The sequence below is a fragment of the Ursus americanus genome, chromosome 2 (genome assembly GCF_024610735.1).
Source record: "Ursus americanus isolate L20-20 chromosome 2, mUrsAme1.1.p, whole genome shotgun sequence".
NCBI lineage: Eukaryota > Metazoa > Chordata > Mammalia > Carnivora > Ursidae > Ursus > Ursus americanus.
The window spans coordinates 16,641,741-16,698,083 of record NC_142128.1 but is presented as its reverse complement, the minus strand read 5'-3'; the positions used below and the strand labels follow the sequence as shown (position 1 = coordinate 16,698,083).

At 51.7% G+C, this 56,343-nt stretch overlaps 1 protein-coding gene, 1 long non-coding RNA gene and 1 pseudogene across 2 annotated transcripts; 1 reads left to right on the top strand and 2 right to left on the bottom strand.

Annotated features, from left to right (window-relative positions):
* Nucleotides 1–12,765: 12,765 nt before the first annotated feature.
* Nucleotides 12,766–15,542, bottom strand: LOC123784642 (uncharacterized). The gene is made up of 3 exons (XR_006777523.2): nucleotides 15,369–15,542; nucleotides 14,889–15,042; nucleotides 12,766–14,300 (listed from the first exon to the last, which is right to left on the bottom strand). It is a non-coding gene; the product is annotated as an uncharacterized LOC123784642 (long non-coding RNA).
* Nucleotides 14,397–53,900, top strand: ITGAL (integrin subunit alpha L). Its single transcript, XM_045785998.2, has 31 exons — nucleotides 14,397–14,615; nucleotides 15,665–15,767; nucleotides 16,671–16,765; nucleotides 16,878–16,945; nucleotides 18,203–18,320; nucleotides 18,446–18,576; nucleotides 19,367–19,512; nucleotides 24,795–24,927; nucleotides 25,069–25,219; nucleotides 27,932–28,005; nucleotides 28,095–28,227; nucleotides 31,606–31,757; nucleotides 32,116–32,253; nucleotides 32,741–32,938; nucleotides 33,084–33,214; nucleotides 34,386–34,546; nucleotides 34,652–34,803; nucleotides 36,330–36,419; nucleotides 39,134–39,190; nucleotides 39,284–39,357; nucleotides 39,698–39,839; nucleotides 42,116–42,226; nucleotides 42,562–42,641; nucleotides 42,755–42,841; nucleotides 44,282–44,357; nucleotides 48,990–49,103; nucleotides 49,361–49,417; nucleotides 49,514–49,612; nucleotides 50,010–50,105; nucleotides 50,851–50,961; nucleotides 52,497–53,900. Exons 1-31 carry the CDS (start codon nucleotides 14,561–14,563, stop codon nucleotides 52,668–52,670), a joined length of 3,507 nt encoding a protein of 1,168 aa, XP_045641954.2. The 5' UTR covers nucleotides 14,397–14,560; the 3' UTR covers nucleotides 52,671–53,900.
* LOC148110487 (uncharacterized) lies at nucleotides 20,707–21,533 on the bottom strand (annotated as a pseudogene).
* Nucleotides 53,901–56,343: the final 2,443 nt, after the last annotated feature.

The following is a 56,343-nucleotide window of genomic DNA, read 5'->3' as shown; positions in this document are numbered from 1 at the left end:
AGATTTTATTTACTTGAGAGAGAGTGAGAGAGAGCACAAGTAGAGGGGAGGGGCAGAAGGAGAGAGAGAGAAGCAGACTCCCCGCTGAGCAGAGAGCCCCAACGCTGGGCTCGATCCCAGGACCCTGCGATCATGACCTAAGGCAGCTGCTTAACCAATTGGGCCACCCAGGCGCCCCTGTAATTCTTTATTCATGTGATTAGGCCACGAATGTCTGCCCCCTTCGTCTGTAAGCTGCACAGGGCAGGGGCTACCCTGTTGCGTCCACCCTGGCTCCCCTGGCATTGTACATGGCAATGACATGTGATGAATGAATACGTCATTTTATGCAACTGGGTTTGCTAGGCCAGGCATGGTGCTGAGCGTTTTCACTTACTCATCTCCTCATTGAAGCTCATAGCAGCCCCAGGGAATTGGCATTATTAGCTCCATTTTAGAGATGAGGAAACTGAGGTCCCTAATAGGTCAGGAGTCCTGCACAGGGTCACCTAGGGAGAATACAAACCCAGCTCTGTTTGACCTGAAGGCTGGGGCTCTATCCCTCATCTTGCCCCTCCTCTTGAGAGTACTAACAACTCCCATCATGCCCCTCGAGGAAGCAGGACCGTTTGGAGGGAAGGGCTCATCCCTACAGCTCCCTGCTGCTTCTATTTGGAAGCAATGTTCATTCAGGCCAAGAAAGTCGTGAATTTGCCTTGGTCGGGGACCAACCCACCCGGCTCCGAACAAGTTCATGTGCCTTTGTGAAGGTGATCCACACGGGTCCTTCGAGGGGGATCCTTGTGACTGTAGCATTTGAAAGCATCCCTTTCATCTCATTCTTGTTTTTCACCGAGAGATCCATTGAACCGTATCTATAGCCTGGGTTAAAGCTATGGGTCAAAGATTGCAAGAGTAAAAACCTGGAGGTGGGGCTGGGAAAGCAGGCAAAGGAGAGAGAGGTTTTATTTATTTATTTATTTATTTATTTATTTATTTATTTAGATTTTATTTATTTATTTGACAGAGAGAGAGACAGCCAGCGAGAGAGGGAACACAGCAGGGGGAGTGGGAGAGGAAGAAGCAGGCTCATAGCGGAGGAGCCTGATGTGGGGCTCGATCCCAGGACTCTGGGATCACACCCTGAGCCCAAGGCAGATGCTTAGCGACTGAGCCACCCAGGCGCCCCAAGAGAGAGGTTTTAAAGAACAAAAAGGTCTGAATACCAGCCCATCGTTTGGTTTTCACATACAACAGAAGCACTGGGGCTAGTGCTATAGTATTTTTTTCTCATTATGATAATTTCCAGTTATAACACTACACTTCAAGATTCAGTACACTCAATTTTTCATTTTTTCAAGATTTTAGTTTTAAGTCATCTCCACACCCAGTGTGGGGCTCAAACCCACAACCCTGAGATCAAAAGTTACACGCTCCAGCCAGCCGGGCACCCCAGACTCAGCACACTTTATTTTTATTTTTTGAAGTTTATTTATTTAAGCAAACTCTACATCCCTAATGTGGAGCTTAAACTCACGACCCCAAGATCAAGAGCTGTATGCTTTACTGACAGCCAGCCAGGCGGCCCAGGTTCGGCACACTTTAAAGAATTTTTAAATTGTGGTAAACTATACACTCAGTGGTATATTTCTAGTATACCGAAAATACTTCCCTAGGTTTAGTAGACTTTTTTTTTTTTTGGTTTAGTACACTTTTTAAAAAATATTTTATTTTATTTTTATTTTTAAATTTTTAAAAAGATTTTATTTATTTATTCGACAGAGAGAGAGAGACAGCCAATGAGAGAGGGAACACAAGCAGGCGGAGTGGAAGAGGAAGAAGCAGGCTCATAGCGGAGGAGCCTGATGTGGGGCTCGATCCCAGAACGCCGGGATCACGCCCTGAGCCGAAGGCAGACGCTCAACCGCTGTGCCACCCAGGCGCCCCTATTTTTAAATTTTTTAAAGATTTTATTTTTAAGTAGTCTCTACACCCAAGGTGGGGCTCGAACTTAAAACCCTGAAATCAAGAGTAGCACGCTCCGTTGCCTGAGCCAGAAAACTTATTACAAGATCATTACGTGTCATTGGAGAAAAATCACAAAATGCAGCTTAGCAAAAAGGAAGAAAGTTAAAATAACTCGAAATCCCTCCTCCCAGAGATAAGTACTAGCAACAGCCGAGCAGTGAATTTTAGACATTTTCCTCCAAGGTGTAAGGAGAGCCACTACCTCATACTGGACTCCAGGGGGCGCCCTGTCACTCCCTCCAGGCGAAGAGGAGCTGTGTGCTCTGTGTATTTGCACGTACTTTCTAACTTTTTAAAACAAAAACTAGATCATTCCAAGTATTTCTAGTAAGAAATAACATAATGGATGAAAATAATCTGGCATGTAATAGATGCTCAACACTCCTGCTGGGTTCATTCATAAATATTTATTGAAAACTTTTTTCCCCAAAGATTTTATTTATTTATTTATTTATTTATTTATTTATTTATTTATTTATTTATTTGAGAGAGAGCACAAGCAGGGAGGGGCAGAGGAGGAGGGAAAAAGAATCTGAAGCCGACTGCACTGTGTGCAGAGCCAGAGGAGGGGATCGATCCCATAACCCTGAGATCATGACCTGAGCGGAAACCAAGAGTTGGATGCTTAACCAATTGAGCCACCCAGGTGCCCCCTATTCATTGAAAACTTTTGTGCACTAGATACTGAAGCTATAACAACGAATGCCAGGCAAAAATCCCTGTCCTCATGGAGCTGACATACTAATGGAAAGAGACAGCAATAGGTAAGATCAATCATTTGTTAGTTAGGGTTAGATATTGAAGAGGGAAAAATGAAGTCTGAAGAGAAGGAGGGTAGGAAGTCTGGTATGTGGATGTGCTTTGTGTAATTGTCGCCAGGGAAGGCCTCACTGAGAAGGTGACTTTGAAGTACAGGCCTGAGTCAAGAGAAGAATAGCATGCATTTCCCAGATATCCGGGAAAGAGTGTTTCAGGTGGAGAATGGCAAGTGCAAAGGCCCTGAGGCAGGAGTGTACCTGGGGCGTTCTAGGTGCAACACGGCTGCCAGGATGACTGGTGCACATTAAGTGGAGAGAGCTGAAGGAAATGAGGTTAGATAGCTGCGTCACAAGGTTGGTGGAGAGGGCACAGGACACAGGGCCTTCAAGGTCAGTGTAGGACTGATGTAATCTGACTTTGCTATAGCTTTTACTCTGCATTCAAACCCTAAAGGTCAAAACATTCCCCATTGGTCTGAGCCCCCACCACCCTGGTCCAACATCCAGGTCAGTGTCCCCATCCCTGGCCCCTGAACCCAAGCCTGGCCCAGGCCAGGCACAGCCTCAGTTCCCAGTCCCCACCTCCCCTGGGTTTGCCCCGTGGGGCTTCCAGCAATGGGCTCTAACCTTGGGAAACTTGAGAACTGACACCCATGTTCACAGCCCCTCACACTGTTAACCATCTTCCATCACCTTCTGGGGCAGGAAGTTTCATCTTTGCATCTGGGGTAAATGTGAGAAGCCATACTGAGTTACCTCTTACCATAAGAATCTGAGAGACATAGGACAGAAAGAGACTCAGTGATGGCAGAACTCAGAGAATGGAAGTTTGGAGATGGAGATAAAGAACGAGGAGGTGATTGGGAATGTGCTGAGGGAGGGATTCATGGGATAACTTGCCAGAACAGCATTCCTGGCAGAAAAGCACCCATGGCAAAGGCCCCAAGACAAGCAAGCCTCATGTGTTGGATGGAGGCCAGTGTGGCTGGTGACAAGTGAGCGAGGGAGAGAGAAGGAGGAGGTGATGCCAGAGAGGCAATGAAGGGCCGGATGTGCAGGGCCCCTAGACTAGGGGATGGCCTTTGGCTTTGGCTCTGGGTAAGACAGGAGCCACGGGACGGTTTAGACCAGAAGAGTGACATGGTCACTCCGGTTGAGGTGAGGGTGGACAGGGTTGGCAAAGTGGATACACAGAGACAGTGAGGAGGCTCCTACAAAAACCCAGGGGAGAGACGATGATGACTTGGTTACATCGGAGATAATGACAGGTGCTCATATCCTGGATATTTTTTGAAAGCAGAACCAACAGGTCTCCTGATAGATTAGATGCAAGATCTGATAGGTTGGGGCGCCTGGGTGGCTCAGTCGGTTAAGCATCTGCCTTTAGCTCAGGTCATGATCCCGGGGTCCTGGGATCAAGCCCCGCATCGGGCTCCATGCTCAGTGGGAAGCCTGCTTCTCCCTCTCCTCTGCCCCTCTCCCCTGCTTGTGCGCACACTCTCTCTCTCTCGCATGCACTCTCTCTTTCTCTCAAATACATAAGTAAAATCTTAAAAAAAATATCTGATGGGCCATGTGAAGGAATTTTGGACTTTTTGTCCTAAGAGAAAGAGGAAGTCACAGGACTGGTTTTAAGCAGGGAGGTGGCATGGCTGTATTTGTGATTTTGAAAGATCACTCTGGCTGCTAGATCAAGAACAGACAGGAGGGGAATGATGCGGCAGAGGATGGTGGTGACTTGCACTAGGGTATAGTAGGGTATGGCATGAACAGAGCATAGCATAGTTCTTTCTGCCTCAGGGCCTTTGCACTGGCCACTCTTGCCCAGCAACCCTTCATGCCCAACAAACACTCTTATCTTCAAGACTTCGGGAGGTCCCTCGCCTGTGATCCCATAACCCTGTGATTTCCTAGTTTTAGCAATTATCATGCTAGATTTTCTCTAACATCTGTGAGCTCCTCACAGCTGGAACCATGCCTCACTGGATTCCAGGAGCCCAAGGCCCAGCATGGGCTTTGGAGCAGAGAAGGCCTTAGAGAGCATTTGTTGAATGAATAAATGGAAAGAATGTGAATGAGGTGAGAGGTTGACATCCTGTTATTTGGGGTTCATTAAAGCACTGCAAATCCTTTATTATTATTATTTTCTGATTATTAAAGTAATGTGCTCTTTATAAGAAAAAACTACATATATAATGAAAGATCTCTAAAACCTCATCCTTTATACTCTAGAAATAATTCAAGACATCTCTAGAATCTAGAAATACCTACATAGAGTCCAGTAAATACCCTCCCCCCCATTTTTTTAAGCTTATTTATTTAAGTAATCTCTTCACCCAATGTGGGGCTTGAACTCACAACCCAGAGATTAAGAGTCATGTGCTCTTCCAACTGAGCCAACCAGGCAGCTCTCTTTCCCCACCAATTTTTTTTTCATGTATACACCAAAAAATGAAGTGTTTAAGATGTAACACACAGTAGTGGGGCGCCTGGGTGGCTCAGTCGGTTAAGCGTCTGCCTTTGGCTCAGGTCATGATCTCAGGGTCCGAGCCCCCCATTGGGCTCTCTGCTCAGTGGGGAGTCTGCTTTCCCTCTCCCTCTGTGCTCTCTCTCTCTCTCTCAAATAAATAAATAAAATCTTAATTAAAAAAGATGTAACACGGACTAATAATTTGCTTTTCTTCTCCTTACATTATCATGACAATCTTTCTACGCTAGCACAGGTAAATCTACCATATTTTGTAAAAGGCTGGATAGTATTTCATAAAATGGACTTATTTCACTGGTATAACCAACTTCCTATTATTGTTAATCAATTTATTTTCTCCTTTTTTAATTGAAGTATTTCCTTGAATGTCCTCATTGTATTTATTTCAAGGCACCAGATTTTAGGAGGATTGTTGAAACGGGTGTTCCTCCTGGGGTGGTCAGAGGACTTGAGACTTTGTCTTATGGGGAATATTCAATATAATTGAGGATGTTCAGCCTGGAAGAGAGACCCGTAGGCCTTGCCTACATTTCTGAAGGGGCTTCCAGATGGGAAAGAGAACAGATTTGTCCCAGGCACTTCAGCTGGGCAGAACCAGGTCTAAAGCATGGAAGTCACTAGCATGTAATACAAGACAGCAGGTTCCTACAAGCAGAGCTTCAGGAGACGGAGTGGATCCTCTTGGGAAGTCATGAGCGTCCTGTCTCTGGAGGTGTGGAAGGAGAACCTGGTTGAAGATTTAAGAGGAAGTAATATTTAAGGGACTTTTGTGCAGTAGGCCAAAGTTGAATTAGGTGATATCTGAGAGTCCTTTCAAATCGAAATTTTGTCACTACACTTAAAAAAAAGATATTTATTTATTTATTTATTTATTTATTTATTTGAGAGATTGAGAGAGAGAGGAGGGAGGGAGGGGCAGAGGGAGCAGGAGAGAGAGAGATTCCCAAGCACACTCCCTGCTGAGCGTGGAGCCTGACACAGGGCTCGATCTCATGACCCCAAGATCATGACTTCAAGATCATGACCCGAGCTGAAACCAAGAGTCAGACGCTTAACCAACTGGGCCACCCAGGCACCCTGTTACGACACTTCTAACCGAAGGTATCATAAAGGATGGCCCAAAGAAGTTGGCGCGATGCCTCAGGGCTGGGAAGGTTTTGACGAGGCAAAGGGGATAGGTTGGTGAGAGATTAAGGGGGAAAAGGAGGGCACGAAGCTAAAGAAAGTTATGGCGTAATATGGAGCTTTACCCCAGGTAACTAAGAACCTCAGAGGTTGAGGGTAAGGTGGCCAGATGCTGGTTTGTGTTTAGGACCCTGTTTCCTTGGCAATAGCCGATTACTGTAGGTTGAACATTTCAACCCAGCTGGGCCAGATTTTCTTTCCTAAGAGTGTGGACATTCAGAGTATATGGAAAGTTGGGCTGAGGTCGGCACCGAAGGGCAACCTTCTTCAAGCTTTGTGGAAGGGGTGGAGAAGGGTGCCCTCTTCCAGCCACCTGGAAGACCTGATCGTATTTGGGTTCTTCTAAGGGCTTTGTGATATCCTTCAGACAGATGTATTTGTCTGCTTTCCATCAGCTCAGATGGGTTCCTCTGACTTGCCACGACATGACATTTGGCCAAGACCCTCTAAATCAAGAGAGAGTCACCCAAGGCTTTGAAGGGAGTCGTCCACAGCTTCTGAAGGAGCTTCAGGAACATTCAGCTGGAGGACCAGTGGCAGAAGGGGTTGAGAAGAGTGATAGGTGGTGAGACCAGGGAGGAGGCCTTCCTCATCACTCAGATAATGAACAAAGCCACTGCTTCCCCCAAACACTCCACCTCATTGAACAGTGCAAACACGTCATGCAATGACAAGTCTTCTGGGTTCTATTTGACTTGTTTTCTAAATGGACTCAAGCTACCTAGTCAGAAGACAGGAAAGGTTTTCCTTTTTCCCACAGAAGCAGAGCGATGGCAGGGAGTTCACTTTCCTTGGTGTTAACAAATAAGATAGGCTGGGGTTACCTATATCCCCACTGTTGGCCAGATGTGAGTTTTGGTCATTTGGGGAGTACAAGAACAACTGGGGTGTCTGGAGAACTAATGGGGTGACCCAGTAGAAGACCTATTCAAGAGGGAGCATAGGCGTGCCCTGAGGGTGGGGGGGCTCAGACTAGAATGAGCTTGACCCAGGAGTGAAATTTTGGTTGTCAGAGGGGGATAGTGGTCCTTCCTGTACATATAGCTCTTACGCGGGTCAGTCTGGCTCAGCTCCCTGAACATCAATCAGTGAGAGAGAGAGAAAGATTGGGACAGAGACAGAGACAGACTGAGACAGAGAGACAGAGAGACAGAGAGTCATAAGTAAAAGTTGAAAGAGTTGTTTTACCAGCTTGTACACACTGGAGCCCAAGCAGGTGGAGCTTGGGGTAACTCCAAGCGGACAGCGAGGCTCTTCCTGACTCCAGTACAGCTTTGTTGTTTTCGGGGCTTGGGGCGAATAGCCAAGAATTGTTATATCTACGGTTTTGGTTATAGAACAGCCAAGATGGGAAGCCTGGAGCGGCTCGCATACAAGGGAGTGGAGCCCAAGTGAAATATGTCTGAAGACTTGCTGAGATAGCAGAGAATTTGCAGGAAGCTGGAGATCTTGTCCTAGCAGGTGGGGGTAATAAGCCAACAACATGGGAGAATTACCATTTGAACTCACAGACTGGTGAGCCCTGCAGAAGCCCGAGCTGTGCAGGGAGGAGGGAACCGAGGTCCAGAGAGGTGAAGGAGGGTATTAGCACGACATAGCAAGACAGTACTGCTTGGAACTGGTTCCCAGGCTTCTGGCCCTGAACGATATGCTCTTTTGGACACAATCGACCATATGCCGAGAGGCTGGAAGTGGAGCCCCCGGAGTGAGGTCACCCAGTGACAACAGGGCCCGTGGACTGCATGCGAATACTCAAGAATGCCATCTGTAGAAAATCCCTGCCTGTGCTGCATTCAGCTCAGCCCTCCCTCAGAAAATCCCAGGTAGAGTTTCTAGAACGTTAGAATGCCCTGGTGCACCTAGCCATGAGATCATAAGGGCCTTGGAATAGGGTGGTGGCTTCTGAGCCCTCCCCCAACTCCACGCCCCTCTGGGCCTCAATGACCTGCCCTCCCAGCCTCCTTTCCCAGGCAGTTTCTCGCTCTAAACCTCCTGGCAGGTGGGAAGAAGGGGAAAGAGCACTGTGGTGAGCCAGATATTTCTGTTAGAACCATCCTGACCAAAGTGGCCTATGTTACTGTAGCCAGGAGGAAGTGGTGTGTGGGGAGCCCAGGCTAGGAGGGAGCAGCTGATGGCAACCAGCAGCCTTTGCACCAGCAAATCTTTGGTGTGAATCTGAAAAGAGAACTTTGCCCTGGTTTGTCCTGGGTTTGTAGGCAGTTGGGCCTGGTGGACTGGGGGTGGGGGGGGGGTGGGGGGGGGTGGGGGAGGCCCCAGCTTGCTTTTCCTGCCGCCCTCTCCATCAGCCAGGGGCTCAAACATGCCCGGAGGCTCCCTGCTGCCACACCCTTGCTTATTCAACATTTTATTCAAGGAAGCAGCACAAGAGAAAGTGTTCAGCATGGCCAGACTGTGGACTGGAACTAGGGAAGCCATCGGGAACGGAGGTAGCCCTCCAAGCTGTCACCACGCCTTGTGCGTAGACCTCACAATTATCTCTCATGACATCTATTTCTCTCTGTGTCTGCACCATTCTCCCCTCACTTGTGCACTGGCCGGTCCCCTCTGCGTCCCCCAGTTTCAGTTCTGAAGGGATCCAACTGATTGCTAACCCGCCACCAGCTTATTATTTAATTTTACATATTAAATTAAATATATAATTTAATTTGGGCCTCCACTGTCAACTCTCCCAACCTCTCTTTCTTGGATAATACAGCTTTTTTCTCCTAAGAGTCTAGACCCTGGGAAGCAAAAGCCTCTTCATTATCCTTAGGAGTAAGAGGAGCCCCATGCATTCACTCATCAGTAAATATTTTCTGACTACACATTTGCCTACTATGCTCCAGGCTGGTTTAGGTACTGGAGATATAGCAGTGGATAGCAACGACAAATAATAATGCTGTCCCGGGGGAGTTTATATTGTAATAGTGAAGATGGACAATAAACCAGAGGGATAAGTAAATTAGATAGCATAAGCAGAAGTCTACAAGTGTTAAGGAGCAAAGTTCAAAGGAGATGATCCAAGAAGGAGCCGTGAGGCTTTTTTGGGAAAGCCAAGCAAGAGAACAGCAAGTGCAAAGGCCCTGAGGCAGAGGTGTGATGGAATGAGCGAAGAGCCGGACGGCAGTATAGTTGAAAAGGAGTGAGCAAGAAGGGGACTGGGTTTCAGAGAGAGTGAGATATCTGATAGGTTAAGGCTTTCTAGGCTACAAGGAGAACTCTGGCTTGTATTTTGAGTGAAATGGAGAACCACTGGAGGGTTTTGAGCAAGAAAGTAACATGATCTGATCTCTATTGTCAAAGGATCCCTCTGGCTGCTGTGTGGAGAACAGACTATAGCAGGGGCAAGGTTGGAAGCAGGGAGACCAGTGAGGGGACAGCCACAAAGTCAAGGGATGAGGTAATGGTGGCTCAGACCAGGTAATGAGCAGTGATCAAGATGAGAAATGGCTGGACACAAAGTCTTGTTCACTCTCTCGAGTGGAGCAAGAGAAAATTCTCTCATTGTTTTCAGATGAACCCCTAGAAAAATAAGGCATAATTGGAATCATCTTACCTTACAAAGGACACAGAAGACCTGAGCCTTCCAGGCCACTGAGTGTGTCTTAGATGCAGAGATTCTGGGTACCCCAGAACTTCCCAGTCAGGGTTCTCATTTGTCACTCCCCTGTGAGATGATGTGCTTGAGTCCATTTCCATGGAACAATGGAACAGTTGGGAAGTGGAACAACCAAGCCATCCTGAGGAGAACTGGTGTCTGTTGGGTTGAGTCTATCCGAGGCGACCTCAGCCCTGGGCATTGATCTTGGGTACGGCCAGCTGTCGCCGTGCCAACACCATCAGCTTCTTTTCTTTTCTTTTTTTTTTTTTTAAGATTTTATTTTATTATTTTTTTAAAAGATTTTATTTATTTATGTGACAGACAGACAGCCAGCAAGAGAGGGAACACAGCAGGGGAGAGGGAGAGGAAGAAGCAGGCTCCCAGCCGAGGAGCCCGATGTGGGGCTTGATCCCGCAACGCCGGGATCACGCCCTGAGCCGAAGGCAGACACCCAACGACTGCGCTACCCAGGCGCCCCTAAGATTTTATTTTTAAATAATCTCTACACCCAACATGGGGCTCAAACTCACAACCCCGAGATCAAAAGTTGCACACACTCCACCGACTGAGCCAGCCGGACGCCCCAGCACGATCGGTTTCGTACCATTCATCTGATGCAGCCGAGATAACATCAAGCAGAAAGCACCCTCTGAAGCTAATTTCCTCAGGAAGGGTGACAGTATGGCGGATGCTCTGAGTTTCATAGACTCCTGTCTAGATGCTTCGTCTATTTAAACCCTGATGAGTCATTGGCTAGCAAATTTGGACCACAGAGTATGGAGGCACGGCGAGGCCCTTGAAAGCCATGCCAACAAACTTAGACGCGATCTCGTGTATGCAAAAGGGGCATCATCCGAGGTTTTAAAGCCTAAGAGAGACATGCTCAGGTTTCTCGAGGTTACGCTGGAATTCCCCATGAGGTAGAACCTTCTCTAGAGGCAGGGGAGTGAAGAAGAAAGAGCTGTAATGGTTGTAAATTGTTCCCATGGGAACTGATGGGGATTTGAACAAATGGAATGGAATTGAGAGACCCAATTAGGCCCTCAGAGAACTGACAATCTGAGATATGATGGAGGCCCGTGACTAACGAAGTGTGTGTGTGTGTGTGTGTGTGTGTGTGTGTGTGTGTGTGTGTTAAGGAAAATCCTGCCTCAGGACTTCCTCACGTGGTCCCAGCCTGAGATCTCTGCAACCCAGCTCTTCAGGGGAGTCACGTGCTCTCTCCAACATGGAGGGCCTGACACCCTAGAGTCCTTGGGGCTTCCTTGTACTTTTGTAGCTTCCTCAGCCTTACAGTCCTCAAAGAGAAGGGGAAAAAATATCCTTTTCTTCTTTTAAACTGAAACCCAGAATCTGATAAATATGTAAATGAGTACGCTTGCCTACTGAAGCATGCACCCAACCTACGATCCAAGCCGTGGAGACTCTGAGATCATTTCCTGAATTCCTTCCATTCTAGGTGTTATGACTGATACACTTGAAATTTCTATGAACTTCAGCCCTAATTTAAGAATTTAAATTTTGAAGACGGTCTAAAGGAAAACCTTCACTCTAGAAAGGGCCGATTTGACTATTAAATCTGGATTAGATATTCTGTAGTGAGATAATTACAATTTTTCCAAACAGGTCCAACCTGTTCGGTTAATTACTAGAACTAACAATTTTACTTATTTATTTTTGTCACGAAGAATGTACTGCTCTCACTTGTTACCAATGGTTATTTTTGAGATTTAGAAATGTGGGGGGGGGTGGATATTAAAAGAGAGGGTTTATCCTTTTACTTTACATGCTTCTGTAATGTTTGAATTTTTAAATGTGTATTTTTTTTGTAATTTCAGAATAAAACAGAAGAATTTGATTAGATGTAAATTGTAACTGCTGCATAGAGGATCAAAGGAGTCCGTCTGAATTATCTGATTTTAACTGAATTTGAAAAAGACTATCTGATATTATCTAAGTACCAGGAGGCAACTTGTCAGGTTGCAGCTGCCTAGCCCCAGGTGATAGATAATTGTGTGTGCAAAAGCCTTCCCCAGGGGCCCCGACCCTGGCAGTGGCCTGGCAGGCTGAGCCGCGGATCCTCACAACACAGGGAGAATCTGAAGGTCCTTCCTACTTTCCCAGAAGCAAGTACAAGTTCCTCTACTGTGTTGCGTTTTTAATTAATTTTTCTAAAATTACGTAAGTTATACATCCTCACTGTAAAAAAAAATTCAGACAATACTGTAATATGAAAACCTTATTCTTTCAGAAATAACCACTGTTTGGAGTTTGGTTGTGTGTCCTTTCAGATTTTATACACACACACACACACACACACGCACACACACTTCAACTCCTTTTTTCCTTTTCTTTTCTTTTCTCTTTTTAAGTAGGTTCCGCACCCAGCGTGGGGCTTGAACTCACAACCTTGAGATCAAGACCTGAGCTGAGACCAAGAGTCAGATACTTAAGGGACTGAGCCACCCAGGTGCCCCTTCATTTTTTATTTTTTATTAAGATCATATTTATTTATTTATTTGTTTGAGAGAGAGCGAAAGCGACAGAGATCACAGAGGGAGAGGGAGACGCAGACTCGCCACTGAGCAGACAGCCCCATGCAGGGCTCGATCCCAGGACCCCTGGATCATGCCAAAGGCAGTGGCTCAACTGACCGAGCCACCCAGGCGCCCCGAACTCCGCCATTTTAAAGAAGTATACAATTCAGTGGTTTTTAAAGATTTTTTAAAAATTTATTTAAGTAATCTCTACACCCCACGTGGGGCTCAAAATCACAACCCCAAGATCAAGAGTCACATGCTCTTCTTACTGAGCCAGCCAGGCACCCCCTATTCAGTGGTTTTTAATATATTCATAAAGTTGCACAATCATCACCACTAATTCCAGAACATTTCATCACCCCAAAAAGAAACCCTACACCCATTAGCGGTCACTCCTCATTCCGCACTCCCCCCACCCATCCTGGCAACCATTAATCTATTTTCTGTCTCTACAGATCTACTTACTCTGGACGGTTCACTTAAACGGAATCACACCGTACGTGTCCCTTAGCACCTGGCTGCTTTCCCTTAGCATCATGTCTTCAAGGTTCATCCACTTTGTGGCATGGATCAGGGCTTCACTCCTTTTTCCAGCTGAATGATATTCCATCGTGGGGACGGACCATGTTTTGTTCATCTAACAGTCGATAGACATTTGCATTGTTTCCAGTTTGGGGCTAATATGAATAAGGCTGTTATGAGTATTCATGGATACATTTTTGTATGAATCGACATTTTCCGTTCTTTTAGAATTGCTAGGTCGTATGGTAACGCTGTGTTTAACTTTTTTTTGAGAAACTGTTCAAACTTTCCCACAGCAGCACCCTTTCACATCGCCACTGGCAACGTACAAGGGCTCCAATGTCTCCACACCCTCAATACGTGTTCTTTTCTTTCTTTCTTATGCTAGCCATCCCCGCGAGGGTGAAGTGGTACCTTATTTTGGTTTTGATTTGCATTTCCCTAAGGACTAATGACACTGAGCATCTTTTCTATATTAGTGGTTGGTTTTATGTCATCCTCAGGGGCGCCTGGGTGGCTCAGTCAGTTAAGTATCTGACTCTTGGTTTTGGCTCAGGTCATGATCTCGGTGTCCTGGGATGAAGTCCGTGTTGAGCCCTGTGTCAGGCTCTGCAGGCAGCGAAAGTCCGGCTTGTCCCTCAGCCCCTCCCCCAACTTGCGAGCCTGTGCGCGTGCGCATACTCTAAGAACTAAAATAAAATCTTCTCGATCATCTTCGGAGAAATGTTTATTTAAATTCTTTGCCCATTTGAAAAGGTGGCCCATTTGTCTTTTCACTGTTGAGTTACAAGAGTTCTTTGTATATTCTGGATACAAAGCCCATATCAGATACATAATTTCCAAGTATTTTCTCCCATTCTGTGGCTATTCCTTTTCTGTTTTTTCTAAGAGAAATAAGTTACTAAATATACTGTCTGTAACTTGCTCTTTTTCTTCAGTGTATTATGGGCATCTTCCAATGTCAAGAGAAAACTCTGGCATTCTTTTCTTTTCCCTACCTTATTTTTTTCCTTCCTCTCGCTCTTTTTTTTTTTTTTTTTTTTTTTTTTGGTGGCATTCCATTATGACTGTACCACAGTTTGTTTGACCAGTCTTCTGCTGAGCTGTACAGAGTCTTCAGTGCGTGTGTTGGTGAAAGACAAGGAATGAGCAGCTCTTGGGCAGGCGAGGCAGCCATCTACCTCCTGTGTTGTCTGCTCCTGGATGATGTGAAAATGCAAGCGGGCACAGGAAGTGTCTCTAACCTGCTTATACTTCCTCCCAACCCATGCGGTTTCACAACCCCTATAGGCTCACCCCCACCCAGTGTCACCAGCCTGGCGCCTCTGTGAGAAAGTCCCAGTGCAAGAGGCCCTGGGGCATTATCATTTCCTTCTCTCACCCGGTCTGGGTTGCCAGCAAATCCCCAGCGCTCTCTGAGACTAGAGTGTTGGATTAGGTCCCTCCTGCCGCTGGAAAGATGAACTCCTGCGTCATCGTAATGAGGCTACTGCTGTCTGGGCCTTTTCTCTTTGGTAGGCAAGGGAAAAGGGGACGGGAGGGAAGGGCCGTGTGTCTGTGGCCAGGGAAACGGCAGGGCTTTGTGGGACTGGAGTAAACGAGCCGCTGCTGGAGGGTGGCCATAGGTGATAAGTTAGGATAAGTGAGGCTCGGGAATCTCGGAGGGAGAAGGCGGAGAGCAAAGAAAGAAAGTCAGAGTCCAAAGTCGAGGCAAGGTCTGGAGGGAAAAACGGAGAAGCGAGAGACAGGTGGCAACAGAGAAGCGGAGTGGGATGGCTAATGGGTACCTGGAGCTGTCGCTGGGGTGTGGTCCTCTTCGTGGCACGACCGTGTACCACCATCTCAGCCCTTTCCTCTTTCTGGGCCTCAGTCCATTCCTGCCAACAAATGGCCGGGCAGCTTCTCGGCCATCCTAGGACGCGGCGGAAAGAAGCCTGATGCCTGGAAGGAAAGCAGAGCCAGAAAGGACAGTTAGGGACTCGGCAGCGGATGCGGAGGCTGCTTGAGGTGGGGGATGACACGGGGAAACCTGAGAGCTAATGAAGAGCCCGGTGCACGGTGGGGTGGACAGTAAGGGAGCGTTAGATGAGAAGCAGCTTCCCAGAGAGCAGGGGATCCTGAAGCCATGAGTCTGTGGACAGAAGCCGGAGGCTAATTATCTTGGGTCTCAGGCCCAAGGGAGAAGTGGGTGTGTAGGCGGAGGCACCCTGCCATGGGGCAACCGCATCGCCCGAGGGGCCCCTTCCATCTGCCTCTTTCTCACGGACCTCCGCCTTCTCATCCTTCCTTCCCTTGCTGGGAGGTCAAGCGGGCTCTGGGTAGTAAGGCTCCGCGGCTTCCAGATTTCCCCGGAGTCAAGGCCCTGAAAGGGGAAGCCCAAGGGGGAAGGTCCCCCTGGGGCTCCGGGGTGCTGGCGGCCTGCAGGAGGAAGGAGCCAGGTCTTTGTGGGTGGGCCGCCCTCTGGGGCACGTGGGCGGCGGCCAATCAGCGCTCGCGCCTCTGGGGGCACGTGCCAGGACTGGCCAGCCGGAAGTGGCTGACCTCACCCCCTGGTCTCCTCCAGCCCCGGCCTCAGGCTACAACTTGGAAGTGCGGCACGTGCAAAACTTCTCCTTCCCACACGCCGGGAGGCATTTTGGGTACCGCGTCCTGCAGGTTGGAGACGGGTGAGAGCTGCCACCCCGGACCCTCCCTGCCCCGCAGAGCCAGGACAGGCGACCGGGACACGAGCCCCGGGGGTGGGGGGCAGATCCGGGGAACCGCCGGGCCCTGGGGTCTTCCTGTCTGCAGGAGTCGTGGTGGGATTTCCCGGAAACAGGAGCGAGGCCCTTGGAGAGTAGGACGAGGACAGTCCATCGTTAAATCTCCACATGAGTGCCTGATAAAAGGGGAAATATCCCAGCCCCTAAAAGGCGTTGCAACACTTCTAGATTCCCCACTGGTGCTGACTAGACACTGAGCGCCTTGATGGCAGGGATTTTGTTTCTCTCTTTTCCCCCCTCATCCCTAGTACATGCCCCAGCCTAGCACATAGTAGATAGGCCATAAATGACTTTTAAAAGATATTTTATTTATTTATTTATTTATTTATTTATTTATTTATTTATTTATTTGAGAGAGACGGTGAGAGCACGGGCAGGGAGGAGGTGCAGAGGGAGAGGGAAAAGCAGACTCCCCACTGAGCAGGGAGCCCAACACCGGACTCAATCTGAGGACCCCGGGACCATGACCTGAGCTGAAGGCAGAGGCTTAACCACTTAACGGACTGAGCCATCCAGGTGCCCCCATAAATGATTCTTGAATCGATGACTGATTGAATGAACTCACAATAAGTCATTCTGGCACATCATTCTCTGCATCTCAGTTTTTCTAGACTATAAATAGAAAAGATCCTTAACTTTCTAGAACTTTGATGTATTCCATAGGGAAGAGGGAGGGGCTGAAGAGCCTCCCTGAAAGGGACTGGCTTCACTGTTTTGAGATACTTGTGGATCTGAACCCCTCTAATGGGTAGGAATGGGTGGGTACAGACGGGACAACTCCATCTCACAGGTGAGATTTCTCATCAGGGTTGTCGTGGGCGCTCCAGGTGAGGGGAACAGCACAGGAAACCTCTATCAGTGCCAGCCAAACACTGGCCACTGCCTACCTATCAGCCTGAGTGGTGAGTAACTGGTGAGGGGCCTGGGAGGAACGGTGTCCCAGGGAAGTCGAGGCTGGGCCCACCATACCTGGGTTACCTAAGTTCCTTCAGACCAATCTCCCGGTGCCTGCAGGTTCCAACGATACCTCCAAGTACTTGGGAATGACCTTGGCAACAGACTCCACAAGCGGGAAGCTTTTGGTAAGAATCTTGTGTAGTGTGATATCAGTCAATGCGAAGAAAGACAGATTGAAAAGAAGGAAGGATCAGTGGCGGAAAGATCCTATAGAGGATTACAGGCATCAGAGAGATTCAGACTCAATCAGGGTTTATTAAGAACCGAGTATGAGCCAGCTATTTGTGAGACCTTATTTATGTCAGGTTTTTTCCAGATATGAAATGTGGCCATTGATATACAGAGATGATATTTGGGGGTACACACACTTTTAATGTTTTATAGTTATATTTTTATTTAATGGTTTATAAGGAAAAATACAACACATCAAATTCATGATTTCTTGGATCAAATTGCTTGGGAGTAAATTTAAAGTGAGTAAAATATTAAATAAATAAATAAATAAATAAATAAATAAATAAATAAAAAGTCTGCATGATGTGCCCACATGGCAGAAATTGGGAAGTGGTACACAAATGCCTAACATTTGGGAAACACTGCTTTCTCTCTTTTAACCTTCAAGACACTCAGGGGAGACAAGGATCAGTATACACATTTTACACACGAGGAAACAAGACCCAAGGGGTTCAGAGGCTTGACCAAGGTCCCATGGTTTTAAAGAGGTAGAGCCAGGATTTGAATCAAATTCCCATTTGATTCTAAGCCCCTTGATCTTTACCATTCATCCCAGCAGCATCTTCTGACACAGGTATACGAGAGATAGAAGGCTGGCTGAGTGAAATCTTTAGCCAGCGTTTACTGGGAGCTCATTTACTTAGCTACTATTACGTGACAGCCCACGTGCTAGGCTCCGATGGGGTCAGAAGAATGAGATACAAAGATGACATGAGCCCCGACTTTCAAGAAATTGCAGTCTGGCAGGAAAGATGGTCATTAATGAAAGAAACAACATTGTATATTCTGGGAATAGTGAGTGAATTGCCTTAAACCCTTCAACACAGGAGGTGTGATTGGGAATGGCAGGGGATAGGCCTGGAAATGTCGGAGACTGTCCAACTGCGAACAGTATGAATGCCAAACTCAGGAGCTTAGACTCTATCCTATAGGCAGTGAGTATCCCCTGGCACGCAGCCTTGGTGGTAGGGATGGAGAGGTGGCGATAAGACCCGGAGGCGGAATTACCTTGTCTTGGTCACCAGTTGGATGCAGGGAGTGAGGTCAGGGGATGGTGACTCTGAAGGTTCTTGTTCTTGGCTAATGACGCCCAGAAGACACACAGGAAGAAGCCCCAAACCCCTTTCTATAACCTTTGCTTCCTTCAGGCATGTGATCCTGGGCTGTCTCGGACGTGTGACCAGAATGTCTACCTAAGTGGCCTGTGTTACCTTTTCCACCAGAATCTGAGGGGTCCTGTGCTGCAAGGGCGCCCTGGTTATCAGGGTAAGGAGCTGGGGATCCAGTGGGTAGAAATCTCTCCCAGGTAGCTGCCCATACAAAGGAAGCAGCATGGGCAGGCCAACCCATGGAGACACTTTACCAAGTCCCTTTGTGTCTGGCCTCGGTAGAATGTATAAAGGGCAACGTGGACTTGGTGTTTCTGTTTGATGGTTCAATGAGTTTGCAGCCAGATGAATTTCAGAAAATTCTGGACTTCATGAAGGATGTGATGAAGAAACTCAGCAACTCTTCCTACCAGGTAAATATTAATTAGTTTTCCTGTTTGCAGGCAATAGATGCCTACCGGAGCTAGCTTAAGGCATGAATGAAAAATTTAGTATGGGGGTCTCGAGACCCTCAAGGTTCTGGACCTCTGGAAGAGACAAAAACTAGGAAGTAGAAAGTGTCTGGGATTCTCATTTCTGTTTCTTTTTGGCTTTTGCTTCCCTCTTCTCTCTCCACACCCTGACTCCCTCAGCCTGTTTGGATCACATGGGTGGGTGGAAAGCTCCGAAGTCCACATGTGATTAAACTTTCAGGAGGGTTTTTTGTCCTCTCCACCAACCCCTCCCTCTGCAAATTCCAAATCCTTGGAGAACAGATTCTGACTGGGCTAGCCTCAGCCGAGTGGCCCTTTATGGCCCAACCAGCTGTATCCAGCTTAGCAGGGTCCCTCAGCAGAACCATCCCCCCCTGGGAAGGCAGGCCGACCCAGAGGACAGGAGCTCAGCAGACAGCTCTACGTAAGAGATCAGAGGTTTATTTAATTTTATGTCTGTGTTTGTGCATATATCACCTCATTTTCAAAAGAATGCTTTGAGGCAGGTGTGTGCAGCTGGGTTACCCAGCTCCCGGATAAGGAAAAGGCTGGAAGGGGTGCCTGGCTGGCTCAGTTGAAGAGCACGCAACTCTTGATCTTGGGGCTGTGAGTTCGAGCCCCATGTTGGGTATAGAGATTACTTAAAAATAAAGTCTTAAAAAAAATAGATTGGAGCAGACAAGTAGGAAGGGATATGTAATGACGTTTCATTTCTTGCTTCTTTTTCTAGTTTGCTGCTGTTCAGTTTTCCACAGACAGCAAAACAGAATTTAATTTCTTGGATTATCTTCAAGCGAAGGACCCTGATGTTCTGCTGGGCAAAGTAAAACACATGCGCCAGTTGACCAACACCTTTGGTGCCATCAACTATGTTGCGTGAGTCCCCTTTTGTAAGAGACAGCCCACCCGTCAGTTGCACTGGCTTCTTCAGGCTGCAGGGTATAGAAACTCAACAGGTGGGCTCAGCAAGGGGCAGGTTATTGTTGGAATTCAAGTGGAGCAATTTTCTTTTATTTTTTTATTTTTTTGAAGATTTTATTTATATATTCGACAGAGATAGAGACAGCCAGCGAGAGAGGGAACACAAGCAGGGGGAGTGGGAGAGGAAGAAGCAGGCTCCCAGCGGAGGAGCCTGACGTGGGGCTCGATCCCAGAACGCTGGGATCACGCTCTGAGCCAAAGGCAGACGCTTAACCGCTGTGCCACCCAGGCGCCCCAGCAATTTTCTTTTATTTTTTTAAAAATATTTTTTTTATTTATTTGAGAAAGAGAGACAGCATGAGCAAGGGGAGGGGCAGAGGGAGAGGGTGAAGCAGACTCCCTGCTGAGCAGGGAACCCAATGCAGGACTCGATCCCAGGACCCTGGGATCATGACCAGAGCCAAAGGCAGATGCTTCACGGACTGAGCACCCAGGCGCCCCTAGTCCAGGTTCTTTCAGTTGTAAGCAACAGAAATCTACTTTATACTAACTAAATCCCCAAGGGCAATTCTTGGGAGGATGCAGGGATAGCTCATGAGCCTTTGGGACAGGGAATATTGCCAGACCTCATGAGGAACTAGAGCCAAGACTCGGAAAGTGATCGTGAACACGGCAGCCAGGATCGAGTCACATCTGAGATGGGGATCAGGTTTTGAAGTCAGCATGTGAACAAAAATCTTTACTAGTCAAAATTCTCCTTGAAGAATTCCTTGAATTGTTCATCAAATTCAATACGCTCCAGTCCCACAGTGGAAGCTAGCATATCCTGATTTCCTAAATCTACTACAGAAGGTTTTTCCCCCGGAGTTGAACGAGGTGGCCGTGTTTAAATTGAAACCTAGATGGGTGCCGTTAGATTGTGTTGAAAGGCCACACTGTATATTTGATTTGATTTTTTTTGTTAATGATTATAAACAAGACATTCACTTTTCATACTTATTTGGGGGGAAAGAAGAAAAATCAGTTTGCCTTACTCGACGATGCCCTTTCTGAAAGAGTCTCCATCCAGTCCATAGAATTGGATAGGTTGCTTGATCTGAGGATTTTGTACTTGTCTTTCATAAAGAGAACTTGCTTTGAAGAGAGTGATCAAAGGGTGAGTGTCTGTGAGCAGCTTTGCTGGTGCGCAGCCAGACTCCCTCTCTGAGTGAAGCTTTCCCCGCACAGGCCACACAGATAGGGTGTCTCTCCTGTGTGGACTTGGCCTTGCAGGATTCAGCTCCCCCCTGGTGTGCAAACTCTCCCTGCACTGCCTCCAGGCATAGCGTTTCAGGCCTGTGTGGACGCTGACCTGATTGACGCAGCTCCCTTTCTGACTGAAGGCTTGTCCGCACTGATCGTATCTACAGGGCTTTCACCACTAGGAACTCTTCTACGAACAGCAAGGTTGCTTTGATTCCTGAAGCTTCTCTGGCCAAGAGCACACTCGTAGGGTTTCTGTCCAGTATGGGGTCTTTCAAGCACGGCCAGACTACCTCCTTGACTAAAGCTTTTCCCACACTCCTTGCCCCGATAGGGCTTCTCTCCTGTGGGTATTCGCTGACGTGTAAGAAGAATGCCTTTGGCCCCAAAGCTTTTTCCCCAATGAGTACACTCAAAGGGCTTCGGACTAGGGTGGATTCTCTCATGCAAAGTGAGACCACATTTTTGGCCCGAAGGATTTTCCATATTCCTGACACGCATAGGCCCTCTGTCTCACTCCAGGTGAACCTTCTGGTAGTGTCCTAGAATCTGGGGATTTTTGTTCCAGTTTCTCCCTTCTGAAAGAATTCTGGAAATCCCAGCCTGAGGATCCTGTGGCCTCTGAGGGTTCATATCTATGGTGGGCTTCTGTCATCACAGTCACTGAAAAATGCTACATTCTGGGCCTATCCTCCATGACGGTCCAGCAGGGTAGCTGTTGGACATCCAGTCATGTCCACGCCTGCTCAGTCCCCACCTCCTCATAGGATTCTCCCGGGGGCTGCTGTTGAGCATCACAGTGGCGCGTGCGCACAGACAGACAAAGGCGACGCCCAGCCTCAGCAGTGCCACTGCCAGGCGACCGAACTACAACTCCCAGGAGCCCATATTGTATATTTTAAAAATACCCATGGGGCACCTGGGTGGCTCAGTCAATTAAGCGTCTGACTCTTGATCTCAGCTCAGGTCTCGATCTCAGGGTCATGAGTTCAAGTGCCACGTTATTATTAAAAAATAATAATAATAGAATAAAACAATTGTAAAAATAAAAACACCTATCTTTAGACATTAAAGTGGCCATGGAAACTGGAAACGACTTGGGGAATAAGAGAATTATATCTTCCATCTCATGCTCCCCGTGGGCATCCACTCAAATTGAGTGAAAGAGCAGGAAGGATCTCCTGGGCTATGACACTGATTTTTCTCATTTTCATTTCATTCTTTGCCAAGTGTGTATAGCTGGATTTGCATAAGTTAAACACGCATGTAATGCATCTCCTCAAGACTCCACCCAAGTGTTCCCAGCTCTTTTCTTCTGAGGCTCACTTGACCTGTCATGTCTAGTTCATTCTTCTCTCTCTCTGTAGACAGCTTTGGTGGGTACGTGGCAAGCCATGTCCACTGAAAAAAAAATGGCAGCCTCGGCTCCTCATTTCAGGGGAACAACCTGAATTCCAGCTTCCGGGAGAGGAAATCTGATTGGCTGAGCCTGGGGTAGGTGTCCACGTGTCCACCCGGCTCTGCTTTATGGCATCAAGTCACATGGGACAAACATGGATTCTGGGGTCCCACCTCTGTGGGAAAAAGGCAGTTTCTTAGAGAAAGGGGTCACGATAGGATGGGAGGATACCCCGAAAGGTGTCAACTGTGGGAGCAAAAAGGAGCAGTCATAGAAATATATTTTATAGGGGTGCCCGCGTGGCGCAGTCGTTAAGCGTCTGCCTTTGGCTCATGGCGTGATCCCAGCGTTCTGGGATCGAGCCCCACATCAGGCTCTTCTGCTGGGAGCCTGCTTCTTCCTCTCCCACTCCCCCTGCTTGTGTTCCCTCTCTCGCTGGCTGTCTCTGTCAAATAATTAAATAAAATCTTCAAAAAAAAAAAAAAAGAAATATATTTTATAAATGCTTCTTGGCCACCTGTGTGCTAGGCAGTAGTCCAGGTCAGGAGTGGGCTAATTTTTTCTGTAAAGGGTCAGATGATAAAGTTTAGGCTTTTCTGGCCACATACTGTATCTCTTGCATTTTTCTTTGTTTCTTTTTATAACTATTTAAAAACAAAAATATAAAAACCATTTTCAGCTCACGGACCATACAGAAGCAAGCTGTGGGCCAGCTTTGGCCTGTGGGGTGCCGTTTGCCATGTTCTAGGTTCTGGGAATATAGCAGTGAATGAAACAAAAATCTGTACCCTCTTGAGGTTTAATCAGGGGAGATTAATCATTATATCAGGGGAGAGAGACTCAATAGACAGGACCAGTTTGTAAATTAGATAATAGAGTAGAAGATGTAAGTTTTATAAAGAAAAAAAAGCAGCATTCCATAGGAAGATGAGGGAAGGGTACATTTGAGCAAAGACTCGTTGGAGATGAGGAAGGAGCCATTCCAGGCAGAGGGAATCGCAAAGGCCCCGAGATGAGAACGTGCTTGGGGTGTTCCAAGAAGAACCAGGACACCAGTGTGACTGGAGAGAAGTAAGGAAGGGCAAAAGTAGTAGGAGATGAAGTCAGAGAGACCAGGGGAGTCTGAAGCACTTAGGGCCTTGGAGGCCATAGTGAGGACTTTGGCTTTTCCTCAGACTGAGATGAGAAGTCACTGGAGGTTTTGAGCAGAGGAGGGATCCTCTGATTTCTGTTTTTAAAAGGATCCCTCTGGGGCGTCTGGGTGGCTCAGTCGGTGAAGCGTTTGCCTTCGGCTCAGGTCATGATCCCGGGGTCCTGGGATCGAGCCCTGTCGGGCTCCCTGCTCAGTGGGGAGTCTGCTTCTCCCTCTGCCCGCACCCCCCTCCCCCCGGCTCATGCTCTCTCTCTTCTCTCTCTCTCAAATAAATAAATAAAATCTTAAAAAAAAAAAAAAAAAGGATCCCTCTGGCTGTGGAGCTATTAGGCCGTGGAGGGGACAAGGGCGGGAGCAGGCAGGCCAGGTAGGAGCTATTGAAAAATCCAGAGGAGAGGTGATGGTGGTTGAAACCAGGATGGAAATCCATGAACAGGAGCCATGAGAGGCTGGGGAAACCATTTGCATCCAAGATGGAACAGAGGCCCTGCCCGCATCAGAGCTCCTCTTCCCCACGACCCCCCTCTCCGCATTTCTCCTCCACCTGCTGCTGTGGCCCCCCCGTGTGACTTTCAGCTTCCCCTGCCAAGGCAGGTCATGTCTTAAGTCAGGGGTTGTAGACTGGCTGCTCCGGATTCATTGTCCCTTTCTGGTTAGCTGTTGGGTAGGGAGGGAAGGGTCAGATGGTGCAAACAGAGCTGCTGTCCCAACAGAAGCTGGGGGCACACTGTCTTGCTCCAGAGGGAGGCTGCGGGCAGGCAGGACTTTGGAGCGTTGGCCTGTCCAGTGTTCGGGACTCCCTTCTTCCGTTTATGTCGCGTGTGCTGAGAACCTACTCTGCGTCTGGGGCTGGAGACACAGCAGCAAATCAGACATGTTCCTTCCTTGAGGAACTCACGGTTTGGGGAAAACTGAAACGGGGAAACAGTGACTTCAGTTCCCTAGGAGACTTGCTGTAGGCAGAGATCTACAGGCAGCCCAGCGATGGGGGTGGCGGGGGGGGGCGGTTGCCAGATGAGCTTGGTCTGGAAGCGTGACTTCCCAATTTTCTCCACCCGTGGAGCCCATTTTCTGTATTGATATCTCACCTGGATCCCCAGCATGTCTAACTGATAAAAGGGTAGCTGTCATGTGGTTGAACTAGAGAGTAGGAAGCCCAGGGTCTCTCCTCACAAAGCTTCCACGTCACTGCCCCTGGGCTCTGGGACAACCTCCTGGCCACCCAGAATTCCATCCAAGACCATGGGTCTGGAAGGAGAGGTGTGGCAGCAGGGGTGAGGTAGGAGGTTCAGAAGAGAACTTGGAAAGCTGGGAATACCTGCCTGGGGGATGAGAGAAGGACTTTTGCATAATCAGCAGGACAGTGACTTAATGAGCTGGGTGAGTGGGGGGAGACCTCATGATCTGGGGGAGGCTTTCACACACACCCCTTCCTGGACACAGGACAAAGGTGTTCCGGCAAGACCTGGGGGCCCGGCCAGATGCCACCAAAGTGCTTATCATCATCACTGACGGGGAAGCCACTGACCATGTCAACATTGACTCAGCCAAAGATATCATCCGCTACATCATTGGGGTATGGGCCCCGGGTCCAGGCTGCTTCCCAAGTCCCACCTTCCCTCTCCCGTTCCTGAGCCCTACTCCCCTTTCTCCTTGGGGCCAGGGCCTTACCTGCGATTCTGGGGATGCCAACGCTCCACTCTCTACTCCTTCACAGATTGGAAAGCATTTTGCGACCAAGGAAAGTCAGGAAAGGCTCCACGAATTTGCCTCAAAACCCGCGAAGGATTTCGTAAAGATTCTGGACACGTTCGAGAAGCTTAAAGATCTGTTCACTGAACTGCAGAAGAAGATCTATGTCATTGAGGGTGAGTGGCGGACCCGGGGAGAGAGAGTTCAGCAAGTTGTTCCCAGAAGCTCACCTGGGCAGTCAGACTAGAGACACGCTGCGTGCTAATAACAGGCACTTCCAGAGTATCCGACACTGTGCGAAGAGCTCTCCTGGAAAAGGGCCTCAGGTGGGAATTTGGGGGAATTCGGGGGAAGGCGCTTGAGGAGCACCCTGTTTCCCTCTGAAATAAAGCTCAGCTGGGTCCAGGCTGGGGCCCAGAACTGACCTCTAGCTTGCTGGTGTCAACCAAGGCCTGTGGAAGGAGCAGAATTTCCCCCCCACCTCCCCACTCAGCTCCCTCATTTTCCCTTGTCTCAGCTTATACAAGGTGGACACGTGGGCGGGGAGCCCACAGGCCCTCTTGGCCTGGAATAAGAGAAGCTTTGGACTGCAGTGTCGGAATGCAGGACTTGCTATGGGAGGGTATTTTTCCCGGGAATCCCGGTCTGCGGAAAGCTACGTGATTCCCTCTGGGAAGGCCCCTCTGCTAGGACTTGGGCTTGGTCTGCGGTTCAGCCGAAGAAGGAAGTGGTGTATCTAATAGGACTGATAGGCTAATAATACCAATCTTACCCCCTTGGGAGGTTTGACTGTTGTATTCCTTTCCTAGGGCCGTTGTAACAAAGTACCACACACCGAGCAGCTTAAAGCAACAGAAATGCATTGTCTTGGGTGGCCAGGAGTCAGAGATCAAGGGGCGGCCCCGGGCGTGCTCTTTCTCACGGGTCTAGGAGAGAACGCTTCCTGGCCTCTTCCAACTTCTGGGGTCCGCAGCAGTCCCTGCTGTTCCCTGGCTTGTGACTGTATCACTTCTGTCATCTGTCCGTCTTCTCCCTGCATGTCTGACCTCACGTCCTCTGCCCTCTGTGCATGTCTGACTCTCTGGGTCCACAATTCCCTCTTTCATAAGGACACTATAAAATATTGGATCGTATTGGATCAAGGCCCACCCCAGTGACCTCATTTTTTTAAAAAGATTTTTATTTATTTATTTATTTATTTATTTATTTATTTATTTATTTGAGAGAGAGAGAGAAGCAGACTCCCCACTGATCAGAGAGCCCAACGCCGGGCTTGATCCCAGGACCCTGGCAGATGCTTAACCGACTGAGCCACCCAGGTGCCCCCCAGTGACCTCATTCTAACTCGATTACACTGTAAAGACCCTGTTTCCAAACAAGGTCATATTCTCAAGGTCTAGGGCTTAGGTCGTGAAAATAATCCTTTTTTTAGAGAACACAATTCAAGCCCTAACCCCTGCTTAGCAGAGTGCGTGGTACCTCGTAGGCCCTCTGTAAATCGCAGAGCTGGTTATCTCTAGCTCTGATCGTCTATCCTGACCTGCTCTTACTCATGCTTCAGATCGTATCTTAGATGTCACTTCCTCTGACAAGTTCCCGCCAACCCAAATGTAGGTTGGGGGCTTCTTTCCGGGTGCCGCTGAAACGGCTGTATGTTCCCTATCAGAGCCCCCGAGCCTTACATTGTGTTAAATTATCTGGGGGCTCCTACACCACAGGGGGGGCGGGGGGAGGTCTGTCGAGACAAGCATTGTGTCTGCTTTTTCACCATTGTATCCCTGGCACCAAATGTCTAATTGCTCTAAATATTTATGCAGTGAACGAACAAAATCTGCACAGTAATTGCCGTGTTTCTTGAACGCTTGCAGGTTTAACGGGCATTTTTTTCTATATCATTTAATTCATTCCTCTCAGGAGCTTTGCAAGGCTGGTGGGATGATGTTCATTTTATTAATTCAGCTTTGCACTACCCAGGTACCAGGTACTGGGAATAAGGCACTCAGGGATATTGTCAACGCAGAGCTTATCTTCAGGTTGGATAAAGAAAGACAGAAAACAAACGAACAGGATAATTAGAGATTATGACAGGTGCTTTAAAGAAAATGAATGAACTGGATAGAAACATTTCACTGGGGGAAGCCACTTCAGCTAGGCTTTTCAAGGAAGGCCTTTCTAGAGGCTTTATTTTTTAATGGAGGTAGAATTCACTCTGAGATGACATTTGAGCTGAGACACGAAAGATGAGAATCAAACAGCCACGTGAGGAATGTGGGCAAAGAGCGTCGTAGTCAGAGAAGAGCCAGCGGCGGGGCCCGGAGGCGGGGAAGGGCGGGCAAGCTGGAGGAACAGAAAAAAGGTCATCGTGACAGGAGTGTGGTGAGCAAGGGAGACAACGTGGGAGAGATAGGCAGGGGCCTTCCAGTTCCTCATCAGCAGCTGGGGTTTTAATCTAAAGAGCAATGGCAAGGGATGAAGGGAAATGTGTGGTCTGATAGACAGTTTTTAAAAAAGATTACTCCAGCTTGCTCTGTGGAAAAAAAGACACAAGAGGAAGAACGAAGTCAGGGACCAAATGAGTAAGTGAGTGCAGCTGTCAGGCGAGAGAGGAGGATGGCCGGGCCCCTGCGGTAGCACACACACTCTTCAGAGGAAGGGACAGATGCATCTCGAACATAGAACCATCCCGATTTGGTGACGCGGGGGGGAAGCCTGAGTGGGAGCAGAACCACAGAGCTGCATCTTGGCCAGCTTCACATCAGACTCAGCCCAAGTCACTGCCCAGTCTGACTGTCGGGTGGGCTCTTTCTACCTGGCCCGAAGGCCGGTGCCATGCTTCTTTCTCGGTCCTTTCTCGAGTGTCCACCCTTTCTCTTTACCTGGCCCCTCAGGCACAAGCAAACAGGACCTGACATCCTTCAACATGGAGCTGTCGTCCAGTGGGATCAGCGCTGACCTCAGCCGTGTGAGTGGCGGGCCTGAAGCAGGGGAGAGGGCTACGGGAGGGGATGGCATGGGCACGTGGCTAAGCCTGCTCGTCTCCTCCCTGGGCAGGGCCGTGGCATCGTGGGGGCGGTCGGAGCCAAGGACTGGGCTGGGGGCTTTCTGGACCTGAAGGCCGACCTGCAGGATGATAGATTCGTTGGGAATGAACCGCTCACACCAGAAGCGAGAGCAGGGTATTTGGGTGAGTACTTTTCTTTTCTGCTGCATTCGTTTGGTCTGAGGGGCCAGGGTCACTCAGACCAACTTTCAAAACAATAATGAAAGCGGTTAAGCAACCAGCATGGACAAACTCAGAGTTTAAATATGGCTATAACATTCTTAATTTTCCCCTTAATAACCCCTCTGCCGTGTAGTCATAATGTTTTTGTTCTCTGCATCTTATGATGCTTGGACATCTTGAGGCCTCGCGAATCCCAGAGACACCGCCCCTCTCCGGGCTGGCTAATTCCTGCAGATAGTGAACAAGGGGCCTGTGAGCAGGCCATCCACATGCCAACCAGCCCACCTGGAACCCATATCCCCACCCACCTCCTTTACCTAACTTTCACACACCCAGCCAGTATTCCCCTCACCCCGACCTAAGTCCCTAGTTAGCTAAGGATCACCCTTGTAGGCCAGCGCCAGCCAGCATTATTCAAACCATCCCATCCTGAGCTTGCTCAAGCTTGCCTACCCAGAGACCTCTCTCTGCCTTCCCCATAAATTAAATCCTGGGTCCATTTTATAGCAGCCTGCCTCATTAGTAGGGGAACCAGCAGTTCCTCCTTGAGGCTTCCTCCTCTAGAATTGTCCAGAACTCCAAGGTTGATTCACCTCAAGACTTCTTCAGAGGCCAAGCGCAGAGCAAAGGCACCCCGTCAGTCCAGTTGCAGTTGCGTCTCTCTGCCTCATGGTGTCACTGTTGCGAGCTCAGCCTGCACAGTTCTGTGGCCGCTGGTCCTCGCAAGGGGATGCCAGTCTCAGGCACAGAGAGGCCTCACTCTTGCGCACAGAGGCTATAGCTCTTCCGATTCACGCTCATATAGTCATCCTGTGTCAAGGCACAGACTGGCTTCAAGAGCCCTGGGATAGGACAGCTTCCAGGATCTACCTAGGAACCCCCTCACCCAGCCTCATCCATGACCCCTGTATAGGGGTGAGCCATGTTTTTATTAAACTCGCAGAACACAAAGATTTTATTACATAATTTCCTTGGGAAAATTGGTGCCATTCGTCTTGCATCTACCCTAAGGTAGGGTATCCTACCTTCTAAGGAAGGCTATCCTCCATGATTCTCTCGCTCGCTCGCTCACGCACTTGCTCTAGCTGTCTCCTTTTAACATTCTTTACTAAGTATCATGTGCCAGGCACTGGTCTAAGTGAATGACATGTATTGACTGATTTTATCTTATTTTATCTCATTTTATTCTTATAATAACCCTGTGAGTAGGTATTTTTATTACCTCTATTTTTTTTTAAGATTTTATTTTTTTAATTGAGAGAGAGTGCACGCACTCAAGAGCACACAAGTGGGGGAGGGGCAGAGGGAGAGAGAGAGAGAGAATCCCAAGCAGCCTCCCTGCTGAGCATGGAGCCTGATGCAGGGCTTGATCCCAGGACCCCAAGATCATAACCTAAACTGAAATCAAGAGTCAGATATTCGGGGCGCCTGGGTGGCACAGCGGTTAAGCGTCTGCCTTCGGCTCAGGGCGTGATCCCGGCGATCCGGGATCGAGCCCCACATCAGGCTCTTCCGCTATGAGCCTGCTTCTTCCTCTCCCACTCCCCCTGCTTGTGTTCCCTCTCTCGCTGGCTGTCTCTATCTCTGTCGAATAAATAAATAAAATCTTTAAGAAAAAAAAAAAAAAGAGTCAGATATTCAACCGACTGAGCCACCCAGGCACCCCTATCCCCTCTATTTTATAGATGAGGGAACTGAGCCCAGGAGAGTTTAATAACTTGCCCAGAGTCACAGAACAAGTAGGTGGGGCCCAGGTACTGTAGCCCCAAAGTCTGTGCTAGAAACCACTACACTTACCCTAGAGCACCCACATTACCTCCTTCAAGGAGCTTCGTGTCGCCCGTGTACTGCGAGCTGGCCAGCCACATTGCTCCTTCAAGAAGAAATAACCCACAGTTTAATCTCTAGTTAGGCACCTGTCCCACTAGACACACACACACACTGCATATATATGTGTAGATATGGATGTGATCATATATGTATGTATTTATGTATATTATATGATACATATAGATATATGATTGTATATACATCACCTTGTGTCAATTATACTCCAATAAGAAGAAAAAAAGAAACATTTCAACTCCTGCTTAAATAAATAAATAAATCGTCATCATCTTGGGTGCCCATGGTGCTACTCTCCTTCAGCTCTTAGTTCAGACGTCACTAGCATAGTGCTAAGCACTTTCTACACGTGGTCGACTTGAATCCTCAAAGCCACCCTATGAGGCCGGTACTCTCCCGTTTTCTGGATGAGAAAACGGAGGCTCGGCGCGTGGCGTACTTGCCCAAGATCGCGCAGCTGGGACGCATCAGCACTGGGAGTAAAACCTCGCCTCTGATTTCAAAGGGCAAGTTCCGAACCCCAGGGCTCCAGGAATGTGCACGGGTAAATGGGAAGGGGGTTCAGCCTCTTCGCCCCTCCTCTCCTGGCTCTGTGTTTGTCACTCATTTGCAATGACCCTAAGCTGAGAAGATGAAACTGGGTCAGTTAGTCGTCTCCTGACTCGGAGCGTTCCTGCTGGGTGGCTCCTGGCTCGAGCGCAATCCCTGGTCCAGTCTCCTGCGCATTTCCTCACGTGTCCCAGCAACGTGCTCCCAGGGCAGAAGCCTCGCTGCACACACGCAGGCTGTGGACTACGAAGATGGCCCGAAGGGATAACTCTAAACAAAATGTGGTCAAGTCTCCTGCTTTATTTTGAATATTCATACAGATTTTGCATTCTTCTTACCAATATATCTCACTTTTTTTTGAGATTTTATTTATTTGAGAGAGAGGGGGCCCAAATGGGGGGAGGGGCAGAGGCAGAGGGAGAAGGAGACTCCCCACTGAGCAGGGAGGCCAACTGGGGCTGGATCCCGGGACCCTGGGATCATGACCTGAGCTGAGTCAGGCAGATGTCCAACCGATGGAGCCACCCAGGCATCCCATTATTTGATTATTCTTAAATAGTGTAGTCTCCCTTCCCAACCTTCAGGTCAGCTGAGGCTCAGGAAGATGCACCCTGTTTCCTGGCAGCCTGGCGTCTGTGGCTGCTTTTCCCTGGGCCTGTGTGTTGGCCGCAGTTTGAGAAATGCAGCTTTGGAGCAAGATGGTGGGATTTGTGCCACTCGGAGCACACGGCTGCTTTCCTCCGGAGCAGGTCCTCCGATCATTTCGGTGCATCTTTGCTACTAACCCAGTTTCCCAGAGTCTCTGCCCTTTTTGTCCCTGGGTTTTACCTTTTTCCAGCAGCCATTGTGGTTCTAATTCCAATCTGCTGTCCTCCCTCTCTCCCTCTCTCTCTCTCTCTCTCTCTCTCTCTCTCAATCTTTCTCTCTCTCCGCCACCCCCTTCAGGTTACACAGTGACCTGGCTGCCCTTCCAAAGGCTCCCTTCACTGGTGGCCGCTGGAGCCCCCCGATACCAGCATGTGGGGCGGGTGCTGCTGTTCCAGGAAGCAAAGCTCACAGGACAGTGGAACCAAGTCCAGAAAATCGACGGGAGCCAGGTGAGCGCGGCCCCAGGGGCATCCGTGGCTCAGGGACTGGTAGGACACTGGTCGCGCTCCCTGCCGTCTGCACGCACTCATCCACTCACAGTGTGGCAGGCCCTGTGCAAGCACTGTCACATTCAGTCCCCACAGGGGACTTCCCTCGAGGTAAGCTTTGTCACCTCCGCCTGCCAGCTTAAGAAACAGAACCTTAGAGCGCCCACCTTGTCCTGACTCATACAGGCTCCACGGGGAGGGGGGGTCCAGGACTTGCACCTGCATTTGAGGGACTGGAGTGAGGTGGACATGGAACAGCTGAGGGGGGAGGAGGGGTCCAGCTCACAGGGCTTCCTCAGACATCTTCCTCTCCCTGCAGATTGGCTCTTACTTCGGTGGCGAGCTGTGTGGCATTGACATGGACCAAGACGGGGAGACAGAGCTGCTGCTGATCGGAGCGCCCTTGTTCTATGCGGAGCAGAGAGGAGGCCGGGTGTTCATCTACCAGAAAAAACAGGTGGGGACCAGGACATGGAATGGAGGGGGTAGGAGAAACAGATTCCCAGGCCGACCCAGGTCCCAGTTATCCTGAAAGGCTTTCCCTGTCTGAGCATGGTGAATCAGACCTTTAGAAAAACCGACAAACGAGAGCTGACTCGTGCTCAGGGAGGGTAGGCTGTATGCAAGGCCCAGGGCCAAACCTTTTATTTACAGGATGCCTCCGTTGGTCCTCACACAGTCCCCTTCTGGGGAACTCTGAGCTTTCCTTCATAAAAGGGAGCACTGCGGCTCAGCAAGGCTGGGTCACCTTCCAAAGCCCCAGGGTCACCCAGACAGCAAGGGGCGGAGCTGGGACCTGAGCCCAGGTCCATCTGCGGCCCCGTTCCCATTCTGTGAGGGGCCACATCCGACCCTTCTTCAGCATTCTTCATGCACAGGGTGCCGCACCCTGCAAACGCTTGCCGAGCCACTGAGGTGGGACCTGTCACTTTGCTCCTTCCCAGCTGGGCTTCGAAGTGGTCTCAGAACTGCAGGGGAATCCTGGCTACCCGCTTGGGCGATTTGGAGCAGCCATCGCGGCCCTGACGGACATCAACGGGGATGGGCTGGTGGACGTGGCGGTGGGGGCCCCTCTGGAGGAGCAGGGGGCCGTGTACGTCTTCAACGGGCAGCACGGGGGGCTGAGCCCCCAGCCGAGCCAGGTGAGAGGCGTCCCGCCTGCCGATCCAAACCCGTTCCCAGGCACCCGGAAGCCTCCAAGCCCGGACCCCACTGCCCAGCCTGTTTCTTCCCACCCTCCGGCCTGTCCTCTCCCTAGCTTAGCAGAAATTTTTCTCTTGGTCTCAGCGGATAGAAGGGACCCAGGTGTTCTCAGGAATTCGATGGTTTGGACGCTCCATCCATGGGGTGAAAGACCTCGGAGGAGACGGCCTGACAGATGTGGCTGTGGGAGCTGAGGGCCGGGTGATTGTGCTCAGGTAAGAAGGAACTGATGATAATCTCAGCTCCAGTCCTTTGAACGGCTACCCACGTAGGAGGACTCCTCTGGTCTTCCCCCAACGCTGTCTGTCAGAGAGGTTCTCTTCCTACATAACCTTCACGTCTCTCTGGTTTAAATGGCGACAATTCAGTGACAGGCTGGGATTTGAACCCAGGCCTATCTGACATTAAACCCTCTAGAGAAGGAACATCCCGTGATGGCTCTAGAACCTGGTACCTGGACTCGGGCTGAAGTTCTGCCATGTACTGGTGGTCTTACCCCAGTCTCTTAGCTCCTCAGGACCTCAGTTTCTCGTCTTTGAAATGGTGACAATTCCTGCCTCTCCCCTGTCTTCCTGTTATCCGAGGCGTCGTGTAACGTCATATAGTGAGTAGACTAGAGCACGTGCTGGGATTTAAATACCGAACCAGGCACTGGGTACAGAGTGTGTATGTGGGGAAATCAATAAAAAATCAAGCACGCAGGTAGGTGATTACAACTCGTGGTGAGTGCCGTGAGGGAAGCGAACAGCGTCTGAGAGACAGAAGAGTAGGGGAGACCGCCTCTAGATTGGGTGGCCGAGAAAAGCCTCTCTGAGGAGGTGGGACTTGAGAAAAGAGAAGGAGCCAGGCTCGTGGGAGGAAAGAGGACGGGAGAGGCAGGCTGTGCGACGCGGATAGTAACAAGTTTGGATTTTATTCTGAACGCCGTGCGGCATCAGTGAAGCATTATAAGCCTGGAACTAGCTCGATAGGATTTCTCTTTCTCAAAGCTCACTCTTCCGGGGGCCCTGGGTGGCTCAGTCGGTTGAGCATCTGACTCTTGACTTGCGTTGGGGTCATGATCTCAGAGCCGTGACTTGGACCCTGTGGTGGGCTCCGCCCTGGGCGTGGGGCCTGCTTGGGAGTCTCTGTCTCTTGCTTCTTGGGTAACACCCCCCAGCCACCACCAAAGCTCACTCTTCCGTATGGAAAATGGGTCAGAGGGCCGCTAGAAGGAACTGGGAAGCCTTCATGAATTCCCATTATTATTACTATGTCGAGGAGACCGTGATGTTGAGGTCTGCTTCTGGGGAGGAGAGGCTTCTGGATACTGGTAGAAGGAGCCCCGGTCTGACTGGGAGTGCAGCTGAGGCCCAGGGAGAGCGTCGGTTGTTTTCCGCTCTGCAGCTCCCGGCCTGTGGTGGACATCCTCACGCAGATATCCTTCTCCCCGGCGGAGATCCCAGTGCAGGAGGTGGAATGCTCCTATTCAACCAGTAACAAGAAGAAAGAAGGAGTTAACATCACAGTCTGTTTTCAGGTCAAGCCTGTCACCGTCCAATTTCAAGGTCAGTGCCGTTTCCCGGCTCCCCAGAGCAGCTGCCCACCCCAAATGCAAGCTTATGGGCCCAGCGTCCCCCACCCTTCAACTTCTGCCTCTTCTCCCTGCCCAGGGCTCCTGGTTGCCAACCTCACCTACACTCTGCAGCTGGACGGCCACCGGAGTAGAAGCCGGGGGCTGTTCCCAGGAGGGAGACATGAACTCAGTGGGAACACAGCAGTCACTGGAGACCTGTCCTGCACCAAGTTCTGGTTCCACTTCCCGGTAAGGGAGCCATCAGGGCTGCCCTAGGAAGTGCGGGGGCGGCGGAGCTGACCGCAGCGACGGGCAGCAGCGGGTGCAAGGATCAGCTCGGTCACCGGCCAGCTGGGTCACAGGGCCCTTGGGTCTCTCTACACTGCCATTTCCTCTTATGATAGTGGTAATAATACCATTAGCATATTTTCTCTAGTCCTTAATCTATGGACACGGGCGTTTTAACATAGTTACCATTAGGAAGTACTTCCCATTTTTTTCCTGTAATTTTTCCACACATCATATATTAATGCTGCTCCCCAGCTTTTCATAAGTATTTTAATAGCTACAGAATATTCAGTCATGGCAGTGCGTCCTTGTTTGCCAGGTACACATGGTCATTTATTATTACCATTCATCACAGAAAAAGGTTCTTTTAATATCAGTTTGAGCAACTGCTGAGACACCCAAATTCGGTTTGCTTCTAACAGTCCTGTGTAAAGTAGGGTTGATGGTAAATTATCCTGATTCCTTAAATATTTAATGAGACTGGGTATGGGATTGGTGTATAAGATTTTGAAGTTCGAGGACACCTGGATGGCTCAGTCAGTTAAGCATCCAACTCTTGATTTCAGCTCAGGTCAGAATCTCAGGGTTATGAGATCGAGTCCTACGTCGGGCTCCGCGCTTGGCATGGATTCTGCTTGAGATTCTCTCTCTCCTTCTCTCTCTGTCCCTCATCCCCCCTCTAAAAACAAAAAGATTTTGAAGTTCATTTTACATTTTTCTGTTATGGGGAAATTTCAAACATATAAAAGCAGAAAAAATAGCTCAGTGAACCCCCAAATACCCATCCACCAGTATCAACAGTTATGAACTCACTCACTGTCTTAGCTCATTCATACTTGCACTCAGTGCCCCTCTGCTTCCTTGCACCCCACCCCTACACCCCCACACCCCCACAAGATCTAGAAATTTTCAACATAAATTTGCCAGAAGAGGTAGTGTGTCATGATGGGAAGACCTGGGACTTGGGAATTGGACAGATTTGGGCTCATTTCCTAGCTCCATTCCTTAGGAAGCTTGGATTAACTCTGTTGACCTATGTTCCTCACCTCTAATGTGGGGATAATAATGCCTGCGTCTTCGGGTTGGTGAAGGAGTTCAGGTGAAGATGATTTGGGTGCCTATGAAGTGCCAGTGTGAGGGATTGGTAATAGCATAAAAGGCCAAGGCCCATCCCTGTTCTCAAGGAACTAGGATATTCTAGTTATTCTAGAATATTCTTTTCTTGTGCAACCTTCGATAATGGCTGCCTAGAACAGTTTGACAGATTCAGGGGCTTTGGTCAGGACTCAATGGGAAAAGTGGGGTGGTTGATTGGCGATGTCTGCCGTGGGAGTTGGGGCTGAGGGAGATACGTGTGCTGAGAAGCGACCCTGGGCATGCTATAAACACCTGATGCTAGAATCTCATCATTTGTAAAGTATGAACCAGGTGAGCATTTAACTGGAAGATTAAACTCACAGCACAGGTGGTATTGTCATCACCCTCAGGTGTGCATTCAAGACCTCATCTCTCCCATCAACGTCTCCCTAAATTACTCTCTCTGGGAGGAAGAAGGGACACCGGGGGACCAACATGCGGTAAGAAGAGATCACTTAGGGGAACTGAGAGGAAACAGGGGAGAGTAGAATTTCAGTTTAGCAAGACTGTATTATAGAGGAATCTTTGGTTTTAAGCAATAGAAACCAAACACAGCTCACTTCAGCAGAAAGGAGCGTTCGGGAGCTTGTATTTGGCAAAGCAAGACTGGGAAGAAGGGGAACCAGAGCGAAGGCTCTGGGGGCTCTTGAGGGGAGGGAATAATGGATGGACTCTTCAGAACACGGCCCCTTTGGAGACTTCTACCGCCCAGCATCAGCTTCAGCCGTCACCAGGATCCTAACATGGCTCAAGGGGCACATTCCAGGGAGGACAGTGTTCCCTGATCAGCCTTCTCACCAAAGCGTATTCAGTTGAAAGCAGGTGGTGTCCTCAAAGCCGAATTGGGGGGCCATCAGGATGTAAAAGAGGAGAACACTATGGTCGTTTGCTGGACCACACACTCCCCACCCAGGCCCAAAGCCAGGTTTCCCCTCCTCTGCTTGACACTCAGCTGGTGGTTTAGCTTCAAGGCAGCAGGATCCGGTGGAAAGAGCCTGAGGCAGCCCCCCCCCCCAAAGATGCGGATTTTGTTCTTCCCCGGCATGAATGTCTGAGCAGGTTCCGTCCCTCTCTGGGACCGTGCCCCCATCTATGAAATAAGGCGGACATGGCGAGGCCTCTCCCAGAGCGAGAGCACCTGACTGCTAAGTGCCCTCTTGCTCCTGGCTTTTGGCAGCATGCGCTGAGCGCGCCCCCAGGCTTTCTTGCGCTCCCCAGATTTGAAGGGAACGGTGGGGTGCTCACCCAAGATCAAGGCCCCCGCCCGCCCGACGCTCACCCTGCGCTCAAGGGAAGTTGAGCGCCTGCCTGTGCTAAGCCCTATTCTAAAGAAAACATGGTCCCTACCCGGAAGGGCTTCACGGTCCGCTCCGGAGGTCGGACATGTCAACAGCCAGGACGGGCCGTGATAAGGGTGTGGTCAGGCTAGATGCGTCGTGCTGATTTCAATCTTAGGCAACATGTCCGTTGCCTAAGAGGCGCCCCGTCAAGTCCCCGGGTAGAGACGGGGAGGTGGCCATTCCAAGAGAAGCCATCCTGCGAACACAGGCAACAAAGACGACAGAGCTTGTGCGTGTTGGGAGCACAGCAGGCGTGCGACGGAGGGTGGAGGAGCACCTGCTTCCCTTTGAGACGAGGGCTTGGAAATCCATGTGATGCTTACACGTCCATCTCATTGGTCAGAACTTGGTCACGTGGCCACACCTAACTGCGAGCCTGAGCCGCGCAGCCTCTGGTCCAGCTGGCCGTGCGACCAGATAAACCGGAGGCTCGGTTTTAAAGGCAGAGGGTGAGGAAGGATGTGTGGAGACAACCAGCAGTCTCTGCCGTTGCTACTGATTTGTTTTTTTAAAGCCAAGCTGCGTGGAGTAGGAACTCAGGGTAAAAAAAAGAGACTTGAGCTCACAGTTGCCAAGAAGGGCTTCCTGGGGAAAGTGTCATTGGCAGAACGAGTCGACTTTGGGTAGTGGATTGAGGAGAGGCAAAGGGAGAAGCGTAAGGAAAGGTGTGGTGGTACATTCAAGGGAGAGGAGGAGGTGGGCTTAGCTTCCAGTAGAAGGACAACTGAGCAAGGCAGAGACCCCGGATGCCTGTTTGGGGGCTGGCTGTGGTCTAGTGAGTGGAGGGAATCCAAGTTGAGAGTGGGTGGGAGCAGTCAGCAGAGGCCCCAGGACCCCAGCCCCTTAAGGAAGAGTCTGGAGGTTGTTTGGCAGGTGGCCTGGGCGTGGAGGAGGCTGGAGTCTTTGTAGAACATTCAGCTAATAACTCACAGAACACTTCTATGAAGCCATTACCCTCAGGATCAAGTCCCAACTCCCAAACGTGGCTTTAAGGCCCAGGGGAACCTGGACCCTGCTGCGGTCTCCTGCCCCCGACTCGCAGCGCTCTGGCGGGTCTGAGCGTGTTCCTGCTGCACGCACAGGCGCAGTCTCTAGCCTCGGGCCATCGGGGAGCCCGTCCTCCCTTCCTCCCTCTCCATTCTCTTTGCCGGGCTCTCTCCAGCTCATCCTTTAGATTTCAGTTGAGATCCATTTCTTCAGGAGGCCTCCCTGATCCCCAGGTGGGGCATAGGATTCCCTCCTACAGGCTCTGAATATACCCCGTACTTGTCCCATCAAACTCTCGAAGATGCTGGTCGTTCCCCCACCACCCCCCCGATCAGGGGGGACGGGCAGTGTGTCTCTTTTGTTCTCTGGTGCGTGTACCCAGGGCCCAGCACAGGGCTGGCCTGGAGCAGAAGCCCTAGAAATGTTGGGGAAACTGGCCTTGATCTGAGGAGAGACGGAGAGCTGCTCTGGGGGGAGCTGGGGTCTGCCGAGGAGAACCACAGGAAGAGCTAGTCACAGGCGGACGAGCCCAGGGAAGGAGGTGGGCTAGGAGGAGCTTTGGAGCTGCTTTGTCAGGGCCAGGTTCCCCTGTCCAGGGGACACCCTGAATCTCGCCTCCCTTGAGGGGCTGCCATCTGAGGACTGCACAGGTGGCCTTGGGGCCGAGTCAGGAGGGCGAGGTGCCGCCTGGGCCGGGCCTTGGCTCCTGAGAGGGGCCGACCAAGCCAGCCCAGCTGAGCCCCAAGCTCTGAGCCTCTCTAGCCCTCCTTCGAGAGTTCTGCTGCCTCAACTAACCCGTCTTCTCTCCCGGCCCTCCCACTGCTCAGCCGGGCAAGGACGTACAGCTCATCCTGAGACCCTCGCCACATGCGGAGACCAAGGAGGTAAGAGGGCAAGAGGGGCAGCTGGAGAGGCCAGGGTCCCTCCCTCTTGGGTCTGGGGCCTGGGCCTCCTAGTCTTTCTTCGTGGCCTTTCAGATCCCTTTTGAGAAGAACTGCGGCGAGGACAAGAAGTGTGAAGCGAACCTAGAGCTGTCGTTCTCCTCTGCAGGGTGAGGCCTTCAGCCCCCTGCGCCCTCCTCTTCCACCTGGTGTTTTCCCGAGGCAACTCCCGGGTCCTGGAAAGAACAGGGGGCTTCGACTCCAAAAACCCCCATCTGTACTCACTAGATCTGTTCTGTGGGCCTTCGTTTCCCTCTCTGGGAATGCCAGTCCCTTGGGCACGCCTGTCAGGATCAGATGAGGTCGAATCACTCAGAGCCTGTGCATGGGAGCTGATTTTGGTGCATTCAGTTTTCTAGCCTAGCGGACCCCTCAGTTCGGACAGCCCCCACCTCTGCTCCTGCCTCCTTCACCTGGGCCCCTGTAACTTTTCCCTGCTCTTGCCCCCAGATCCAGATTCTTGCGTCTGACCCCCTCAGCCAGCCTCTCTGTGGAGCTGATGCTGAAGAACTTGAAAGAAGACGCGTACTGGGTCCACCTCAACCTGAGCTTCCCCCAGGGACTCTCCTTCCGCAAAGTGGAGGTGCTCAAGGTAAGCGCCAAGGCAGGGCCTGCCTGGGGCCACGCTTGTCCCCACAGCTTCTGCTCCCCTGGCAGAGCCTCGGGCAGACAGCACAGCCTGGAGCTGTGGGCAGCAGCTGGCGTGCAGAAGCCTTAGGTCCGCAGGCGGGTTCTCGGCCTCATGGCCCCCCTCACCCTCAGTGGGCCTCAGATCCTGCCACCAGGGAGGCTGGGGACACCCGCAGGGCTAGTGAGCGGGCCACATAGAAGAGACTGTGACAGAGGCTCGTGGATCTGGTGACCAAAACGGTGTACACAGATTTAGTGAGCTCTGGCTCCTTCCCTCCTAGAGCTGACCTGTGTGTTTTGTTGGGGGGGGGAGGCGGGGCTAGGCTGTTTTAAATACAACTTTTACTTTTGTCAATTACTGGCACAGAAGTAATACACGATCACCGCAGAAAGCTGGAAATCACAGAGAAGTTTAGAGAGGACTGTCACCCCCTACTCCCACAACTCAGCGGTTACTACTTTTTATTTTTTTAAAGATTTTATTTATTTGACAGAGGGAGAAAGAGCACAAGCAGGGGGAGCGGCAGGCAGAGGGAGAGGGAGAAGCAGACTCCCCACTGAGCAGAGAGCTCGATGTGGGGCTCGATCCCAGGACCCCGGGATCATGACCTGAGCTGAAGGCAGACACTTAACTGACTGAGCCACCCAGGCGCCCCAGCAGTCACTACTTTTAATATTTTGGTGTTTAGGGGCACCTGGGTGGCACAGCGGTTAAGCGTCTGCCTTCGGCTCAGGGCGTGATCTTGGCGTTATGGGATCGAGTCCCACATCAGGCTCCTCCGCTATGAGCCTGCTTCTTCCTCTCCCACTCCCCCTGCTTGTGTTCCCTCTCTTGCTGGCTGTCTCTCTGTCAAATAAATAAATAAAATCTTAAAAAACAATATTTTGGTGTTTATCCCACTGTGTGTCTACGCACATACATATAATTTACGTCGAATATTCATTCATTCTGTACTTGTTTTTACAGATGGGCATTTTGCTTTCCATTTGGTTATTTTTCCTCGTTTTTAAAACAAATGGTTATTGTGATAAAATATATATAATAGAAAGTTTGCCATTTTAACCCTTTTCAAGCGTACAATTCAGTGGCGTTAAGAATATTCACAATGTTGGGGCGCCTGGGTGGCACAGCGGTTAAGCGCCTGCCTTCGGCTCAGGGCGTGATTCCGGTGTTATGGGATCGAGCCCCGCATCAGGCTCCTCCACTGGGAGCCTGCTTCTTCCTCTCCCACTCCCCCTGCTTGTGTTCCCTCTCTCGCTGGCTATCTCTCTGTCAAATAAATAAATAAAATCTTTAAAAAAGAATAAAAAGAATATTCACAATGTTGTCCCACCGGCATGTGTTTGCAGAATTTTTCCATCATGTCAAACAGAAGCTCTCGATCCATTACAAGCAGTAATTCTCCATTCCCCACCCTCTGCCCCTGGTAATCTCTCATCTACTTTCCGTCTCTCTGGATTTGCCTGTTCTGGATTTTTCACAGAAGCGGAATCATACGATACTGTCGTCTTATGTCTGTCTTCCCCGCTTTGCATGGTGTCTGTGAGGTGCTTTTATGTGACAGCAAGTACAAATTTGCTTCCTTTTTAAGGCTAAATAATACTCCATTGAATGGATAGACCACATGTTGTTTATTCGGTCATCTGTCAATGGACATTGAATTATTCTCATCCAACAACATTAGATGCTTCCTCACGGGGCATCTGGTAGAGTGATGAGGAACTCGAGATCCGGAGTCAGGCGGACCTGTGTTCACATTCCTACCAGAACCCTGCCAGATGACCCAAGGGTGGGACCCGGGGAAGTCACCGGACTTCCCCAAGCCTCTGTCTCCTTATCGAATTCCCGCCCCGACCTGAGGCTGAGATCCGTCCTCACAGACGGTGATGAAGATGAACGGTTCTGTGCTGCTTAGCCCAGGATCAGGGCTCAAGCTCACTTTAAAATGGCTGCTATGTGGATCTCCCCGTACCCTCGCCTGGGATCGAACAGCACGCCGAACCGTTCCTAGCTCTTTGAACTCTTTGATCACTTCTGGATTTTCACAATCACACGTAGCATCGCGGTGAACATCTTTGGGGAAGCCTCTCTGGCTGTGCCCCCGATTCTCTGCCCCCCCCCCTGACAATGTGCCCAGGCCGGGACGGAGCCGGGGCGCTGGGCCCTGAGGGTTGGTGGCCTCCGGGACCTTGGCCTTGCCCACCAAGAAGTCCGTTCCTTCTCTCCTCCCCCCCCAGCCCCACAGCCAGATACCTGTGAGCTGCGAGGAGCTCCCTCGGGTATCCAAGCTTCTGACCAGGACCCTCTCTTGCAATGTGAGCTCTCCCATCTTTAAAGCAGGCAGCGGGGTGAGTGCCTCAAGGCCCGAGGAGCCAAACCGCCCGGGGGCTCTGGGCTGAGGTGGGGAGGGAAGGGTGCGGGTGATGGGGAAGGAAGCCCCTCACTCCTCCTACCCCAAAGGGAATGACAGCCTGGACCGTGGAATCAGACAAACCTGGGGTTGGGTTATTCATTTTGGGACCTTACACTCAACTCCGCCGTTTGGGACTTTGTCTCCTCATCTGGACAATGGGGACAAAACACCTATTTCTGGGGCTCAGTAACAGGGGTCCCTGGTCTCACAGCAGTTGGGCGTGGGGGCCGCGAGGCGCTTCCCTCCTCATTCCCCTCTCCTCCCTGCCAGGTTGCCATCCAGGTGATGTTTCATATGCTGCTGAACAGCTCCTGGGGGGACTCGGTCGAGCTGCACGCCACTGTGAGCTGGTGAGCAGGCCCCAGGCAGGCCCCCGCCGCACCGCTGCCCCGGCTCGCAGACGGCCCCGCGGTCCTGGCCACGCGCTTCTCCTAACACTGCCCTCTACCTTGCCCCCACGCAGTGACAATGAGGACTCAGACATCTTGGGGAACAACGTGGCCACCACCAGCATCCCCGTCCTGTACCCCATCAACATCCTCACCGAAGAGTAAGTCCTGAGCCGCCCGCCAGCCCTTTCCTCCCACCTCCGCCTCCCCACCCAGGGCTCAGCCTCGCCTCCCAGGACTCTCCTTCACAGCCTCCTCCTTTCCTTAGGCCCCCCAGAGATAATTAGAACTGATTCCAGCCACAACCCCAAGAGTTTTCAACAGCCAAAAGAGGGGAGGCCCTTTAAGAGTTCTGAGGTCAGCGGTTTACTGACGGAAGAAAAAGCACATGGGGCGTTGACCTTATTTCAGACGTTGCGCCCGCTGCAGTGCACAGCTGGGCCTCCCCTGGAGCTTACAGCCCCTCGTGGGGCGGCTGTGTCTCTCTCCACATGAGCAGGGAACAGGCAGGCTCAGAGAAAGGCGGACCTCACCCAGAGCCGTAGAGCTAAGAGGCCCTGCTGCTGGCTTCTGAATTTGGGTCTAGTCTGACTCCAAAAGCCCGTGCTAGATGCCCCCCACCCCGCTTCCTGGGGGTGAGGAGAGCTGGGAGAGGGAAGGAGAAACTGTTCACAGTGGCTCTTGCCCACAGAGAGCTCAGAGTCAGGTAGGAGAGGCCAAGCTCTCGTGTACACAGAATCAGTGAGTTATGGCGGGAGGACCCATGGGGTCACCAGTTGGATTTTCTCATTTACAGAAAAGGGGATGAAGGCTGAAAAGCGGAGTAGCTTTCTCAAGTTGGCTCAGTGAGAGGAGGACAGGGACAGTGACTGAGCCAAGGTCTCTGGTGCTTTTGAACGCAAATGCCAAACACAATGATATTGTCTGAAGTGCGGTACGAAATTAGAGCCAGGAAAGGTGATTTGGGTTGGAGGAGAGATGGAAGAGTCCACGGAGAGGTAGGGGCTTGAACTGGGGTCTGGAGAAGGAGGGGGTTCAGATAAGGGCCAGGGAGGAGGAAGGATGTTCTCAGGAGAGAGAATGGCGTAGGCCAAACGAAGCGGCAAGCAGGTGTGTGGTGGGGGGACAGCGGGCAGGTCTGGACATGGGGAGCTGTGGGCCTGACCCTTGTGGGCAGCAGGGGCCATGGGCGGATTCCGAGCGGGTAGGTGGCAGGATCAGACAGTAACATTAGGAAGGTCATTGGAAGGATGGCATGGAGAGGAAGGCAGAGGCTGGTGCCGCTATGTGGGAAATGAAGGGTCCACAGACCCTCGTGAGGTGGGGACGCTGTGCGGCAGGGGGCACACAGCTGCAAAGGCCCATCCACCTGGGCTCCAGGCCCGGCCCGCCACGGCAGGACGCTGGGCAACAGACTGACCCCCTCCACGAGCCTTACTTTCCAAAGGGCAACAGCAGAGCGCTGGAAGGTTACACGAGAGCATGCCTGCGTGGTCCCTGGGGGTCCCTCAGAGGCTTCCCCTGGCCCGGGCCCCTGCCCTGCTGGAGACTGGGTCCTTGTCTCCTCCTCTTTCTACCTCTGCTCTTCCCTCTCTCCACAGCAAGGAAAACTCCACACTGTATGTCAGCTTCACCCCCAAGGGTCCCAAGAACCAAACTGTCAAACACTTCTACCAGGTACGAGCCTCCGTGTGAAAAGGCCCTTCTGGGTCACACAGTTTTCAGCCCCATCCCGAGGACCAAGGCTGCAGAGACACAGCCCCATCCTCAGCGAATCCAGGGCCCTCGGCCTCATCCCGTGGGCCTTTCTAGAGAGCCTCACAGCCTCCCCTGAAGTGCCTCCCCAGCTCCTTTCCAGCACCAGATACTTTGTGGGATCGAACTTGAGAGCCGGAAGCACTCGGAGAGAGAACCTAGATTTTCACTCAAACGTTCAATGCGCCACTCTTCCAGCTAGATGCTGGGGCAGCAGTTCAGTCGGTCAGGGCCCCTGGCCACTCCCCCGACCCAGTTCTGTGTTTGGTGCTTTATATATGTGGCCCCCTGTGAGTCTCACACCAACCCGTGGGAGCCCCAGAAGGCAGAGGCGTGGCCATTCCCAGCGTACAGGTGAGAAAGCCACAGCACAGAGAGGGTTACCAGGTTACACAGCTACTAAGGGGGAAAGGTCAGATTCCAGCACTTACTTGAGTACCAAAATTCATGTGTTTCACCTCTAAGTGAATGATCTGTCACTTCTCGTGCCGTAGGCTCGGGGCTGTAATAGCAATCTTCATTGTGGGAACAAAGAAGAGGGAGGCCAGCCCCTGAGTCTCGAGGAGTCTAGGTTCTTTTAGAGGTAACCTCAGAGAGAGGAGTAGCCATTGACTGAGCCAAGGGCAGTCTCGTTTTCCTGTGGGGGAAACTGAGGCCCCAAAGAGAAACTGTCTTCGCCCAAGGCCGTGCTGGCGTCAGGGAAGCCTGGGGCAGAAGCCGAGCAGGAAAGGGACCCCAGGCAGGTAACCCCTTTAGAACAAAGGCTGGAGCCGTCTCACTTGGATATGATGATGGAGGAGAGTGGCCCCTGGGGAGGTCAGATGCCCATTTGCATAGAGAATGGCCAGTAGAGTTGGTTTCTAGTGCTGTTCACTGGGAGGCCTCTGGGTTCCTGAAGGAGGTTGGCAGACTAGTCCTTTGACCAGCAGAATAGTGGGGAAGACTTGAACAGGCATGGACCCAAGCCCCAACTCTACCACTCCATCTCTGTGTGACTGTGGGCCAAGGGCTTAACCGTCCATGCCTCGAGTCCCTGCTGTGACAAATGGCGTTTGGAACGAGAACTTGCAGGTGTCGTGAGGTTGAAGTGGGTTACTTACTCCCTGTGGAGTGCTTGGCCCACTGCCCGGGGAGTGGAGGTTGTTAATGACTGAGGCGGGAGTTGTGCCCCAGCCTGGAGATTCCCCAGCCAATGCGGAAGCCTGCTTCGTTTCTTGCCCCACTCCTCTGGGGACCAGCTCAAACCCTTTGCGCTCCCCCTTCCTCCCCCCACCCCATTTCTCTCTCTCTTTCTCTCTCTCTCTCTCTCTCTCTTTCTCTCTCTCTCGGGATAGTCATCAGGGCCAGATGGCTCCAGCCGCCTCCAGCCACCCCAGCGCCCTCCAGCCCTCGAGCTAAGCATTTGGCTCCCTGCTGCCTGGCCCGCCACGCAGCCACTCTTGCTAAGGGTCCTGACGACCTCTGTTCTAACTAAACCCACCTCTGCATGGAACACTGGTGATCTTTCCCTCTTGCCCGAAGCTGTCCTGTTAGGCCTTTTTTCCACAGGGAGGTCAGCTCGGGTCTGTTGTAAGCTCCAGTGAGAGCTGGGCGGCCGGCCCATGGGGTCTTCGTCCTCACGGTGTCCCTCTCCCCTGGCCGGTCAGGTGCAGAGGCTTCAGCCAGACCTGAAATCTTCTTGAAGCTCTGCCCTTTCAAGCTGTGTGGCTTTGGGCAGTTTACTTCACCTCTCTGAGCATCAGTTTTTCAGTCGGTAAAATGGGGATGATAATAGCTCCTACTTTATGGGGCTGTTAGGAGGGAAAAAGTAAGACGATGCATGTGGCTGCTCTTAGCGTCGTTCTCACCATCATCCAAGGAAGGCGATAGAGCGCAGCCATTCCAGTCCCTGGAGGCCCAGCCTGGGCTCAAATGCCAGCTCTGCTCCCCGATCACTTCGGACAAATGAGTCTCCCTGAGCCCCAGTCCTCCCCTCCATGAAATGGGGATGACAGTGCTCCCCGCCACATTGGAAGCCCCAGAGAAATCCGAGAGATCCGGCATTCAGTGAGAACCACAGGACGCCCAGGGCGCTGAGTGTCCCGAAAATGGTGATTGTTCTTACCTGTGTCTCCCCACGCGCCCCGTCTTCACGCCGCCCTGGCCACAGCTGCTGCTCCTCGCTGGCTCCCCTGCCCGCCCCACATCAGACCCGCTCAGGGTGCCTCTCTGCCCACAGTCCGAGTCCCCCTCCCAGCTCGCAGCTCCGCACTGTGACCCCCTGCTCCCCCAGCGCGCCGGGCCCGCGGCCCGCCGGGATGTCTTCCTAGCGTCTTTTTGGGCCTTTTAACAGCCCTATGATAGAATGAGATACAAGTCACAGTCCATATGATTTACCTGCTGTTTTAAAAAAGATTTTATGTATTTATTTCAGAGGGAGAGAGAGATGGGGGGAGGGGCAGAGGGAGAGGGAGAAGCAGACTCCCTGCTGAGCAGGGAGCCCAAAGTGGGGCTTGATCCCAGGACCCTGGGATCACGACCTGAGCCGAAGGCAGCTGCTTCACTGACTGAGCCCCCCAGGAGTCCCTCGATTTACCCACACTGATTGATTGATTGATTGATTGGTTTACCCACTTTTAAAGTGTACAGTTCAGGGACCCCTGGGGGGCTCAGCCCCTTAAGCACCTGACTTCAGCTCAGGTCATGACCCCAGAGTCCTGGGATGGAGCCCTGAGTCGGGTCCCCTGCTCAGTGGGGAGTCTGCTTGTCCCTCTGCCCCTCCCCCTGCCTGTGCTCCCTTTGTCTCTCTCTCTCTCTTAAGTAAAGCAAATCTTAGGGAAAAAAAATAAAGTGTATAGTTTAGTGGCTCTTAGTATATTTGTGAAGTTGTACAACCGTCACCACAATCTAATTTTAGAAGATTTTCATTGTTCCAGAAAGAACCTTTATGCAGGGGAGGAATCCTACAGTATGGGGTCTTTGTGACCGGCTTCCATTGAGTTCCCTTGGTGTTTTCGGGGGTCATCCACATTGGAGCCCAAGCCAGTGCTTTTTTACTCTTTTTTATTGCCAGGGAATGTTCCATTGTGAGGTAGGCCGCGTTAGATTTGTCCGATCGTCGGCTGGCGGACATCTCGGTGGTTTCCACTTTTTGGCTTTTATCCACTGTGCTGCTTGACCGTTGCCGTGCGAGGTGTGGTGTAGACACGTTTTATCACGCTTGGGTCTACACCTAGGAGTGCGGTTGCTCCTCTTGGGGCTTTGTCTCAACGTGTTCCAAAGTGTATCACTTTCCCCCAGGCCAGCATCACCTCAGGGGTGCTCAAAAGCACCCCTTTCCTCAAGCCAAACTTCCAAGTCTGGGTGAATGTGTCCTTCCTCCGTGCCGCCCCCCCCCCCACCTCCGCAGCTTCTGTTCTGTGTTCTCTGGTCTCCTGGGCCCCCCTGCTGTCCAGACTCGGGTGCCTCGTCTTCTTGCAGCTGTTGGCACAGGCTCCCCGCCTGGACCTCGGCTTGCCTTGCCCCCTTCTTTCTGCTCTGGGCCTGCCCAGAGGGAGCCCCCGGAGCCTGCCCTCCTCAGCTATCTTCCGTGACTCACCATTGCTTAGTTGAGGGTCCCCTGATTTCTGGCCTTGGGACTCCTGGGCACATAATCTCACCCCAAGTCTCCTTTCCAGATGTATGTCCTACCTCTCCGTCCCAGGCCCCCGACCTGCCACCGTGTCACACTCACCTGCCCCTGTCCTGACTCCCCGCATTTTTGCTTCCCGGTGCCTTCCCCCATCTCCGTCTGTTCCACGGTTAAATTCAAATGCTGCCTCTGACGTCAGACCTTTCCAGGTTAACGTACCTGATATTTTGCGAGCATCCACAAATGTTTGTCGAGTGACTAATGGTAGAGCCTCTCCAACCGGGTATGAATTTCCCTGCTTGGCCTCCCTGAGCCGTTCGGAGGTACTGCTCGAGTCACTTTCTTCTCTGCTTCTGGGTCTTCCTGCCCTCGCACAGTTGGCCCTTTCATCTAGAGGGTACTTGGACTTGTTCCCTAAATCACTCCAAGGCCCTCGCCAAAGTGAGTCCTTCCCAACCTGCATTGTGCAGGCGGTTTTCACATCCATCCTTGTTAAGCACCCTTCGTTCTTTCTTTCGCTCTTTCAAACAATGACTTTTCTGGAGGCCTGCTGTGTGCTGCGTACTGTGTCAGGCAGCAGGGACTTGCCAGCGAGAGAAGCCACAGCTGCTGTCCTCACGGAGCACGCTGTCCGCGGACAGACAGACCCAGCTGCTTTGCCGTCTTGCTGGGGACATGGAGCACTGTGGGGACACACAGCGGGGGGAGCCTCCCTCCCCTTGGGGAGTCAGCCGAGCCATCAGAGATGCTGCTTGAGCGGTACCTTGCCGGGTGTGCGAGGGTGTGCCCCGTGGAGAAGGCCCAGAGCCACACGTAGCCCACGCTGGCACTTCGAGGACGAGCTGTCCTTGCCCGGACCTCAGCCAGGGAGGGCTGCCTCTGGAGGGGCGGTTGGAGGGGCGGCTGGCATTTAGGGCTCTGCGGTCCTTTGTCCTCTGTCCTAGGTGAGGATTCAGCCTTCCGTCTACGACCACAACGTGCCTGCCCTGGAGGCCTTGGTCGGGGTGCCAGGGCCTCACAGCGAGGGGCCCATCACACACAAGTGGGGCGTGGAGATGGTGAGTACGGCCCAGAGGAGGGAGAGACACTCAGGTCGGCGGGAGTGAGCTCACAAAGGAGTACAGGTGTGGGGGAAGGGAGCGAGGAGGGATGCATCGTGTTGGGCTCAGTGATTCTGAATCTCCCAAGAGCCCGGGGGAGTGAACCAGGTTGGCCCAGATGCGGAGAGCGGGGAGGGAGGCCACGTCCTGGCCTTAAGGGGCCAGTGTCCTCTCTCTGCTCCGGACTAACCGGAGACCCCGTCTCATCATTCCAGGTGCCTCCTGTGAGCTGCCATCCTGAGGATCTGGAGACGCTGCCCGGTGTGGCTGAGGTCAGGGCCCAGGAGCTCAGAAGTTGGGGTGGGGGCCACCAGAGTGCAGGTGGGCAGACAGGCCTCTCTGACCCCTGCTCTCTTCATTCTTGGCAGCCTTGTTTGCCCAGAACCAAGTTCCACTGCCCACTTGTCTTCAAGGAGGAGATCCTCGTCCAAGTGACCGGGACGGTGGAGCTGGTGGAAGAGATCAAGGTAGCCGGCGGCAGCGGACGCCGTGGCGGGGGAGCCCCAGGGCTGAGCAGCGGGCTTCCCCGCCAGATGGGCTTCCTGCATTTTTCCTTACTACCTGGCTGCAAAGCCCTGATATTTCCACAGCGGCAGGTGAAAGAGACCCGGGATCTGCTTGAAATTGGCAGGGCTGTCATCATGGGCCTATGCCGGTTCTTCTGGGTTCTCGGTAGGAAGTAGTGCCTTCTAGAAGTGGGCCGTGGGCTGTGAGGACGCGGCGGTAGACAACTCATTAGCCGCGGTGCACGCCCCCAGGGCCCAGTGTCCTCGGCTTCTCCCCCTCCGTCAAGGTGGGGTGCAGAAGTCAGCGGGCTCTGCTCCTTGTTCTCCCTGGCCTGACATCTCCCCCGCCGTTTCACAGGCCCCGTTCACGTTCAGCCTCTGCAGCTCCCTCTCCGTGTCCTTCGACAGCAGCAAGCACTTCCACCTCTACGGCAGCAACGCCTCCCTGGCCCAGGTATGGCTCTGCCTCTTCAGAAGCCTCGGGAACAGAGGTCAGCAGAGGCTCTGGGGAACCCCAGGGCAGAGCTAGAAGAACTAGAACCAGAAGCGGGAGGGCCCCATGAGAGGTCTGGGCTGGGCCCAGAAGGAAGAGCTTCCCCGCGCTCAGAGCTGCCGGCCTTGGCAAAGGCTGTGATGGAGGCCATGGGCTCCCCACCACCACGGGGACAAGCAGGCCACAGGGTCCCCCATCTGAGATGTGTCGGGCAGAGATCAATTTGATGGCAGCTCAGCAAAGGGTCGTCACCCCGTGCCCACTCTGAACATGACGGGGGAAGCGCTCGGGAAAGCGCTCAGGAAAGTGCTCGAAGCCCAGTGAGGAGCAGCAAGGAGTGAGTGTGGGGGCCCAGGCCACCCAGGAGGAGGGCGGCTTACAGAGCAGGAAGCTCGGAGCAGGGGAAGGGAAGCTGTACCTGAGAGCAAAGCCTAAGCCAGATTCTGGAAGGTTTTGTGTGCTGAGCTGAGATTCTGGCATTTTCTTCTGGGCCTCGAGGAAGCCATCTCAGAGCTGCCGGTGGGCCGTGTGCATGTTGGCCAGCTCGCTCGGGTGGCAGCCCGAGGAGGTTCACTGGGGAGAGGCGTCCGGGCCAGCCTGGCGATGTCGGGAGGCAGTCCCGACCAGAACTCGAAGACCCAGCCATTCACAAGCATGTCAGAGGTGCGAGAGCCTTCCCCTTACACCCCCGTCTCTCCTCCTCCAGGTCGTCATGAAGGTGGACATCGTCTATGAGAAGGAAATGCTCTATGTCTACGTGCTGAGCGGCATCGGGGGGCTCTTGCTGCTGCTGGTGATTTTCGCCGTACTCCACAAGGTGGGAGCTTCTGCGAGCCACGGGCCTGGCCGAGACAGCCAGGCTGGGGAAAGGGGTTTTGCAGGAGTCAGGGCGGAGAATATCGAGATCAGGGAGCGGGAAACCTAGAGGCGGCCTCAGCCCACTCCCTCCTTCTACCCATAAGTCTCAGGAGGCCCAAAGAGCAAGCGAGACTTCCCCCAGCCCTCCACCAGGCACTGGCAGGGCCAGGACTGGGTACCCAGGGAAGGAGGGAGCACCTACGTCTCAAGGGCGGGGCACTGGGACCCAGAGAGACATACCACAGACATGCTGTTTGCCTTTGGGGGGCTCACAGTCTAATGGGGGAGACAGGTGCACACGTGATAAGGGCTCCACTCAAGGGCCTGTGTACTGGAGCCTCCCTTTGGCTGGGGGAGTCCGGGAGGGCCTCCCAGGAGAGGAGGCATTTGAGTTGGGACTGGAAGGAGGAGTCACCAGGTGAAGAATGCGGAGGGCAGATGTTCTGCATGAAACCCACAAATATTCCAGAAAAAGACAACACAGAAAGTCGGTTTCTTCCCGCCGCACTCCCAGAGGCTTGTCTTTAACGACCGTTTCGTTTCTGTTCTTCCAGATTCTAATTTTGTTGTTTAAACATGTGTATGCATGTGAGCATGAGAGAGGCAGAGAGAAAAGTCAGTGTCCGTGTCTATAGAAAACATAAATGGAAGGCTCCCAGATAAACTGCTTGGGGGCTTGTATTTCCCCCCGGTTAGTCTCTCTCTTGTCTCTGGCTGTCAGCACGATCACACCCACCTCTTGCTCTCCGACCTGCCGGTTTGCTGCCGCCTGGGTGCCCCACCTTTTTTTAAACAAGATCCCCACTGATGAGCATTCAGATTGTTTGTAATTTCTACCTATTTTTTTTTAAGATTATTTATTTGAGAGAGAGAGAGCAGAGCGAGCAAGAACATGAGTGCGGGGAGGGGCAGAAGGAGAGGGAGAAGCAGGCTCCCGGCTGAGCAGGGAGCCCGATGCGGGGCTCGATCCCAGGACCCTGGGACCATGACCTGAGCCAAAGGCACACGCTTAACCGACTGAACTACCCAGGTGCCCCTAATTCTATCCATTTTAAACAGTGACCAAGAAAGGCTCTTGGCTCCCACATCTTTGCACATTTGTCCAAAACTTCTTTGGAATTAATTCCTGGAGCTGGAATGGCTGAGCCAAAGAATATACATGTTTTGAAGGCTAGAGTACGTGGCCCATTCTGAGCACTGGGTAAGCGCGGGCCCATGCTGTTAGTATTACTGGATATGGTCCCACCGCCCGCCCCCAATATTGGCCCATGACGTTTTCATGAGCCTAAAGAATGAGCTGTTAAACGGACAGCTCTTCAGCATATCGCCAGGAAGCCGGCGTGGCAGGTGCCCTCGGCCCATGCCTGCGGCGGGCACCACGCATCCGTGGCACGCATGACACATTCCCGTGCAGGGTGCTTTCCTGCTTTGCCAAGGCCCACTGGTCCAGAGTGTTCCGTGGACTTCCCTCACTCCAGTTTTGTCTTCCTGCAGTTTGGCTTCTTCAAACGGAACCTGAAGGAGAAGATGGAGGCCAGTGCCGAAGCTTTCAGTGGGCTCCCTCTAGAAGACTCAGAGGAGCCAGTGTCCGGGGAAGAGGCTGGGGACCCGGGCTGCCTGGAGCCCCTGCACGAGGAGGAGGCCCAGGATGCAGGCACCAAAGACTGAGGCCCAGGCCCGCCGCAGAGGGCCCGGGGCTGGACTCAGGAAGCCCGGCGCCCCTCCGCCTCTGCCTGTGTCTTGCCGTGCGTCTTCGGGCAGGTTGCTGCCCCCGCCTAGGCGTCAGGGTCGCTGTCTTGAACCTGGAGCTCACTGGTGCCTGCCTGCTCTGCGGGCTCATGCCCAGGGCCCATGAGGGCTGGGCCGGGCAGGCTCCAGACAGCAGGCCTTGTCGTGATCAGCGGGCTCGGGCTTCCCCCGGGCCTTCTTAGTATCCTCCCCTGGAAGAGACTACCTGATCTAAATTTGGAAAAACTGTCATCTCAGGACCTAGCGACACTCCCAGCCCTCCCACCCACCTGCCCTTGGATGTCCCTAGAGGCCTCAGACTCCCCGAACCTTGCCCTTCGCTCCCTCCTGCCTGGAGCCCAGTCTGCTTTCCATTGGCTGCCAGGGAGCGAATGTGACCAGTGTCACCGCGTGGCTGCTGAGAGGCCCTTACTCTGTGGCTGGAGACTAAGTGCCTTAGCAGGCCTTCCAGAGTCTGCAAGGGACCCTGAACTTGCCCGTGCTGAGTCGGGCCCCTGTCGCCCTCCGGGTCTCCTCCAGAAGCTCGCTGCCTCCCTTCCCGAGCTCCAGCTACACCGGCCTTCCTCGCCAGCCAAGCTCCTTCCTGCGTCTCTGCCTTCACCCAGACTGCTCCCTCTGCCTGGAACATTCCTCCCCAGCCCTCTCCCTGGCTGACTCTCACTCAGCTTGGGTAGCACCGCCTCAGGGCAGCCCCCGCCCCCCACCCCCGCCCCAAGGGGGTCCCCACATTACGCAGCTCACCCTAGCCTGCGTTTCCCTCACAGCGCGGCCCCCAGCTACTTGGCATTCATCTCCCAGCTCCAGCCACGGACTCCACGGGGGAAGGGACCCCACCCATCGTGTTCACCTCGGTGACATCACAGAGCCCGATGCAGGAGGCGCCTGACACAATTTCACCAAACTAGTGAGGGTGCCCGTGGGAAGAGGGAGGAAACGTTTGGGGGGGCCCATGGCATCCCCGCCCTTCCAGGCTCGGTCTTCCCCGGGCTCCCGCCTCCTCGCCGCGCAGCCCGCATCGGACGCCTCGCGCCCCAGGGCGGCCCCCACGGGAGGCTGAGAGCTCAAGGCGCAGGCCGCGTCTGTCCACCTGGCTCCCGGTGCCAAGAGCAGTCCCCACCTGTGTTCACCCAATAAAGGTGACAGTCTGTCCAGGCTTGTGATGTTTCTATGCTGGTGCCCCATTGCAGCCTGGCTCAATTCAAGGAACATTTCCTTCTCGAGCCTTTCTCTAAGTGGGACCCAGACAGTTGGCTCTTTTTTTCTTTTTTTTTTTCTTTCTTTCTTTTCTTTTTTCTTTTTTTGTTATGACAACGCTCAGAGACGGACCTGTATGAGGCACTGATAATTCATTAAGGTGTAAGGAAGGATAGACCCTCCCTGGCCTTTTTTTTTTTTTTTTAAACAACAATTGGTGAGGCTTGATCCTGAGGCCCCCAGCTTGAGGAGGGACAGAGGGGACTCATCGCTGCTGCCCTCTTGTGGTCAGTAGAACCCCGGGGTTGGGTGCGGGGACAGGGGGCAGAATACGGAGTATTTCTCAGGCCAGCTCTCTGGGTCCAGCCCTGGGAGCTGAGAAGCAACATTTGGTCTCCCAAGCAGTGACCTTGGATGGCTCCCTTCTGCCTACAGGGGAGTAAGCGAACCTTCTCGAACCTGGCACACAAGGCCCAGAACAGTATCTCAAAGCCTGCCGGCCTCTTCCACCTCATCAACCCCCTTCTGGTCCAGCACACAAGGAACCCATGGGGCTGGCTCATAAGGAAGACCTCAGGAAGGAAGAAGTGAGGCCCGTCTTCTCAGAGAGGGAGGAAAGAATGTTCTAATGGCCAGGAATATCACAGAAATGTTAAAAGTACAAGAAGTTAGCTGTGGGCCTCTGAAGCCTGTCGGCTTCTATGGATTCGTGCAGTATTTCTTGAAAGCTCTGTCCCAAGGGCACAGCTATGAATGTGACAGACAAGTCCCTGCCCCCAGAAACGTCACCCCAGCGGGAAAACAGAGCGAAAACGTAGAAATGTGATTCCAGGTGGCGAGGGGGTTGTGAAGGAGAAACAAGCAGGATAGCAGGTTGGAGAGTGATGGGGATGGTCCTCTCACACCGGTGGTGCTCTGTGACACACATGCAAAAAGGGAATATTTTCATCGGGTTGGGAGCAAAATAGCACGAAAATCTGGGAGGTTCATTTCGGGAAGAGACCTGCCCTCTTCCCACCCAGGAGTCTCTATCCCAACTCCCTTAACAGCCCCCGTCCTCAAATACCTATATGTCCTTCCCCGCCTGTGTCTTCGCAAATGCTGTTCCCCTTGCCAGCCTATCCAGTTCTACCGCCTTTCTATCCTTTAAAATCTTCCTACTTCAAAGCATTTCCAAGCTTTTCTCATCTCAGTTCCCAGGCAAAATGAGCCATTTCATCTGCACTTCATACCCCATCAGAGCACATAACACTGACTGTGTGGGCTCCTCTCTCAAGACTGGGAGGCTTAGAACGCAGAATCCAGTCTTCGCTTACTTGTCTTACCGACGCTGACCCCTCACCGGGGCTGGCCACAAAGAAGACGTTCAAAAAAGTGTTTGATTCAGTGGCCTTCCCGTGTTTTACTCTCAAGACCCCTTTATACTCTTAAAAGCTGAAGATCCCCAAAGGGTTCTATGTATTGGTGTTTATCCAATTAGAAATTAAAATGGAGAGAAATTCAAAACATATGGACACCCAAGCCCCCATGGCCCACAAGCCATCCTATGTTCTCACAGGCCGTGTAGCCTCCAGAAAACACCATCCTCGTGGCACAAAGTGAAAAAGTAACACTTTAGTATCGTTGGGGAAATAGTCACAACTACTCGGCCGTAGGCTTGAGTCCAGGCTCTGAGGCTTTGCAGCTGCGCCGTGTGGGGCCATTCCTTACCCTCTCTGGGACTCATTGCTTTATCTGTAAAATGGACATAATAACTGTATCTCCCTCTGAGCTGTTGTGAAACTGAGAGAACACTGGCACACCATCTAGAACTTTTAGGAGCACATCTGTGCTTGATACAGGTGGGGAATAGAAATGGTTTAGTTGTGGGGCGCCCGGCTGGCTCAGCGGCCGTGCAGGCGACTCTCGACCTTGAGGTCATGAGTTCAATCTCCACGTTGGATGGAGAGGTTACTTTTTTTAAAAAATGGCTTGGGGGCGCCTGGATGGCTCAGTCGTTAAGCGTCTGCCTTCGGCTCAGGTCATGATCCCAGGGTCCTGGGATCGAGCCCCGCATCGGGCTCCCTGCTCAGCCTGCTTCTCCCTCTCCCGCTCCCCCTGCTTGTGTTCCCCCTCTCGCTGCCTCTCTCTCTGTCAAATAAATAAAATCTTCAAAAGTAAATAAATAAAATCTTCAAAAGTAAATAAATAAAAATATAAAAATAAAAATAAAAAACTGGCTTCGTTGTGCAGGATGGTGTGGTCCAAGCAGCACACTGGACCGCAAGTCAAAAGACCTGGCACTGGAGTCCCAGTTCTTACCGTGACCTTGAGAAGGATGCGTGCCCTTCCTGGGCTTGGTTTGCCCGAACTGGGGTCTGAAGTTACCTCAAGAGCTGTCAGGTGGAAGAGAGGGGTG

Excerpts from the sequence above, each read along its gene's own strand:
- ITGAL (XM_045785998.2), top strand. The coding sequence starts at position 14,561 with ATGAACTCCTGCGTCATCGTAATGAGGCTACTGCTGTCTGGGCCTTTT. Across the intron at positions 15,768-16,670 it reads GTCCTGCAGGTTGGAGACGG|GGTTGTCGTGGGCGCTCCAG; the intron begins GTGAGAGCTGCC and ends ATTTCTCATCAG. Across the intron at positions 44,358-48,989 it reads CTGTCAAACACTTCTACCAG|GTGAGGATTCAGCCTTCCGT; the intron begins GTACGAGCCTCC and ends CCTCTGTCCTAG.